This window comes from Anas platyrhynchos, chromosome 1 (assembly GCF_047663525.1).
Source record: "Anas platyrhynchos isolate ZD024472 breed Pekin duck chromosome 1, IASCAAS_PekinDuck_T2T, whole genome shotgun sequence".
Lineage (NCBI taxonomy): Eukaryota > Metazoa > Chordata > Aves > Anseriformes > Anatidae > Anas > Anas platyrhynchos.
The window spans coordinates 133566413-133638501 of record NC_092587.1 but is presented as its reverse complement, the minus strand read 5'-3'; positions in this window follow the sequence as shown (position 1 = coordinate 133638501).

The window sequence follows — 72089 nt, the reverse complement described above, 5'->3', positions numbered from 1 at the left end:
CTATTATCCACCAACACTGTAGTCCTGTCATAAAAGGCCACCAAACTTGTTAGGCATGATTTGCTCTTAGTGAAGCCATGTTGGCTGTTACCAGTCACTTGTCTGTTTTCCAGAGCATAGTTTCCAAGAGGATCTGCTTCATTGTCTTGTCAGACATAGAGGTGTGACTGACTGTCATGTAGTTCTTGTCTTCCTTTTTTCTCTTTTTTAAAAAGGGGAAATACCCTTTTTCACTCATTGGGAACTTCACAAAACTTCCAAAACTTCTAATTGTGAGGAAGAATATCCAGGACATGAATGATGCCATGTAACACCTAAAAACTCTGTGTTTGTAAACACATGTAGAACACAAAGATTAACATTCTGTGTATCTTAAGACAACATTGCAAAACCCTTGGGTTTTCTTAGTTGGTTCTACATGAGAATATTTCCAACTCTTGTTCCTGGAATAAAAGAACTATTTATACTGTGTCTCAATATTGCAAATGTAATCTCTGTGCACACATTATTATGGAATAACAGTACCAGCACTGGCTTTCCCTGACATGTTATTCTTTGCAAATTAAGTTGTTACAGCATGCAGTCCAATAATAAATGAACATCAGTACTAGACAACCTGTGCTCAGCCCACTAACCTCTGTCTTAACAGTGCACAAAATTGTACTTCCCAGTTGAAATATCTGTCATCCAGATAGCTTCTTAGTACATTTTATATACTTCGCAGTGTTTAAGTCTCTTCAAATTTTGGTGATTAGGAGGTTTAAGACATTTGAAAAAGAAATTCTTTTCTGATGTTCCATCTGAATGTTCAGGAGTTTCTTTGGAGTGTTTAATTCTGAGGATGATGTTACATATAACAAATAATTTTAATTACTAATTAAGAAAGAAAACATTCCTTTATCTTTCAAATTAACCAGGGTTATGAAATGAATTTTTGAATTACATTAAAAAATAAAAACAAAAATAAACATAAAAAATGAGTTTTCCTTATGTACAATGTCATTTGTCCTCCCTTATTAACATCAGTTAAGAGAAAAATCAAAGTACAAACTTCTATTAATAACATGGAGATATTTTCCAGATATAAAAAATAAAAGCTTCCCCTGATAAGCATTTTCTATGTTGACAGTAATTTGTTTTTGGTATATACCTTATTGTTAGCAAAATGTACTGACTCTTTTGCACTCATGAGGCCATCATCTTTCTCAGCTAAAAGAACAAAGAAAGTCTTTACAAAATTTCATTTACTTTATTTCATAGTTCTGAAATGACAAATATTTTAAGTCTATTTTTTAATAAAAAAGATATACAGAGTATATATGTGTTGTAAATATATTTTTAACAGCTAAAGTTCAATTTAAATTTCCTAAAACCTTCTACATTAAGATTACCTTAACATTAAGAGTTCATTGTGGCAATGGATGCTCTGAGAGTTGCAAAATACTTTGGTTTGCTTTATAGTCCTGTATCTAATTCACAGATTTAATAGAAAATTCAGAAACAAGCTATTGGTATCCAGGCAGAATTTTCTGAACCGTTTCTAAAACTGATCCATGTCATGATAAAAATTATTCAGAAAACTGAGACAACTCAATTTCATTGAAGTCCTCCAAATAGTTTAATATCTTATTATATTTGAAGCCAATTATGTGGAGTGTAAAATCTAATTTGCACTAAACTTCACTTTGTTTCATAAAATATATTAAACACTGATTATAAAAGTTTCATTATTTAATTTATTTACAAAGAACATAAATGTAAAAAGAGCCCAAGTATTTAAGCAGATACATTGGATATCAATAGTTATAACAAAAGAAAGTACAGTTTTTACCATACTGTATGTACTAATTCTTCCTTGTTATCAAGTAAAGGTTATCCCCTAAATGTGTGAAATGAATAACATAATTTTTATTCACAATACTTTTCTTTTTCCTTCCTACTCAGCTCAGGTTGAGAAAATTAAATTTAAAAAGCAAACCCATGCAAACTTTTTATACCTACTTCAGTTTCCCTTGAAGACAAAATGTCTATCTAAACTTTCTCTTTAGCAGCCACGAACCCTGAATTATTTATTTTCCACTGGGAAGAAGGAAGATAAACTATTTTCCCGTGAAAGGTGTATTAGTCAACAGATGTGTGAAATATTAATCTCCTACCACAATATCTCCTTTATTTTCTGTTACATATGAGAGCACAACAAATACCTCTAAATGGCATGTCTGAGTTAATTCCACACCAGGACTTTCTATGCCATCTTGGCATGGAAATGTCCTCAGCGTGGCCATTACAACTTTGTGGATCCATTGAATTCAATGTGCATTCACGAGAGAATTGTGAAACAGATATTCTCCAAAGCCACGTTTTTTTTCTTTCCACAATGAACATTCCTTTTTCTTTCATTTGCTACTCTCCAGTACAAACACAAAATGCAAGAGTCATCTTGAATGTAGGGCAAGTTCTTGATACTCATGGTAAAAAATAAAATAAAAATAAAATAAAATAAAATAAAATAAAATAAAATAAAATAAAATAAAATAAAATAAAATAAAATAAAATAAAATAAAATAAAATAAAATAAAAAAGATCTTTCTTCACATGAGCATGTTGTTAAAACTGCAATGATTGGCCTCAGCATATTAAAACTTCAAATTCTTTAGACCTTTAACTAGATGTAGAAAAACAGAGAAAAGAGAGAGGATCAGAAACCAAAGCAACCCCTTTTTACATTTCTCAGGAGCATGATACTATAAACATTGGTTAGGCTAAAATGGTTAGGTTTTCATGTGGCTACAAGGTAGCTCCTTTGTAGTCACCTGGTGTCAAACTTATCAAATTTAGTACTTCCACATAAAATTTGCTTTTTTTTTTTATATATATATATATTTCCCCACTGTTTGGAGTCAGTCACAAGAACTGAATGAAATTCATATTCAAGGTAATAAACTCCAAAATGTGCTAAAAATAGACAAATTTAGTGACTTACTGTGTTTTATGCCATTTCACTATTTTTCATTTTTTTCAGGCTTAAAATTCATACTGTTTTTCATACCAATTAGCTTAAGGACATCACACATCCACCTGAGCATTGCACTATGTTATTAGCAGGTATGTTTTCAAAACACTGAGCACAGTTACTTAGCTGTAACAGCTTTGTAAATTTACAGTCTCTACTTCCCCCCTCCTCTGCCCCCCTCACTTCTGTTTCCGTCCCTATTCAGTGTTATGGTTCCTGTGCAGCATCTATGGACAGACTCTTTGGTCCTTAATATTGTAGCTAGAGCCTTTACATCCTCGTGGTAGGAGAGTGAATATTGAAGTACTCTGTGTGCATGTACTTCCTTGTGGCTTATTAATGACAGCATTTTTTCTTCTTAATATTCTGTCCATGTTCGTGTTCACAGGAAGGCTGAATGATGTAGACTGTTTCTTGAAATCTTTGCCTTGATGATTTTTTGCTTTCTTTATACACATTAGCATGGGGTACAATCAAGAAATAAAAGACTATTTCTGAGATACTGATAGAAATAGCAGAGTGCTTCCCTCCTCACCCCTCCCTTTCACACTCTCCCTTTTCTTTCTTGAGCTAATGATACTTTTTTATGCATGGCTTTCTTTGGAAATCAGATTGATTTTGTCTCTCTTTTCAGTGCTCATCTGTAATCCTACCAAAGGATTACATACAAGTATTCTTGTATGTATTCTCAAGAATATGTATTCTTGTACTCTCAAGAATGTGTATTCTGCATACAAGTCAGCTTCTTCTGAAAGTTCATCCCTACTCTTCATGCTTTTTTTTTTTTTTTTTCCCCAGAGATTTTCTCTACAGTTTCATTTCCTCTTCCCATCCCCTCATAAATTCTAAACCTCATTGTGTTTCTATGATGTGCAGCTAACAGAATATTTTGTAATAATGCTACACACATGAAATAACATTTAATTGCTCCTAACATTCTGGAGTAACCTAAAGGTGTTTTGGTTTTGTTTTTGTTTTTAATTATTTTTTTATTATTATTTTCGATTGAAAAGGAAGACAAGAAAAGTGTTATTATTTTTTTCCTGCATTAATATTTTGGGATGAGTTTTATAACTTATTATGAAGCATTTGGTAAATTACCAAGAATAGTTTCAAGAACTGGCCTCTGTTATACAGCATGCAAGCTTGTTTTATCCAAAGAACCATATTAAATCATATAGAATAATTGAAGAAAGACTGAACAAGCCACTATATTTTCTTCAGGAAAAATAAATAAATTAAAACAAAACAAAACAAACAAAACAAAACAAACAAAATAAAAACAAACAAAAAAAAAAAAAAACAAGCAAACAAACAAACAAAACAGCTGTTTTATCTGACCTAAATCTCAGATTAAAACTGTTCTGAGAGAAAGTCATAGTATATTTTCCTCTAATTTTTGCTGAAGATAGTCAGATTCACAAGCTCGGAAACAGTATAGAAGCTTATTATTAATGTCACATATCATATTCTTGATCAGCTATACACAAAGAGGATTCTTTCTGAATGAATTCATTGCAATGTGTCAACAGCCTTATTTTTAAGGCCCACATGGGAACAACACGATTACAATGTTCAAATTGTGCCTCCAGGTACAGGAGGCTTTAAACCTTACTCTTTGACAACATATGTATTCTAAAACATGCTTATAAAGTTTTAAATACTTTCCTTTCTTTTCTAAATAGTATGTGAAATAGAGTAAACCAATATCTGACAGCGTGGTGTCATAAATGAACAAATAATGCTACATCTTTTTATACTTTTGTGTATATAGCAAGAAAATCAAAAATTTTGTATTATTATAATATATATTTTTAATCTTTTATATCTTATGGACTAGCATATACAAATCAGGATTACTATATGATATAGGACAAGTGAACTCAGCTTCTATTTAAAACTTCCCGTTATCTTCCTGGAAAACCTGAGCTGGTAAAGGAAAACATAAGTGACACAGTTACAGAACATAAGAGAATGGAATTCTGTCCTCATAGAAAGAGCTTTCAGAAACTCTTTCCTGATAGTTAATCTGAATGAAAATTTTTTCTTCAAGGAAGAGAAAGGGAGGAGAAGGAGAAGGAGAAGGAGAAGGAGAAGGAGAAGGAGAAGGAGAAGGAGAAGGAGAAGGAGAAGGAGAAGGAGAAGGAGAAGGAGAAGGAGAAGGAGAAGGAGAAGGAGAAGGAGAAGGAGAAGGAGAAGGAGAAGGAGAAGGAGAAGGAGGAGGGCTCTTTTCCCCCATTCCCAAGAATTCTGAGAACTTTCCTTCACTTTTGATAAAACAGAAAGGAATAACTGTAAAGCTACACAATGCAGTTCCTTTTCCACAGTCTTGATTCTATTATCTGCTTCGGTATTCTTTCAGAAACTAACTCCCTGCTGTGAGGAATTTGCAAGAAATCTACATTATAGCAATTGTTCACTGTAATTTTCTGCAAAGACTGATCTCAGAAAAAAATTGTTTCTTCTCCCCACCCTCACCACTTCCCTGCAAGTCGCCATTATATAATTAATGTTGCATGCTAACATACAGGACTGTGTATTACCCATATTTAATAAAACATTGCAAAACTCAAACTGTGCTACTCCTGTATCATTAAATTATTTCCTTTTATTTATTTATTTATTTTTATTACCACTGGAACTTAGACAAGGAAGACCTGTATTACAATTCTATACCTTCAGTCATTGATTAGTGTTTGCTTTAAACATATCTGAAGCATAGCCATTATAAATTACTTACCTTCATAATAACTTTGGACATAACCATTATTTCTTCTCCCTCTCCCCAAAATACCCTCCCCTCTCTACCCCCCACGCCTGCCTTGAATATCAATATTTGTTCTAAATTCTTTACATTCCAGGGGATATTTCACACAATGTCTCACCTCATAATTGTACTTTATTCAATAATGAATCTCATTACTTCTAGTGGCAGTAGGATTGCTCTTAGAACTTTATAAACTGAATGTACTTTTAGTATTACTTCAGTGACTTTGGAGCCTTCTTCTTTAGGACTGAATGTATATTTATATGATTGAATATATATTAACAAACCCATACACGTAGGTTTGTTAATACTTGGGATGGAACTTGTGTCTCTGAGTTTTTACTGACCTAATCCAATATATCTGTAATTTCACTCATTAATTATTATAAGCCTCTTCATACCCTCTCCAGGTAGTGTTTATCAGCTTAGTTTGAGCCCTTTCTAAATGCTGTTATTGTTTTCTCCAGACCTGAGGCAGGGCCTGCTCGGCTGCCTGCACCATCTTACTAGATCTTGCAGTTCCAGAAGCATCATGAGATTTTGGCAAATCTTCATCAACAACATAAGCAAGCTAGAAGATTTCCAAGGCTTCCATTAAGAAACAAGATAAAGTCTTATATATTTATTAGTATCAGAAGAACTATAGTATTAAGTTAAGAAATTCAACTTTACATTTCTTTTTTTTTTTTTTTTTATATATATTCATGGCATGTCCTTTGCTGAAAAATATAATATAAAACAAATTATATTTTAAAATACTGATATATATATACATATGTCAATAACAATATACATGAAATATAAACAACAATATCTTAACAAATTAATATTTAAATAAAATGCCCATATCTTTTTGGAAAAGACAAATACGATATTCAATGTTTACACATCTGCAGCAGTTTCCTTTTTTAACTCCAAAGATAATGAACTAGATTTTTTCTTCCTTGAGCCCAGAAGCTGCATAAGCAAAAGGGCAGGGTGAAGCATGCTCTGACAAGAAGCTCAACCTGGTAAGAATAAGAAAATGGGCTCAAAAAGGGATGGGTAAGAGTCTTGTTGCTTGTTGGACTAGATATGTCTCTGATAGATATCATGATCTACTCCAGGGTTTCTTTATGCTTCATGAAAAACTTCCCCAGAAGTGAGATGAAACACTACACATGTACACATGTATTGGGATTATGTGGCATTGTTTAGGTAGTGGGGGACTGAAGCGGTGACTTCTGTGAGAAGAGACAAGAAGCTGCCCCATATTAAATCAGAGACAACTCAGGTGGGCTCCAAAAGGGACATGCCACTGTTTTTGCTTTTGTGAGAGTAGATTTAAAATAGGTAAAAAGCTGTTGCACAACAGTAGCTGGGAGAGAGAAGTGAGAAAATGTTGAGAGAAACAACCCTGCAGACACCAAAGTCAGTGAAGAAGGAGGAAAAGAGGTGCTACATGTTTGGAACCAGAAGTTCCCCTACAGTTCCTTCCTTACCACAAGGAGGACCATGGTGGAGCAGGCTGTCTCCCTGCAGCCCATGGAGGAGGCCACAGTGGAGCACATGGATGTGACCTTAGAAAAAGCTGCAGTCTGTGGAAAACCATCACAGGAACAGACCTGGAGCTTCAGCCTGTAGAGAGAATCCAATGGTAGAGCAGGAGGTCTGACAGGAGCTGCTGTCCATGGGGGACCCATGCCAGAACAGTTTGTTCCTGAAGGACAGACACCATGGTATAAATCCATGTTGGAGCAGTTCTTAAAGAGTTGCATCCTCTGGGAAAGTTTAGTTCAGGAAGGACTTCATCCTGTGGTGGGGACTCCACAATAGATCAGGGGAAGAGGGTGATCATGAAGGAGCATCAAAGGTGAAGCATTATGAACTAACTTTAATTCTCCTTTCCTATTCCCCTGTGCTACTTGAGGGGAGGAGGTAGAAAAGGGTGGATGTGGGAGAACTGTTTTTAGTTTAGCTTTGTTTTCTTACTGCTCTATTATTAGTATACAATAACTTACATTAAACTCTTTGCTGAGTCTGTTTTGCCCATGACAGTAATTGGTGAATGATCTCCCTGTCCTTATCTCAACCCTTGAGCCCATTTTCTTCATGTATTCTCCTCCTGTTCGTTTGAGGATGGGGAGTGAGAGAGCAGTGTTGTGGAGTTTATCTAGCCATCAGGGTGAAACCGCCACAACATGGTACTAACTGGCAGACATGATCTGCTATCAAGCTGTGTTCTGATTTATATATATTAAGAAAACTCTGACAACTTCCTTACAGATTCCTTTAACTTAGTGTCAGAACTAAATGAAATGGGATAAAGAATCATTCTCTACAAGAACATTTTCCAGTTCCAGGTACATAGACCTACTCCTGCATTCTCTGGCTGTTTTTCTCGCTGCGAGAAGTACTGCAAGACGCAGAAAAATCTTAGTAGATTGACTAAAAACTCAGCTAATTAATGCAAATTAATAAAGCATATGAAATTAACCACAAGATTTGGACATTTGATTCTACAGCACTTCAAGTCATTGTGTTTTGTTTTTTTTATTTTCTTTTCCCCTAATAATACTGTCTATATTCACACAGAAACATGATTACTTGATTTAATGCACACAGAAAAAAATTGTGAAACAGACTTGTTAAGATTTTACCATATTGTTTCACTTTATTAGAAACACAAATGATTACTCAAGATAGATATCAAGAATTATACATTTCCCTTCTGGACATCTTTCTTGGAAGAAAACAATACACCATATGACCCAAACCATTTCTTTGAACCTATGTGCAAACACTGAAAAATACCTGGGGTAAACATAATAAAACAGAAAACAAAGTGAGTTCCTAACTCAGTATTGTCATTTTAACCACAAGTTGAAATGATCTTTATAAAGGATCTGACTATTACTACGTCTATTTAGATAAATTCACTTGATGATGTCTTCTTGTTATTGTTTTGTCAATAAGTATTTACCTGAGTCAAGTCTTTGAAGTGCTACTTGATATTGAAGAGAAAATGGTAAAATATTTCTATTTATTCTCGTGATTGAGATGCCAGATAAAATTTATTAAGTTCTATTACTTTTCACAGAATCACAGAATCACAGAATTGTAGGGGTTGGAAGGGACCTCGAAAGATCATCGGGTCAACCCCCCTGCCAAAGCAGGTTCCTTAGAGCAGGCTGCCCAGGTAGGTGTCCAGACAGGCCTTGAATATCTCCAGAGAAGAAGACTCTACAACACCATGGGCAGCCTGTTCCACTGCTCTGTCACCCTCACAGTGAAGAAGTGCTTTCACATGTTGGTGCGGAACCTCCTGTGCTCCATTTTGTGGCCATTACATTGTCCTGTCTCCACAAACCACTGAAAAGAGGTTGGCCAAATCCCTCTGTCTCCTACACCTCACGTATTTATACACATTGAGGAGATCCCCAATTTGATCACTGAATCAAATTGTATAATAGACAATCTTCTATTTATTTATTATTTATTTTATTTTATTTTATTTTATTTTATTTTATTTTATTTTATTTTATTTCATTTCATTTCATTTCATTTTATTTCATTTTATTTTATTTTTTAATATATACTCCACACTGAACCTATTCCCATAGGAAAAGACAACTTCTAAAATATTTCTACATTTTCCCCCCTTTCCTTCCTTCCCCTCCATGGTAAAGCTAGTAGATCTGTGATTATATATATTTTTTTTTCTTTTTACCTTTTTTTTTTTTTAATGTGGTCTCTATTTACATTTATTTTGTACTGTAAATACAACTTGTAGAGAACAACACTAAGTTATTTTTACATCAAAATCAGTGATACAAAATCTGGGGCAAAAACTTCATTTGGATGCTCATGACAGCAGTATGTTGCAACCGCTAGGAAAACTAGCAGGGCCAATATCACAGAATCAAACTAGAAGTATCTTCTGACAAGGATATGCAATCAATCTTACTTGACCTAACATTAACCAAGTGACATGTGACTTCTGCAATTTAGTAACATATGCTAGATATCAGGAATGGGGTCATAATTAGAAAGAACTGCAGAGTTTTGTACTCTCCAAAGCAGAGTGTCAGGAGATAAGAGTGGATGAGCTATTTGGTTGGGATGTATCTAGCCTACAAAAGGTGATGTGGCTACTACACAAAAAGTAAATTCAGTGGCTTTTCTAATAGACTGTGACTAAATATAGGTAAGATATTATTATCTTTATTTGTATAAGATAAGTGAATCACCACAGCTGTTGGATAAATCATATTGGGTGATCATGTGAAAGCTCAGAAGAGCTAACTCTTGGAAGGTCCTCCTTACAAAGTTAATTTTCAAAATAATAACAGATGGCAGCTGGAATATATACATACCTAGGGCAAAAATATGCACCCATCAAACCTGTAACTTACAAGTTAATTTATGAACCTTATTATTACATCAATATTTTCCCAACAAACCTACAAGTAGATATACAAAATAAAAACAAACAAAATAGTCATGGTTGACTTTTTTTTTCTTGTGAGAGGCCGCTATAATCACTGAATCAAATCAAGTGTTATAAACAGATGATTATGTTAATTTAAAATGACTGGCTTGATATTTATGCCTGTACTTATTTTATTATGAATAATTTATTAAACAGATACAACTGGTCATCCACCAAAAAAAGTAAATTTGTTTTAAGGATTATTGCCCGATAAATAACTTGCTGAGGCTTATCTAAACCATATTTATTAAAGTTCCTACCCCTTAAAATAAAGCTAATTCATTTTCAGCAATTACTGTGGGCTTCTAACATTTTTGTGTTGTGTGTGTTTTACCATATTCTTTACAAAGGAGAAATAGACACCTACAGATAGGTAACAATTAAAAGTAAGCATTTCTATTTTTGTTTGTTTGTTTGTTTTTCCAAAATGATTCATTTACTAAATGTAGGAAATTAAAGCTGTGTCCACATTACTTTGAGGATCCCTAAGGATATGCTATCCTTATTGGAAGAAACTAAAAATTCAGCAACAGCTAAAATATTCACTAGGAAGAGGAGAGAGATACAGTTCCACCTGTGAATACTAAAGACAAAATAGCCCTTAAATGTTGTTAAAGACATTAAATAATAGAAACAAAAAGATAGAAAATATTCAGTGAAAATGATGACAATGCATTCATAGAAGATAACAATAAGATAAGGGAGTAATACCTTTTCTTCATAAGAGCGAAAATTGAAGACAAGATTTACAGTTAAGGAAGTGAATTTGGATGCCAGTTTCTAATTTAATTTATGGATACACCAGAAAATCCTTAAGTAATTTGGGACAAGCCCTTTGAACTTTCTGTGATTCTGGTTTCCAAATGTCAAAATAGGGTTATTAACAAAGAGACTTTATTTCAGAAAGATGGATAGTTCTGTGAATAATCTGGCCACATCCATTTCGGCCAAAGATACTGGGGGTATATTTCTAGTCAGTGGGTCTTTTGAGATGGGGTCTTATCTTTCTAGTTGCTGAACATATTATGAAATATCTTTAACTGGGGGAAATGATAGCGGAGGGCCTGCTTCAGATGCATTTTTGTTGTATCAATGAGTTCATATAAACATACAAGATTGTGTTAGATAACTTTTGGAATATTTGGAACAAAACTTTCCTAAATTTGTGCTGTGCCTGCTGATTGCAAGGTCATTTAGTGACTTTTCTGTCACTCCTCTCACACCTCCAATGAAGCTTACGATGTTCAAAACTGAGTTTGTATGGACAGTAACAAACGTTCCTGCAATTACAAGGTGAACATTGATAAGTGTTACTTATTTTTAGGTAAAATTGAAATCCTAGTTAAATTACGATTAATAATAGATACATCTGTTTCATTGGAATTTTAAATTAAAATTGAATTACGACCACAACAACAACAACGAAAAAGAAGCTAAACTGGTTCTACACATGTTGTTGAACTCTCCTATGTATTTTTTGTTTGCTGGTTTAACCTGAGTTTTCTCAAATCGTACATTATATTCAAGATAATGATATGTAAATAAAATACAGGTTGGTGAACTTTAAGGCTGTAAGTAGTATTTGTGTGACGCTCTTTATGATTATGTTTTTTTAGAGTCATAAGGTTTAAACATATTTTAAGGTCAATGTTGGGAATTTCTGTGGTGTTTCTAAACTTATCATTTCAATTCTCAATTTGCTACTGCTGCCATAATGTTACGCATAGGAAGAGAAGAATAAACTAAACCTGTTTCAATAACATTCCATACGTACATAAACTATAACTGGTTACCAAAATTTAGCCATAAAAATTCTACATAAAGGTCACACATGTCTTTTGAGACGAGATTTTATCTTCTTAGTTGCTGAACATAGTATGGATATTTTTAAATAGGAAAAATGATAATGGCTGGCTTCTGTCCTCACAAGGATATCTCATAGGGAGCAAGCCCTATGTGTTTAAGCAATGTCCTCCTGGAGCTTTTTACTAAAGGAGAGAGCCAAAAAGCCCATACGTCCCACTATTTTTCCATTGAGAGCGGACTGAAAAAAAGTTTTAATTACATGCTTGTTAATTACGTGCTTTAATTACATGCCCAGAAGTTGTTACAAATCACACTTTGAAGGTATATGCCTTTGAAGGTATATGAGCTTCCTTCAACAAGCTAAACATTGCAAGACAATGCTAAACAAAGCAAGATTGCAAGAAAAATGGCCAAAGGCAGAGAAGTATGTAATAATATACTTATTTTACTTACAAGATATACCTTATTTTCCTCTATTATTCATTTTCCAAATGAACTGCAAATATGCTAAACACAATGAGGTTACAAGTTCTAGATATTTCCTTTAAATTCTCTGTCTCTGTTTCTGCTAATTTGTTGGTATCTGCTTGCACAGGTCTGCAGCATTACCTGTTATCAGTCCCTACTTTGTTAAATGAGTGATAAAATAATTTACATGTTCAGTTATTACAATTATAATTATAAATATAAATTATTTTCATTTCTTCCCTTAAGGCTGGTATTATTTAATAAGATTTTTAACATTTTTTAGTAAAACACTATTTTTTTTTCTCAAGATAGATTCCTATCAATACTGATAGACTTCTAATCTTTTAACATTTTGGTTTCAGAAAATCTTTACTAATGGCTAAACTTATTTCCTACCAAAAAAAAGAAAAAGAGTTTTCTGAAAGGTTAATAATATATTCCATCCCAGAAAAATTTTCTTAGGTTATTGTTGTGATTTCAATTTTTTGAGGTATCTTACAATTTTATAAGTCCTTGTAGACATACAGTTCATCACTATAATATCCAAGAACAAAGTGGATAGGGATAAGCTGGTTTGTTGTGTTTTGTTGTTGCTGTTTTGTTTTGCTTTTGTTTTCTCATAATAGATTAACTTAGGTAGAAGCATTAGGTAGAAGTATACCCTACCCTACCATATCCTATCTTATCCTATTCCCCACCTGGAGCACTGTGGTCAGCTCTGGGACCCCATAGCACAAGACAGACATCCTATTCCGGGAGGGCCACAAGGATGATCAGAGAGATGGAGCACTATGAAGACAGGATGACAGAGATGTGTTTTTTTTTCATCCTAGGGAAGAGAAAACTCCAGAAAGACCTTATAATGGTCTTCCAGTGCTTAAGGGGGCCTACAGAAAAGATGAGGAGGGACTCTTTCATATAGTATATTGATAGGAGATGGGGTGATGGTTTATGGTACCATAAGAAGGTAGGTATAGATAAGATATAAGGAAGAAATTCTTACTATGAGAGTGGTAAGGCAGTGCAAAAAGCTGCCCAGAGAAACATCCATGCAGATATTCCATTCCTAGAAGTGTTCAATGCCAGGTTGGATACAGCTTTGGGCAACCTTATCTAGTGGAAGGTGTCCCTGCCCACGGCAGGAGTTTTGGAACTAGATGATCTTTATGGTCTCTTAATAAAACAAGAACTTCACTCTATTAAACAAATTCTATGAAATTTTCAGTATTTTAGCTCTGGAGATAAAGCTGTACAGGTAGAGCTCAGTTCCACAAATCTTTACAGCTTTAAAATTATATGCATGGTTAGCCTTATTAAACACAAGGATTTAAAAGCGTGGGAAATACATTAATAATTTCAAGACTAGAGACATATATATATATGTATATTTAAATAATTCAATGATTTTTAAAGATGAAAAATGTTTTAAAAATTTTTGCTATAGATTGATATTGGATTCTGTTCTCTTCTGTGTATGCTTTCCTTTGGGAAAGTGCACAACAAAAATGTTCCAACAAAACTTAAACAACAACAGATCATTGCATTAACCTGTAAAGAGAAATGATTAGGAAGTTTCTAACATAACATTTTTGAAAGAAAGTATGGACTGATCTATATTGAAACTTTTCTTGCAGAAATTTAATCAGGATTATTTTCAGCAACTGAAGATTTTATGGTAGTCAGAAGAAAAAGAGCTAGAGAGAGAAAAAAAGGCAGATAGCAGACTTCTTGACCAGACCAATGGGGGGTGTAGGAACTTCAGTTCAGCTCATACATACCTAAGCATCCCAGCTTACCCACCTTGTACTCTCTTACCATTGAATTGAAGCATTCAATTGATACATATGTCTAATTCAGTATATTATCAGCTGTTGACTTCATCATTATGTAATGGAGAAACATAGAAGCATGGAATACCAAGGCAAGAATCAGAAGATTTTGGTCTTCTGCTTCTGGGCATGACTTGCATAATATATGATACTTGACAGAAACTTGTGCAACCTCTTTCTTAAATGATGAGAACCTTTCCACAACCTCTTCAGGCAATCTATTCTAATCATTCTCTGTTCTTCTTTTTGGAAAGACTTCTCAAATTAAAGACATCTCTCTGGGTGTGTATTACCACCGACTTTTATATCTTTCCTTTCAGGTCAATCTGTAAAGTTTTTTGTTTTGTTTTGTTTTGTTTTGTTTTGTTTTAGGCTACGATCTATGAGTTGTTCCTGCTACTGTACCACAGATCAGCACCATATTTAATCTTTAATGAAGTTTGAAGCCCATAACTAAACTTTTAAGATTCTGTAAACTTTGCATTTTTTGTTCTTGGCATTACACCTTGTCATGTTCCTCTACTCAAAAAATTCTCTGAGCAACAATATTGATAATCATGTAGATGTATTTAAGACAGAGCTTTTATAAGATTGTCCCTAAACACCTTGATTCAGACAGCCATAACTTCTTTACAGAACTAAGAGAGGCCTCGAGATTAACTCCCCTTGTCCTCATGGGGGACTTCAACTTGCCAGACGTTAACTGGGAGTGCCACACGGCTGACACGAATAAGTCCAGGAGGTTCATGAAGCACCTAGATGATAACTTCTTGGTGCAGGTGCTAACGGAGCCAACTAGGAAAGACGCCCTCCTTGACCTGTTGCTGGAAAACAGAGAGGGTCTGGTGGGAGATGTGGTGATTGGTGGCCGCCTCGGTCATAGCGACCATGAAGTGGTTGAGTTCAAAATTTACGGTGACAGAAGGAAAAGTGCCACCAAAACCTCATCCCTAGATATGGGGAAGGCGGACTTCAGGCTGCTCGGGGAACTAGTCAGCAAGGTCCCCTGGGAAGCTGCTCTTGAAGGCCTTGATGTCCACCAGTGCTGGTCACTCTTTAAGCGATGCCTCCTAGAAGCACAAGAACAGGCAATTCCTAAATACCGCAAGTCAGGCAGGCGCGGCAGGAGGCCGGCGTGGCTGACCAGGAACATTCTTACGGAGATTAGGCGGAAACAGAGAGTGTTTTGCTACTGGAAGGAGGGCCGGGTGACATGGAAAGAATACAGGGATGCTGTTCGTGTTTGTAGGAAGAAAATTCGTGTGGCTAAAGCACACCTAGAGTTGAAGCTGGCTGTGTCTGTGAGAGAAAATAAAAAGGTTTTTTTTAGATATGTGAATGGAAAAAGGAGAACTAAAGAATACATAGGGCCGCTCCTTGATAGGGAAGGTCTTCTCACAGACGATGACATAGGCAAAGCAGAGACGCTTAACGCCTTCTTTGCCTCTGTCTTCAATGCCGATGATGGGCTTTGGGACCCAGGGTGCCCTGAGCTGGAGGACCGGGACGGTGGGGAGGACAAACTCCCAACCGACCCTGAACGTGTGCAGGATTTGCTACTCCACCTGGATCCCTACAAGTCCATGGGTCCGGATGGGATTCATCCCCGGGTGCTGAAAGAGCTGACGGACGTCATCGCGGAACCTCTCTCAATTATTTTTCAACGATCCTGGGATTCTGGAGAGGTCCCGGTAGACTGGAAGCTGGCAAATGTTGTGCCGATTTTCAAGAAGGGTCAGAAAGAAGACCCTAGCAATTACAGGCCTGTCAGTCTCATGTCAGTGCCTGGTAAAATCATGGAGAAGATGGTTCTCGAACTTATTGAGGAGCACCTGGGGGACAAAGCAGTCATTGGTCCCAGCCAGCATGGGTTTGTGAAGGGCAGGTCCTGCCTAACTAACCTGATTTCCTTTTATGAAAAGATCACCCGTATGGTGGACCAAGGGAAACCAGCTGATGTGATTTTTTTGGACTTCAGCAAGGCCTTTGACACGGTTTCCCATAGGATCCTACTGGACAAAATGTCCACCATACAGCTAAATAAAAACATCATACGATGGGTGAGCAATTGGCTAACGGGCAGGGCCCAAAGGGTTATGGTGAATGGCGCTGCGTCAGGCTGGCGAGCGGTCACTAGTGGGGTCCCTCAAGGCTCCATTTTAGGGCCGGTACTTTTCAATATTTTTATAAACGATCTGGATGTAGGAATAGAAGGTATTTTGAGCAAGTTTGCTGATGACACCAAACTTGGAGGAGTTGTGGACTCGAATGAGGGTGGAAAGGCCTTGCAGAGGGATCTGGATAGGTTGGAGAGCTGGGCGATCACCAACCGCATGAAGTTCAATAAGAGCAAGTGCCGGGTCCTGCACCTGGGACGGGGAAACCCTGGCTGCACGTACAGACTGGGCGATGAGACGCTGGAGAGCAGCCTTGAAGAGAGGGATCTGGGGGTCGTGGTAGACAGCAAGTTCAATATGAGCCAGCAGTGTGCCCTGGCAGCCAGGAGGGCCAACCGTATCCTGGGGTGCATCAAGCACGGCATCGCTAGTAGGTCGAGGGAGGTGATTGTCCCGCTCTACTCTGCGCTGGTGCGGCCTCACCTTGAGTACTGTGTGCAGTTCTGGGCACCACAGTATAAAAAGGACATGAAACTGTTGGAGAGTGTCCAGAGGAGGGCTACGAAGATGGTGAAAGGCCTGGAGGGGAAGACGTACGAGGAACGGCTGAGGGCACTGGGCCTGTTCAGCCTGGAGAAGAGGAGGCTGAGGGGAGACCTCATCGCAGTCTACAACTTCCTCGTAAGGGGGTGTCGAGAGGCAGGAGACCTTTTCTCCATTAACACTAGCGACAGGACCCGCGGGAACGGGGTTAAGCTGAGGCAGGGGAAGTTTAGGCTTGACATCAGGAGGAAGTTCTTCACACAGAGAGTGGTTGCACACTGGAACAGGCTCCCCAGGGAAGTGGTCACTGCACCGAGCCTGACTGAATTTAAGAAGAGATTGGACTGTGCGCTTAGTCACATGGTCTGAACTTTTGGGTAGACCTGTGCGGTGTCAAGAGTTGGACTTGATGATCCTTAAGGGTCCCTTCCAACTCAGGATATTCTATGATTCTATGATTCTATGAACTTCGCCAGTGTTCTCGGACATAATTTGTTCTCATGTAAAAGATAATAAAAGAAATGAAAAAATATTCCCATGAACTGGCCAGATGAAGAGAAAAATGGACACCATAGAAGTTTGAATCTTTTTATTTCATATTTTTTAATATATATCCAAAATATACATTTTTTAAAGTTTGAATTATATATTTCCCTAGTGTTTTTAGAAGCACCATACTGACACCCCCCCAGTAAATAAATAAATAAATAAACATCATCTCTAGCAAAAACTTGGCTTTATAAATCAGTATTATGCATTTGTACAGCACTTTTAAAAATCATGTTAATAACTCCTAAATATTACCCTTTCTAAATATTTTTTTTAGAAAAAATAAAAATAACCGAAAAAGTTTTTCTCCTGTGGATGATCTTTTAGGTCTAGTTAGGAATAACACTTTTCTAATTCAAAAATGCAAGATGTAGTATCTATGGTACTTGACATTATATGTCCCGTGTTTGTACATGCAATTATGAGTCTGGCTGGTGAATAAAGCTGACTTAACTTGACAGGGTTGAGGTTAATTCCTTTACCAGCTGACTGCTCCAGCCTCTGGTTATTGGACAACTAACTTGGTCATGGATCAGCTCCTGACAACTACATCTCACTGCATGTAGTTTTAAGACAAATCAAAACAAAACTGACCTTTGAAAGGTTTTAAGAGAAATTTAAACATCTGAGCATTTGGCTCTGCATGGACATAGAATTAAAGTGTTACTTTGTCAGAAGTCTCAAGATAAACTATTTAATTTTACCAACCTAATTCTTAACTAAAAGACCTTCTGTAACTTTCTAAACAGTTTTTTCAGTCATAAGTAATAGCTGAATAGTGGTCATTTCTGCAAAACACATTAAACGTTAGCATCCATGAAGCACATATTAAAATAATAATATATGGCATTTATTCTCAAAATGCATTTGTTTTCTTAGCAAATTTTCAATTAAATAGTCACTTGCATTAGAATACAATAAATAATAAAGTAGTATCTGAAATTCATGGGTAAAGCATTGCTAGAAATTGTCTTTGAAGTGTGTGATGAAGTGGTATTATATATCCATTGTTTTTCCTCTGAGATCAGTCAAGGTTCAATTACTGTCAATAAAACAGCATTCACAGCCACTTACCCATCCTTCATGAAACAGCAGACATCATCAGTCATTTCCACTTCAAGAAAAGTTCAGATCTGTCTACATGAGTTCTATTCAAGCAAACATCACAGTCATGTATGAGTGCCTTATAAAAAAGAACTTTAATTTAAGATATGGCTGAGCAACTGAAGTGTATTTATCCTTCCTCTCCAAAATGTTCTTGAGATGTATTTTTTTTTTGTTTGTTTTTTGTTTTTTGTTTTTTCCTTTTTCTTTTCCCGCATTTTCTTTCAGTATGTATTTCTGTTTTGAGCTTCTTTTCCTGCTGTTGCTGTTATGAAAGGAATTATGAAGTATATAAGCATAGAAACATAGAATGGTTTGAGTTGGAAGAGACCTTAAAGATCATGCAATTTCAACCCCCCTGCCATGGGCAGGGACACCTTCCCCTAGACCAAGTTGCTCAAAGCCCCATCCAACCTAGCCTTAAACACTTTCAGGGATGAGGTATTCACAGCTTCTCTGAGCAACCTGTTCCAGTTCCTTACCACCCCATAGTAAATTTATTTCTTATATTTAATCTAAATCTACCCTTTTTTACTTTAAAACCGTTACTCCTTGTCCCTTGAAAAAGAGTCCCAGCTTTTCTGTAGGCCCCTTTTATGTACTGGAAGGCCTCTATAATGTCTCTCCAGAGCATTCTTTTTTGCAGGCTCAATATCTTAAATTCTGTTCACCATGAAATCTGGTACTTGTCCTGTTTTCACTAAAAAGTAACACATTTTTTTCTTTATTATTATTATTATTATTATTATTTTTGTAAAATGTAACTACTGAGGGAAATCAGGACTGCTAATCAATAGAGACTTTTAAGCAAATTTGTACTCATACAAATCTTGTACTAAGACTTGCAATAACTCAGCAAGGAAATCAGTAAGAATTAAATATCCAATCATTAAACAACAAAAGAATACCTAGCCTTTCCAGCAAACACCAGGGAAAAAATATGATTTTGACATTCCATACTATCCAAAAGCAGTGAGCTTTGGAATGTTCAATCACCAGTTTTCCTCAAAAGCACTACAGATTAGTCCTTAATATCAGTCTTAAAGGTTTTTCCTAACATTGGAATTCATCACTGCTGTCCTCTTCCTTCTTTGGATTAAGATTCCTCACTGCTTGTCTTCCATTTGTTGATTTCAGTCTTCAACAAAGATTAGTGGTTGATAGTGATATCAATGGTATAGAACAACATAGTGCCTGTTGCTTGCTGGTGAATAGAGTATGTTACAGCAGGAACTGAAGTCTTCACTCTAAGGAGAGGAAGACATTGAGGAGAAGCAGCTTTCTCAGACAACAGAAAAGAAGAAAAAATGAGATTAGTCTGTGCCAACAGATTTCAGACCATCCTTCAAATAAATATTTTAGTTAGTGGAGTTTTTTGAGGGTTCTTAGTTCCATTGTTTCTTTTAACAGGATTACCAACACAGAATAGGCCTAGTCCAAGGCTGACTGTAATAAAATGAAACTCTTCCATTAACTACAGTAACCTTTGGAAAACATCCAGATTTTGTTATATGTGTTCACAATATCCAAGTCTGAATCTCCCTTTGAGCAATAAAATCTCTTTAGTCATATTTTGTGATAATCATAGGCGACTGAACAGGATTCATGAGCCTTTTGAACCAAACCAAGGAATCTCAGAAAAACAGCCGCTCTGTGATGTTTCTGAGCAACAAATAGAACTAAATCCTTCCTGTAGCTCTGAATCAGACACAGCCATCATGTGACAGGTCATTGTGTCAGCCACTGATGAGAGGCTGTGTGATTAGGGCACACGTCTGTCTAACATGAAATTTTATTTTTAGTATCAGAAATAATAAAAATATAGATACATCACTGAGTTAAGTAGATAATGGATAGAAAGAATTTTTTCAAATATACAGGTGGGAACTGGCTATCTAACTACCACTAATGTCATAAAAGCCTTCCCTATGATTTCTTCATATACTCTTAAATTATAGCTAGGCAGCAAAATACCTGTCAGTGAACTGTGGCAAGTAATAGGATTTTACATCATCCTCTTTGTCAGAGGCCATTTATAAAATTAATTCTTTAAGGATTTCTGAAAAAGGGCAAATGCCATTGATTGCTTGCATTTAGAATAGGAAAACAAGTACCTGAATAATACATCTCTTTAGGATGGAGAATCGTTTCTTTACCAGTTCAAACAATACACCAATCCTTTGTACTGATAAATTCTAAAAAGAATAATTAGTGGTCATATGTTTTTTTATTTGTTTGTTTATTTGTTTTTAAATCATAACATGGAGTTTAGGATGTTCTTGCAGTATATGAATTGTTCAGACTAATATCTTTCTAAAGACAGGGAATAGTTAATTACATGTACATGATAATTTGTAATTGCTTTGGGGAATTCTACATGCCTAAAATTATAATGATGTAGTCATTATGCAAAGATTTGCACTTAGATATGGGTGCATTGACCCCATTTTCATCACTGCTTTTATTTTATTTAATGCCACCTTCCATTAGCACTAAATGTAACACACGGAGGTTTTTATAAAAGTTTTAAGATTTGCACAAAGAAAAGTTGTTTTACTTATATTCATTTAATTATTTTTTGATTCTCATGTCTTTTGACTTACCTAAGTCAGCATAATTACTATCAATATACTCATATATTTTATATATGCATATATTTTATATATGTATATATAAAATATATACATATATATTTACTATATATTTTGGAACAAGCCTTTCACTGATTTTAACAATTGAATGAACAGTGTTCTGAGATATCACTGCATGCATTTTCTTATCTGTTGATATATAATTTACCTGTGTTTGCTATGATCATCTGATATCTATAACATAGGACAGAAAACTTCCCTGAATTAAATCTGCCTTCAGTGAGAATATGTCAGAAAAATATTTAGTCATGATATTAAACTTGTCATTGACAGAGGATGCACCACAAAATCTGATAATGTATCATTGGCTGTGTATACTTGCCATGGTTAATAGCTATCATTTTTTAAAATCTTCATGGTATTTCAAGTCTGAATCTGTCCTGTTTCAAAACTAGCAAGGAAGGGTAACACATCAATCTTCATGAAATAACTCAGCCAGGATGCAATTGTTGAAGGCTGAATTTTGTTTGATTTGTTCTCATATATATACTACAGAAAAACACAGAATTTTCTTCTAGGAGCCTATAATGAAGATGATGACATTTGCAATGTTTTAAAGAGGTACAGGAAAAAAAAAATATAGCATGCCAATAACTTCAGTTATCTTTACGCTGAACAAAGAGTTAGATATCAGCAACCTGTTTAAATCTCAATTTTTAAGGGATGTAGGGAAGGAGGTTAGTTTTCTTTGTTTGTTTGTTTGTTTTTTCTGTTACATGAAATATGTAGGCCTCATCACCTAGGAGATGTTCAGATATGAATTTAAAGAGGTCTGTACTAAGAAGTGTTTCCTGAGCTTAAGGAGACTAATCACCTTTCAGTGTGCGATCCTTCAAAACAAGGTACCTAAACTAATACATAATACCTGAAGACTGCAGTTTTTTAACATTGGAAAGTAAAATTTAATATTACATATGTTAGGGAAACCTTTGGAAAAAAATATTAGGCCATTTCAATTTAGCAAACTATGAATTCCTAAACATGAGTATCAGTGTTTTAGTAAATAAAAATGTTTCTTGAATTCATGTATTTCCCAGGTAGTGTTTTCCCAGCTTGTGATCTGTGTGTATCACCATCTTCTAATTAGCCAGGATGAGCTGCTTAGCTGGAAAGGTGAAAAATACATTCATACATTTGCAAACCATTATCTCCCAATTTTTACTTATTTTTAGATTTTCAATAAACTTTTATTATAAAAATATGAAATAGATTAGATTAGGAAATGGTGATTTCATTAATTTCGCTGGAAGCTTTATTATTATTATTATTTTTTTTTTTTTTTTTTTTTTGAGAAAGGCAGACATTTTCTTCAGATCATCAATCTATTCCCATGGATTCAGTAGTGGTGAGTTATCATATCCACAACACTTTGTAGGTTTAAAACCAATTCTAAGTGTATTAATAATCTTTTCAGATCTCAGGTATTGAAGACCTTAAGAGAGATGAAGGAGAGATGAAGGTTAGTCTGTTTCCTGGAGGTGTGCTTTGAGGCAGTCATGACATCTCTTTTTCCACTAAAAAAAATAATGTAATACTTGTAATTTGAAGATTTTATTTCCACCATCAGACCAAGTGAAGCATGAATCATGTGTGTGGCAAACTATATAAAGGAAAAGTAAAATGTCACCCATATAAGCAAATTATTTCAAAACCCAGTTAAATAATAAATCTGTGAGTAATAACTACAGACAAGATAGTAAAAGTACAGTAACTGCAAATAAATTCAAAAGCAATTTGTTAAGAATAACATTTGAGGCTAATTTCCCAGACTAGTAAATATATTTAAATAAATAAATAAATAAATAAATGGGGATGCTACCAGTGTTACAGATATGGTGAAAGACAGTTTTTCAAGGAAACAAACAGAGAAACAAAACAAACAAACAAACAAAACAAACAAACAAAACCACTAAATCTGTACAGATTTTTTTCTGAGGAAACAAATAAATCTTTTACAATGCTTTTTTTTACAGTGAAATATCTCTGTAACTTTCCAGATAATTTAGCACTTTTTTAAAAAGAGATGAACAACAATAAGGAATAGGCGCTAGGTGACAACAGAAAGAGCTGAAGAAAAGGAATGTATAACTACAGAAAGGGACCTGGGGAAAACATAGTGAAGCCAAAGTAGAAGGACACGTGATCCCTGAAGACATCCCTGAAGGACAGCTAAAAAACAAGATTGGAAGATAATGAATCTCTTCAAAGGTTAGCCCTTTAGGAACTAATCGTTAATTACTGGACATGCTTAATTAATTGAAATTTCCTCTAGCAAATATAAATTCTTTTCCATTCTGTGACTGAAAGTTCATATGCTGTCCATTGATTTTCTGAGCTGAAAATATGATGAAAACAACCATTATGTTGCTAAAAATAAACAGAGCAGTATCAGCAAACCATTTTATTTGTCTTCTCATATATTTTGGCATTCTCTGTGTATTAGTTTAATAAGTTGTAAACTTGTATTTTGTTGCAATAACGTGTTAATAATGTGTTAATAATGAGGAATAACATTTTTTAAGACTCTGAACTTGCTGAATACAAGAGGGCTAGGTGATATGTTTAATCTAATAACAATGGTGTAATTTCTCGGAAAAAAAAATCTCACATAAGAGAAAAAGTATTTATTAATAATGAATAAATTTTTAATAGTGACTTCCCATCTCTTCATGAGAGCATATAAGGAAGGGTAAGAAGACCAAAATCTGGATTTCCAAATAAAATTTGACACACCCATTGCTGGAATAAGCAAACCTGAAAATTAACAATCTTCTACCAAACAGTTCCTCATACCAGTGTGTTAAGAATATTCCATCTTCTGTCAGATTAATAAAAAAGATTTAAAGAGATCTGATCCAGCAAATGTGTCACTGAAAAAAATGACAGCTGTAATCAATCATATAAAATTGTTTTATTCCATATAGATATATGTATCTATATATAGATATGTATACATTGATTTATGACTTTAATGAAGCAAATATAAAATTCACAGTCTCCCATGGAGGAAGATATGAATAAGGGGTACTTAAACCAATTGCAAGGCACACATCACAAACCATAAACCATATACAAATATGTTGCACCAGAAGGGGGGCAGTCAAGGTGCTGAGGGCTCTGGACAAATTCACTGCAAAGCACTTCAAAGACCCATCTTTGAAGGGTTACAGCAATCAAGGAAGCTTCTTGACTGCTCTCTTGTAACTTGTGATTTAGCTATTCTTGGCTAAGGACTTTCAGCCTTTAGCCACTGGAAAGGAAAATAGCGTTTTCCATTTCCAACTCCATTTTCCATTCAAATGGGGCTAAACATTTTCTAACCTCTGTTGTACAGGAAGAGATATTAAATAAGTCATGATTAAGCAGATTAGATCCCAGCAAATTGCTGTTAAAAGATTAAAAGAAAAAGCATACAAACAAGAAGTATATAAATCAAAACTTTTTCATGTCTTTAAGGAGAAGTTGACTGGGATGTGGCAAGATCTCCTGCAGAACTGAAGGAAGAGGAACAGAGTTGCTGGATCCATCATGGAAACTTACTTTTAAAAGTAAGTTTCCAAAACTCTCTTGAAAATTTGGGTGGTATACCTATCAAATATTTACTTTAAAAAGTTTCTAACAACAATCATTGGAGAAAGAGTTTTTGTAAAAACAATGCCAAAAATAAAAACCTCTGGTGTTTTTTGTTTATTTGTTTGTCTGTTTTGTTTTGTTTTTCCCCTAAATTGTCATCTCAATTAAATGTAGAATGTCAGAAATAAATGTGAAGATCATCAAATACATGCTGTTAAAGCAACCCACACCTTTTTGTCTTACCACACTTCCCTGAAGAAATAAGCTAATACTAGGTGTGCTGCATAACATTTACATAGAAAGGATAATGTATGCTTACAAAGACAGTATTTGTTTTCCTCTATGTACCCAAGTTTTACAGTGAAAAATGAGTAAGCATTGAATCACAAAGTTCAGGTAGAATGCATAGTACAGGGGTTGAGTGATCACCTTTTTTAAAATAGTCTAAATTATGTTCTTTTGCCAGAGACATTAACTCCTTAAGCACAAGCATCAGTAGACAGAAATCTGACTTGCTTTCAGAAATTAGGTAAAAAATGCATTTTTTAGAAGAAACATTCCTTTCATAAGTGTCTTTCAATTTATGCTGCTTTTACAGCTATAATAGGCAAAGTTATTACAACTTAAAAAAAAATGTTCAGAGGAAAAAAAAAATTAAAAGATCATATTTTATCCTAGTATGTCTCCTAGAATCGTTGAAAGACAATGCTAACCCTGATGATATTCCCAGCTCTGAACTCAAGCAAACAAATATTCCACACAAATTTTCACCTGAGAAAGAAAAATATCATAGATGCCATGAACTCAGCTAGGGCTATTAACAGATTTTCCTTGGAAGACATTTGTGCACAAAAGAAATGGGCACAAAAGAGGAAGGGAGGGAGGGCAGAGAGAAGGACTTTTCATGAAAACTGGGGAAAACAATCAGGAAAAATTAATGTGCCATTTTAATTTGTATCTGACTTTTCCTTTTTTGAGAGCACTAAATAATTTCCAATTTGTCACAGCCTTTTGATGGATAGGTACTGCATTGCTTTGCTTGGCTTAAGCCTCTTGATGCTAAATGCTGATTCAAAGAGGAAACAAGACAGAAACCACTGTTGATTCTGAACAGCATTCAGCTATTACCTCTAGTTCTGATTACACCTGATCTCAGAAAACTTATTTGGTCTCTAGATACTTCTAGACACTAATTACCTTGAGTTTGCCCAAATGGTAGACATTTAGGTATTTTGAATTAATGTATGCCTTCTGAAGATATAACACAACTTAATCAAATAAAATGGAGTGTAACTATTCAAAGCATTAAACCTTTACCAATATATTCTTTATCGCTAGTATGACTAGATGCCGAGTATACAACTGCATGATAAAACAACAACAATAAAACCAATAAAACCTTATTTTCTACAACACTTTTTTTTTTTTTTTTTTAGCCTGTTTACTCACTGCATCATAAAATCATAGAATTATAGAATGGCTTGGGTTCAAGGAACTGTAATGATCTTCTAATTCTAACCCTCATGCCATGGGAAGGGACACCTCCCACTAGATCAGGTTGCTCAAAGCACCATCAGAGCCTTAAACACTTCCAGGGTGGGGCATCCACAACTTTTCTGAACATCCTTTTACAGCACCTCAGCATCCTTTTACAGCACACTTTACTCTCTGAGTAAATAATTTCTTCCTTATATCTAATCTAAATTTCCCCTCTTTTGGTTTATAACCATTACTCCTTGTGCTATCACTATACTCCTTTATAAAGAGTCCCTCTTCTAAGGGACTCTTATGCTTATTCCAGTTTTATAACTAGTGATTTTTTACTTTTCATAAGGCTGGAGTTTTAACCTTACACTTAACTTTCTTCATTTTAAGACTGGAAACTGCTGTGAGAGTTACAAAGTCATTCTCAGTGTCTGATGACCCTGTGTATTTTCTTTCCTTCTCCTTCTTTCACATTGTTGTCCCCTGTTTTGCCTGGTAAGCTTCTTATTAAAAGTAAATACTTTTCTTTTTTTTTTTTTTTTTTTTTTTGACTTCCAGTCTTTTTTATCTGTCTGTGTGGTCAGCTTCAAAGACCCTAATTAAGATGAAAATCTCATGTCAGGAAATCAAGAGCTTGATTACTAGTCACTTTGAATCCAGAATGACAAAGGGAAAGGGAAAGGGAAAGGGAAAGGGAAAGGGAAAGGGAAAGGGAAAGGGAAAGGGAAAGGGAAAGGGAAAGGGAAAGGGAAAGGGAAAAGGAACAAATGGACTAAAAAATACATGAGAAGTATTGTAAATTCTTTATCTTATTGTATTGTTAAAGAAAAAAAATGTTAGGAAAAAGTAAAAGGGTATATAGAAAAGCTAATCAGGATGCACATCAGGAGGTGTTTGATGTTTTTGTGGGTGGACAAATCCACCGGTATTTCTGTTTCCTGATGCATACCCTTTATTTTATTGTTGGCATGGAAGATTAGCAGCCTACAGAGTGCTCCATGAAAATTAAATCAGTGTTTCTCTCTCTGACAGATTGTTTTCAGTGAAATTTTATTAACATTTTAATTACATTAACAGAATGAAATGATTCTGTTATTCTGTGGTGAGACATTGGAACAGGTTGCCCAGAGAAGTTGTGAAAGTCCCATCCCTGGAAATGTTTAAGGCCAAGCTGGATGGGGCTTTCAGCAACCTTCTTTAGTGGAAGGTGTCCCTTCCCATGATAGGATAGTTGGAACTAGAAGATCTTTAATGCTGTCTTTAATTAATGTTGTCTTTAATTAATGATGACCCTTCCAACCCAAACCATTCTATGATTTTATGATATACTACATTATGTATTTTTTCAAACAGACAGAATTGTATCCTTCGTCTACTTAAAGTTAAGATTTTTAAATAACAAAACCATTTTATAAAAAATGGAGTTCATGGTAATAAAGAGTGAACATTAGAAAACATGGAAATGATAATTAATAATTTAAGGTAAAATAATAAATTATAAAACTTATGTATTCCTTTGACTATATACAGAAAAAGAGTGATAGGATTCATTACCCCTAACCTAGGATGCTAAAAACTAGGCATATATGTTAATCATTATAAAATTCTTCAATAGTTAGTGGAAAGGAATTTCCACTTTCAGAAAGCCATCTTTCTCATCCTAAAAATGTGCATATGAATGCAGAAATTAAATCATTTAAGAATTTTTTATTTCTTCGCACTGACTTTAAAGGGAGTTTAATATGACTATCTAATTTTAGTTATCTAAAAACAAGTAGATGTATAGATTAATAATAAACTACAGCACAATGCAATACAATGTTTTTGAAAGAAGAGTTCAAACCTCCATGAGCTAAATAACCCTCCTAGTTCTTCAATACAATAGTAGATGCTTTTGATAATTTTATTGACACAGAAACAAGCCTTTCCATATAACTTAGATTATCTTTCCTGCTCCAGATTCAGGATATGGCCAGTTGCCGAGGCGATCATCTCCGGGGCAGACGCGTTCTGCAGTGGAGCGGGGGATTGGGCCAGGCAGGGCTAATTTTTGCGGCATTGAGCATACCTGAGGGAGCCGCCAGGACCCAGCAGCCCTCGTGAGGGAGGCTGACGAGGAGTAGGCGGAGCCAGCAGTGCCCCCTCCCTGGCCGTTCAAAAGCTGCCCCTAGGGAGCACAAGTGATCATCCTCCTGTACTTGGCTCTGGTGAGGCTGCACCTTGAGTAATGCGTTCAGTTTTGGGCCTATCGCTACAAGAAGGACATGGAGGTGCTCGAGTGAGTCCAGAGAAGGGCGATGAAGCTGGTGAGGGGCCTGGAGAACAAGTCCTATGAGGAGTGGCTGAGGGAGCTGGGCTTGTTCAGCCTGGAGAAGAGGAGGCTCAGGGGCGACCTTATTGCTCTCTACAAGTACCTTAAAGGAGGCTGTAGCGAGGTGGGGGTTGGTGTGTTCTCCCACATGCCTGGTGACAGGATGAGGGGGAATGGGCTAAAGTTGCACCAGGGGAGTTTTAGGTTAGATGTTAGGAAGAACTTCTTTACCAAAAGGGTTGTTAGACATTGGAACAGGCTGCCCAGGGAAGTGATGGAGTCACCATCCCTGGAAGTCTTTAAAAGACGTTTAGATGTAGAGCTTAGTGATATGGTTTAGTGGAGGACTGTTAGCGTTAGGTCAGAGGTTGGACTCGATGATCTTGAGGTCTCTTCCAACCTAGAAATTCTGTGATTCTGTGATATCTTTATATTCATCTTGTTTCATTTCTGAGATAAATTCAGAAAGCACAGATAAATCATTGGTGCTACAAGGGATAATCTTCTTGTCTCATATATCATATATATCTTGATCTAAAACTTGTATTCTATAACTTCCATATTTTTATCAAAAAAATATCCTTAAATATATATCTATATATTTTATATATATAAATCTCTTTATTTATGCTTTTATACTTATAAGTCTGTACGTGCACACATGTTCCTGTGGGAATGAAGACATTTGTGCACCTTTGCAGAAAGAGTAAATTAAAGAGAAATAAGAGGTGAATAAAAAGATCCCTGGTCTGTGTGATCTAGTAAATAAAATAGGTCTAGCAGGAACATGGACATTTCTTGTTTTCTGTCACGCTTCTTTCCAGAAACAAATGTCAAAGTAGGAAAGGAATTAAATCTGTTGAGCTTTTTGTCTTGGTACTGGGATGAAGTCCTGTATGCCTTTGGATGTGCTTTTTGATGAAATGATAAGATTTCAGTAAGGAATAATTCATTAGATTACTGGAAGTTTTGTTTAATTTTACTTGAGATGTGGAGGCACTGAAGAATCTACTAAGAAATCAGCTAGACTTCTCATCAAGACACATTCACTGGATTGTTCTTTCTATAATTTAATATAATATAATAATTCAATATTGCTATGATACCTCTTAAACTTGACAACTAGATGATTTGGTCAATGATATTTCCCTGATTTTATCAGTGTGCATCAATCTATTGCATCTCCATTTTATACCAATGTTGTAGTGACATTGAGGCAAGGATTATATTTTCCTCTTAAATTTGTGTATCACTTAACATGAATAATTTATCATTGGAGACTAAGACTTTTTGACATGACAGAAGTATAAATTATTATAATTTCAAAATTTACTTACGAAACTTCAAATTATTGGCAAACTGACTGTCTTTCATTGCTTATGGATGCTAAACAAATTAATGTGGGGCAAGTCAGATAATTTGAGTGATTCACTCAAACAATGAAAGATTAAGATGTAACTGCTGACAGAATATTTGGTAAATATGTCAAATGCCAATTCCTGCTGGTTGTTCAAGAATAAACTTGAGTGGTCCCTGGGCTCCTGCTTTGATTTTTATAGCTAGAAAATGAAATTAATTCCTTTGTAAAAGGCTAGTATATAAGTAAAATAATGTTATAAAAATATCCTGGGTGACAGAACTTTTGGATTAAATTGAGCTGGTTACTTTGAAATATTTACAGTTATGAGAGGAAATAAAAAGCTAAAATTAGAAATACACTTGAACATATGAAATCAACAAGTGCTAAAAATATCTAGAATATATATTACATATAATCTAATCTTGTAATAGATGACTTCAGAAACACAAAAAGCTACATGAATTCTCCTCAAGTGCCAGAATTAAAGGGCTTAAAATGGACTGTTTTACATGGAGCAAATTTTGTGTTCCCTCTCCTCCAAATGATCATTCTTAAAAGTATTTGAGAGCTTTTGGTAACAATACAAAGACAACTATGTCAATATTTTCTGCCAAATGGATGCTGCAATTGGCCAGTCCTGGGCCCCCTTAACCATGCCACAAGTTCCTGACTCTCTGGTGGGTCCCACTTGGTGCTCACCAGCAAACAAGTACTTGTCTCATGGCTGCTTCTCACCCAGAGGCAGTGGCTGAGACCTGCTCCAATTTGTGTTCCTAAGATGTTTCAGGTGTTACTACTACAATCTTGGGGCTCCTCATACCCTTTGGCCCCAAACCTACTCATGTCTCCCAGCAGCTGGGATCTCATCTCTGCAGAACTCACATGCATGGGACAGGGAGAACTGCAATGTGCTTTAACAAGGACATAGGACAGAATGCCACAACAAGGCTCAGAGCTATGTGAGACAAGTGTGCAGACCAGCCATCGCTGCACACAACCAGGCCTCATACCCCATCTGCCTGTTTCCTCCCTGCCATTCCCAGCCTTTTCACCTGAATATTCCTTCCTGTATTTTACACAGTCCATCTGGCACTCCACTCAACCATCCCAAATCCCCATGATCTTATTTCCCCTTTCTTATGGCTTCCAAAGCCCAGACAAACTCTCAGGGTTGAGCCTGGGACTTTCTACTGTCCATTGTTGAGAGATGGGAGGCTGTTTGTTCTTGGCTCTATCTCTGCTGTCCCACGTCTGTGAGATTCACACCTCTGTATCCTTTTGTTTATCACTTCCCCTTGCACTTTTCTTTGTAGGGAAAAGATTAAATACCCTCAACATTTTTAGTTTCAAACATATAATTTTATGGAATATGTGGAATTCTGAGCAATAGGTATATCTAGAAATCAATAAATGGTGAGGTTTATTATTTACTATATATGGCTAATGAACCACAGGAAATGTACAACTTTTCCTATCAGCCTCATCCAGATATCCAAGACTTCTTGAATAGTCAAGAGTATGCAAAATGTCACATAAGCCCAAGGTTAACAAACACCTCACTGGGAATTATTGTAGACTGAAAAGCAACACAATACTAGACTGAACTAAACTAAATTAAACTAAACTAAAGACTGTGAGACAATATGTGAATAAATACCGTGAGAAAATTATGTATAACAAGATGGAGAATGCATTCTTTATTTATTGAATAAATAAATTTCCTTCATTCCTCTCCCAAAGGAAAATTATATCAGTAAAATTATTTCAAAAGTCTGAAAATAAATTCCATCCCTTTCCTTAGAAAAATCTTCCTCAAATACTTTTGAAACATATAAAAAAAAAATCATCAGAATTTAATTTGGACATAGCTATTTTTATGAAGTTTATAGTTGCTTCTTAAGCAAGAAAGGAGACTTATTATGACACTTCACAGATGAGAGTTCAGGATTTTGATTAAAGTATGTATACCATACTAGTTCCCTGTAAGATACTTCTCAAAGTGGCAATATGATTTGGATGCAGCATCTATCCACTGCTCAATGTATATAAAATATGGTAATGAGCATGTGTTATAAAATGTTATAATTTATGTAAATACTTTGGTGGTTTTACAATCTTGTCATTCCAAAATTAATGTTCTCGGGACATTACATGAATAATATTTTTCATGTATTTAAATGAAAACACATAGTCTATAGGAATTTCTTACCATACTATGGAATGGAAAAATACTTTCCTTTATTTCTATCACTTATGTATATTGTAAAATTTTTACACATATAGAAGCAATCATGGATTCAGAAAACACTGTGGATGTATGTGTATCTGAGTAACTTTTAAAAATATGACAAAACACAAAAACTTCCTCCTTATGTCTAGAGTAACATGTAAACAAGATGATATATTTTACTGTCAAAGTTATTTAACTTTGTAATAATCTCTTTCACTGTATGTGGTACACATTTTCTTAGGGAGAACAAGGTATACAGGAAATAGATCTTTGACAATGCAGTTATGAAAAAATTCTGTTTTGAATATACGGTTACTGAAAGATCATACTAAGCTAATATTGTAGACACTTTTTGTGAGTTTTCTGAGTTGATGAGCTTTGGATTTAATTGAATTTCTTGGGAATATTTTGTGTATTGAGCTGTCCGATCTTGTACATTACCTGTTTTCTCAGTGAGAACAGAAATATTTTCTATGCAGTACTTCAACTGCTGTGTGATTCCTGATTTGCAACCCAAAGCTCCATAGACTTTTTTGGCTGATGTTTTATACTCTTCTGAAGCTACTTGAATATGTATGCTACAGTGTTTTTCATTATCACTAGATAATTTTCTGGACTCTCTTGCCTTCCACATATCTCTGTCTTTGTTATCTCTCTTCTACTGTTTTACATTTACTTGGCTAACTCTCATTTTATTATCTCTTGCATATACTCTCCTAATCTCCACAGGTAACAACATTGTCAGTTTAACCAGTTAACTCTATTTTTTAAACTTGACCAAAATAAAACTGAAATAGCACTGAAGTGATTTTAAATATTATTTTCTTTTCTTTGATCAACACATTAAATAAAACTATGCAAGCATTTATCTTTGAAATACAGCAATACATATTTTATCTATTTATTTATTTAGTGAAGCCTTATATTGTATGCATAATAACTATAATAAATAACAGAGCATAGTTGCGAAATCTTAGTTGTTGCCAGCTGGTTTAGATTTGGTGGCCTGTCCTCAGAGAAGTGATGCATCCGCTGCAGTTCCATGTCTGCAGGTCCACCCAGCAACAAAGGTGACCAAATTTGCCTGTCTTATTACACACAGACACACACAAATGTGTGCCCACTATAGTAACACAAGTGACCACACAGACAGAAAGCAGTGCCTTACAAGCAACCACATAAACAGAAACAACACAGATGCTCCAGTCCTGTTTCTCCTTTTCAGATGGTCATGACTGAAGTCCACTCACACAGACGTGCACATACACATCCCCCATACAACAAACATGGGTATCTCCAGGATATGGTCTTCAGCAATCAGTCTGTGCAGTACCTGGCCCCAGGCAACACTCTTCCAGTTGTTGGCACCTGGACATTCATGCCCTTGTATTTCATCATCCCACTCCAGCAGCTAGTGCTCAAACTTCTCCTGCTTGCTGGCTTTTCCAGCTTGACATTCATGAGTGTTACACACTCAGGAGATGGTAACCCACACAAAATAGAGGTAAGAATGAGATTTAATAATAAGATGAAACAGACTGTTATGACCAGATGCAGGGCTCTGGCTCAAGTGTAATGACCAGCATCCCTTTATGTATCATTCGTCCCTTTTATCTCCTTTTCCTTATGTTTTTTTTCACATTTGTTCCTCCCTGATCCACCTTGTTCCCTCCCTTCCCCCATCTTTAGTCCTTCATCTAAACATTACATAAAATGTTTGGCATTATCCCAAAATACACTTCCCTTCTAATGAGTCTTAAATCTCTGTATTAACTCTCTTCAGGTTGATTTGTGCTCTAGATAGTTTCTTTGGTTGAATCCTCTTGGTGGCATATCTGCAGAAAGCTGATTGGTTTCTTTTGACAGACTTGAGAGAAGTCAAGTCAGTGTGCCTTAAAAGTTACTGATCAAGTTTTTAAAAATTAGAATATTAGGTTTCAATCACTTACTGTGCTTAATTTGTTTAGTATTTTGTCAGACCACATAGACAAGGCATTCGATCTTTTCATGAATCCTCCTGATATATATATAAATCTCCAGGATACTTAGAAAACGTTAACATGAAGTATCAGGTAGGATTGAAGGATTGAAGCTCACAAAAAATAAGCTTTTTTTTTTTTTTTTTTTTTTTTTTTTTTTAATCCCCAGGGAATCATATCAGTATGAAAAAGCAAAAGCAGAAGAACATAAGGTTGAACATTTATTTATTTATTTATTTATTTATTTATTTATTTATTCTGTGCATATGTTTGAGTGACAAATAGCACAAAGCTTCTGTATTGCAACCTGACACCTCCTGTAATGGAGTGATCATTATTTCAACAATAAGCCTGTTGCTAATGGAGTTTCTGGCATCCAGCAATCTATAACACCAACTGTTTTGTTTATTTAAAAGGGCATACTACACAAGTTTTGGCAAATGGAAATTGAGGCTCATGGTGTCGGACATCATGAATAAAACAATGTACTATAGCATATTTCTAGAGAGAAAAAAATAGCCTAGTAAAATTTTAAAGGCTAAGGTTTACTTCAGGATCTTCAGAGACTGAAGACTTGAATGTTCCCAACAATAACAGTAAGAATGGGACAGAACACAGAAAATTATACACCTGTTTGGGCCAATAACATTTGATAAAAACATTTTAATCTTCCTCAAAGTTTATTTATTTATTTATTCTTTTATCTTTAATTGAGCTTTCAGCACAATGCTAAAATTGATATTGATGGGTTTCTAAGGCTTTCTTTGGTCTCTCTTAACTGTATTGCCAATTTTCTTGCCTGTGGTGCTAAATTAGCCCATGCAATTTCTGCTTTGAGCTGCCAGTCATGCTTCAAGGATTGCAGGCATAGAACAGGACTAATGATGGTCAAGAGCTGAAAAAATTTAAAAAAATGAAGTTCAAAATTTGAAGGGAAAACATAGCCAAAATAAATATGTAAAGTATAAAGAGGATAAGGACAAATAAAATGAAAGAACAGAACACATTTAATTTTATTACCCACCTGACAAATCATCCTCCTTCAAAGGTTTGTTTCTGAAGTTTCAAACAGTGGGATAATTCGGATTTATTTATTTATTTATTTATTTTTAATGAAAAAGCATATGCACAGAGATTTATTTTGCTGAACTGCTTCCTACACTGACTGTATTGATTAGGGTATCAATTACAATTGCTTAAAGAGATATCTAGGGACATCTGATATTTCCTTGGATATTCTCTTGTCCTTTAGCTGCTTCTCTAGGAGGCTACAATCCCCCACCCAAAAGAATGTCAGACTTGTCTGCCAAGCTTGTGAAAGTCTCAAATCATAGAATGATAGAATATCCTGAGTTGGAAAGGACCCACAAGGATCATAGAGTCCAACTCCTGGCACCACACAGGTCTTCCCAAAAATGAATATATGACTAATAGCATAGTCCAAATTCTTCTTAAACTCAGACAGGCTTGGTGTTGGTGCCATGACTATGTCCCTGGGGAGCCTGTTCCAGTGTGCGACCACCCTTTTGGTGGAGAACCTCTTTCTGATACCCAGACTGAACCTCCCGTGCTGCAGCTCAGGGAGGTTCCTATTCCCTTGGGTCCTATTGCTGGTCACTAAAGAGAACAAATCAGCTCCTGACCCTCCACCCCACCTCGTGAGGAAGCTGTAGGCCGCAATGAGGTCTCGCCTCAGGCTGAACAGGCCAAGTGACATTAACTGCTCCCCATACGTCTTCCCCTCTACGCCCTTCATCATCTTTGCAGCCCTTCTCTGGACACTCTCCAATAGTTTCATGTCCTTTTTGTACAGTGGTGCCCAGAACTGCACTCAGTACTCGAGGTGAGGCCACATCAGCACAGAGCAGAGTGGGACAACCACTTCCTCCAACTAACAATGCTGTGCTTGATACACACCAGGATACAGTTGGCCCTCCTGGCAGAATGGGCATGCTGCTGGCTCATATTCAACTTGCTATCAACAAAAAAAAAAAAACAGATCCCTCTGTAACGCATGCTAAATGGTTCTGAAATGCTTCCAATGACTTACAGAGATATGGATTTTACAAAGATTTTACTTTAATTACAAGCATATAGATTTGCATGTCTTAATTCAAAAGCTGTATGCCTTTCCCAAATCAAAACTAGCTAGTAACTAAGATGTAAACCAGCGGCAATCCACCTTGAAAAGGAGAAAAAGTAAACTGTTACAATTCAAGCTGTAACCAATAAAATGTAACCAACAAGTATTAATAATCTGATAGGAAAATGTCTTGTTTTGCCGTTGATTTTCTTCACCAAGATGATTTGTGGATTGTAATATCCCAATAAAATTACAAGTGGTTGTAATATCCCAAACATACTCATAATTTCTCAAAAGTTTACCTTAATCTTACCTTAATCAGTTTACCTGTAGGTTGGAGAATTTTGTTTCTTTGTTTGTTTGTTTTTAGAATCAGTAGAGATGTATTTCCATTCTTAGATCTGGCATCAGAATGATATGCAGGATGGAAAGGCTCAAAATATGTATGTGATTAGACAACTTGGGTTTTAATATATTTTGGTTGTTTTTTCCTAATGAGGTGGAGATATTGAAAAAAATACTCCCCACCCCTCACTATTGACAAATATAAACTGAATGTATAAATTATTATATTACAAAGAGGTTCCAAGGTCTTCTGGCCTGTTCACAAACACAGGGATATCACAATCAATCCTGCTGAGATGTTTTGAAAATCCTTCAAATTTTTGTTTGTTCATTTGTTTTTCTGGAGATACATCTTTTTGCACAAATGTCATCACTAATTAGTGGTGAGTTGCCCTAAAATGTATATAGATTATGATATAGTATCATAATATATATATGTCATATATAAATGTTATGTTACATATATATATATAATGTTATATAGAGATGTATATGCATTATATATACACAATATTATATACATTGAAGAAAATTAATCTAAGTTATTGTTAGAAATAGATTTGAAAGGAGCCTTGGACAACATCTATCACTTGACTTGCATATCATAGAATCATAGAATCATTAAGGTTGAAAAAGACCTTCAAGATCATCTGGTCCAACCATACCCTACTACCAATGTCACCCACTAAATCATGTCCCTAAGCATCATGTCCATCCTTTCCTTGAACACACCCAGGGACAGTGTGTTCCACTTTCATGGGTCACCACTTTCCTGAGCAACCTGTTCCAATTCCTGATGCTCTCTCTGAGAAGAAATGCCTCCTAATTTCTAACCTAAACCTCCCCTGGTGTAACTTGAGGCCATTCCCTCTAGACCTATCACTAGTTCGATAACTAGTGAGAAGACTGCCGACTTCCCACAGCTTCCTTTCAGGTAGTTGTAGAGAGCAACAAGGTCTCCCCAGAGCCTCCTCTTCTCCAGACTAAACAACCGCAGTTCCCTCAGCCACTCCATTCTCCTGTGTTCTTCCACCATTCTTTAACCTTCTATTTTCATGGAATCATGGAATCATAGATTGTTTTGGGTTGGAAGGGACCTTAAAGATCACCTAGTTCCAACCCCTCTGACATGGGTGGCTGGGATATCTTCCATTAGACCAGCTTGCTCAAAGCCCCATCCAATAAGGCCTTAAACACTTTCAGGGATGGGACATCCACAACTTCTCTGGGCAACCTGTTCCAGTGCCTCACCATACTCACCACATAAGAATTTATTCCTAATGTCTGATCTAAATCTACCCTCTTTTAGTTCAAAATCATTACAACTTGTCCTATCACTACACATCCTGGTAAAGAGTCTGTTCCCATCTTTCCTGTAGGCCCTCTTTTGGTACTGGAAGGCTGCTTCAAGATCTCTCCAGAGCCGCCTTTTCTGCAGGCAGAACAACCCCAGCTTGTCTTCACAGGAGGTGCTCCAGCCCTCTGATCATCTTTGTGACCTTCCTCTGGACTTGCTCTAACAGGTAAATTTTGTCACTCTTCTGCTTCCCTTTCTGTCCCTCATTTTCTTCCCCAAAATCAATCCGACAGCTGGTACTTTTCCCACACTGCTGTTTTACTGTGCAAATATCCATATTAAATCTAATACCACTACTTGGGTAATCTCAGCATTACATGGTTTTGCTGACCTGGTTGCCTTGCAAGGCTCTGTTCCTACATTCTCCCCTCCAATTGCCTGTTTTGGCAATCTCTCATGTGGCAATATCCTGAGCACTGTGTAACAGGATATTCCTCATGTCTCTAACTGTAAACATGCAATTTCCCAGTACCCAAACAGTGACATAAGTATCAACATGCAGCCCTAACATATCATAATTTCTAAATACATGGCTACGTAAATTTTTAAAGTATGCAATTAAACAGAAATATGAAGTGTCCACACACAGCAGTTTTAGCATTTTTACAGTAAATAAGGAATAATGTGCCACTGGGGAGGGGCGGAGAGGGAGGAAGGGAAGGTTACAAGCCCATCAATAAAATGGATATTAATGAATGCAGGAGCAGAGACCACTTAGCTCCAAAGACAGTTCATGTGATGGCACCTAAGTACATCTGTGGAGTAACCCAGGGTTCAACATGCTCTTGGTTCTGAAGGAATAAATGAGAAATTTCTATCATCAAGATGTGACCTAGAATAACTCTAAGAACTATCTTTTATTTGTACCAATAAACATAATATAAATTGGGGATAAACAATTATTAAACAGATGGTCAAACATCACACACACAGGTATTTCTGTAGACCGACTGACCTAACAGAGAAGTATTTGAAGTGGCCAAGATGGTTGTGGGCAAAGATACCATACCTGGTATGACCTATAAATTAACAAGTAGTTATTTATTTATTACCAGAAATGGATCTCTGGAAGCATGGATGTCTTTTTAGAGTGGTTAAAAGACAGGAAAAAAAAAAAAAAAAAAGTAAACAATTTGTTAACTACAGTGGAAGACAGGTACTAGGAGTACCATCCGAATGTTTGAACTGGAACGTGCACTTCAACATAGTGCTGAATATTCCAGAAAAGAAAGAGAATAATGAAAAGGAAAGGACACAAACTTATTTAGGATAGCCATATCTAACAATGGTTGGAAGATAAAATTCAGTATCAGGAATGTACCTTGATCTATTAACATACTTGGACAGGCTATAAATCATTTCTAAGAATATGGGAGAGATATGCAGCAGCCACTGCAGACTACATCAGTTGAATGTTCAGTCTCACCTGCCATTCATTGTGCACCCATTTCTTTAACTTGGGATACTTTATCCCAAGTAGAGAAGGGCAGAACTGATAATCCTAGAAAGTTAAATGAAGTGTTTGCTGACTAGAAATGGGGAGTTGGAGAGATATGGAAATATTTCTAAAATCATAGGTGTAAAATGCAGTGATTCTAACTTGGTGGTTATTATATGTAGAATACATATGGAATGTACAGATACTTTTTTATTTCTTATCCATGTTCTGGTCTTGTTTAAGATCAACAATCATTGGCCATTTGTACCAAACACTAATTGCCTCAGTAATAACCCCTGCCTGGAAAGTATTAGTGTATTTCAGAAACAAGAGGAAATAGCTTGTTTTTGTTGAATCAAAAAAATAGATTTTCTAAAAAAAAAAAAAAAAAAAAGGTTTGAATTAAATTTGTTTAAATAAAATTTGTTTGTCCAATATATCAGTGACAACAATCAATATTCTCCTGAACACTTTTTTTTTTTTTTCCTTCTAATAAAAAATATTTGCGGTTTCATTTATTTATCTGTTATTATAACATTAAAATATTAAATATTATCATCAAATTTGTTTTTCTGGAGTCAAACAAAGACATTGGTCTATAAAAAGCTTCCCCTTTCCTAAAAAATGTTTGAATACCAACGTGCCAAATACACATATAGATAGCTATTTTCAGAGATACAGTATTATGTGTTAGTATGCACATATTTATACTTATTACTACTTTCAGATTGAAATAATGTTTTAATTGCTATTTCAGAAGATATTTTATTAAATTTTAATTCTAACTTAATTATCTAAGACAGGCACCAAAAGGTACAACTGCAGTTGATGGATTAAAGACATTATTAGAAATGTATTTTTGCTACAAATTAAATATAAATGCATTTAGGGTATTGGCATCAGTAGTACATTTACCACCTTGATTGTTGTTCAGAGATTAAAGTCCTGGCAGAAAAAAAAGTTCACAATGCAGTCAAATGTGTGATTAGGCCATCATTTTGTTCCCATATAGTTCATGACTAGTAACAGCAATCTAGATTGCTAAAATATTGCCCTTGGCAAACAGAAGATGGGATGTCTTCTACATTTCAAGCCCAACTTTATTCAAAAGGGTATTTTAAACTAAAAATGACATTTTTTCCCCTCTGCAATGCTGACCTCAAAGGCAGCAGAAAGAAATGTTCTGTCTAACTCATTAGAACCATTACAGAGAGACTAAAGACTATTAAATAAAGTTTACTGAAATATTTATGTCACCCAAAATTTCTTGACTTGGCAGATCAATCTATCCAGTCATGGGTTTGTCAGCAGGAAAGAAGACAGAGAATGCCATTGTCTTAAATGAGAAAAATGCAATGTCTTGAGTTCATCACAGGAAAGGAGGATGTTACACATTTTCTCTGGTAAAAATGGCTAATAACCCTCACACCAGCAAGTCTGTGAAGTTGTTCATTTCTGTATGCTAAGAAATACCATAGCTGTCATTCTACATTTTTTTTCTTTATTTAGAATAAATCTTGTCAGCCAGGATCCTTTTCAAATCTTCATAATCTTTCTGAATGTCCTTATGTTTTTACTGAATTTACTCAGGAGAACCTTCCTCTATGCAGGTATAATAAGCATATTTAGATTATTAAACTTTTATTACTTTCAATTCCAAAAATTGATTAGTAATGCTAGGTTTGGAGGAAGAATTAATAGACCATCTGATATAGCTGGAAAAGCAGGCTAGCTTTTTGGCCTTCAAGTATCTCAAGTACCAAGGTCTTAGGGACTCAATTTTCTCTGTGTATAAATATATATATATATACACACATATATACACACATATATACATAAATATATATATTAATCATAATGAAGCAACTAAAAAAGAACCTTGTTTGCATTTTATTTTATTCAATGTATCCTGTATAAATCTTCAGATACTTCAAAATGGCTTAAACTAAAAAATCTGAAAGAAAGCACCCTTGAAAGAACAGAAAGAATCTTTGAGATAAAAGTCTTTATAATTATACATTAACTGAGTATCAGTAATGAAAAAGAACATTATTTTTAAACATCTTACATTATCTGATTGTCAGTTGAATAAAAAGTTCTGGGATAGTGATGTTCTTTATAATTAACTAACAAAGATTTCCTTTCCCCTCTGATTATCTATGAGAATTTACCTATTTTGCTTGTTAGCAAACCACTATTTCATAACTTATCAGCCCCCTTCTCCAAAACATTTGCAACTTACTTCACTTTAAAGGTCCATATCTCTAATTCAAGTAAGTATAAAAAAAATATAAATATGTCTTTAGTTTACAGTATATTGTAGCCTGTAGTTAAACAAAAATGGCTTATGGGTACATTTAACAACAATGTTTGCTCAGTTCCTGATTCTTTATATTTAGTTGAAGAAATATTTTCTGATCTTGATGCTAATCTTCAAAATCTTTGGCTAGTTTCAATTATAGTTGTTTTGTGAGACCATTTCTCAGTCTCAGTTCATGGCTCATTCTGCCAGGAGATTTTTAGCTAGTGGGGTTCAGATTGTAGTTCAACCAAAATCTAAGTACCAGGACATTTTTAACGTCTTTTATTCTGAGATTTTCATTTCAAGAGAAAACTGAATATCTTCAGACTATAATGGAAGATAGGCAGATAGACTTTTCTGTATTATAAATTAAGTATAGTTTGAATCATAAGTGGTGAACATTACTTTTCAAGGTTGCATCTATGCTTTATTAACAGCTGCTTTAGAAATGCATGAAATTGTGGGTGTCGGGGAACAAACGAGTTGAGTATCACCCAAACATAACAGAAGTTCACAACTTCTTAAATTGTAAAATTACTGTAATAATAATAATAATAATAATAATAATAATAAATAAATAAATAAATAAATATAAAACTTTCATTTTCCTTTCCAGTTACTGAAGGAATAGAAAAGAAGCAAGCATTATACTGGTACTTTGAGGGTACAAGTGGGGGCCAAATAGATGCAAACATTCGGAAACCTTATCCTTGGTCCAGTATTTGAAGAAAATTGCTGAGAATTTTGAACAGAACTAAATTCGTCCTCTCCCTCGCCTATTTGGTACCTATGGCAGAATTTTCTCTGAGAGGTTAACTTCTAAAGTAGGAACTATTGCAAATGTGATACTTAGGTACCTTATTCTCCACTAGCTTTCACACCTATCCACACACACAGATTTTTTTTTTTTTTTTTTTTAATCAGTACTGCAACTTACACATTATTTTGAGGATTTAGGTCTAATGAGCTTGCAGTAAGTCACCAGGGCATTTCCGGTAGAGTTGGACGTTGACTTCAGATATCTGTAATTCATCGATTCAGCGAAGGTGAAGAGCTTCATTGTGTCATTTTGTGTGCAGATAACAAAGAAAATAACAACCTGTGTGTTATGTTGCAATTTAAGAACAGTTCCTGATTGAAAGAACATTAATGAGAACCAGACTGGTTTCCTCTCAGTTCAAAAGGACTTAATTTTGATGTTTCTGCTCTCACCATAAAATGAAAGAAGCTTATGTCATACATAAAGAAAGAGAATTGATTAGAAAACCTCTAACAGAATTAGGATGTTAAATTAAATAAAGTAAAAGCATGATGTGAGCAATTGAATCCACTGCAGTTAAATTATATTTGCTATATCATTTTAGAACATTTATTCAACATGAAAGAAAGAATCCTCTGGTCAATAAGTGAGTTACACCACTAAATGAGAGCCAGTGATCAATTAGATGTCTAAAAGAATCATAAACAGCTTAACAAAGTTTTTGATATTTTATTTTTTCTGCCTATCTCACATTCTCTCTCTCAACCCCTTTCTCTCCCTCCCCCCCTCCCCCCCCCCAAAGTGTCTGAGCATAGTGTACATTCTCCTGGGAAACTTGAAGTCAAATTAAATTTTCAATTATAAATAAAACATTTGAGTCAGAAATACTTAAACTTTAAACTTTAATAATAAAATAAATTGGATTTATTGTCTTTTTGCATCTAAAAAAACAATTCAGATATTCTTTACAAGCTTTCTTCGATCATATGCAGCAAATAACTTTACATATTACTTGATTCTTGCATGCTGAAAGTATACTGAGAAGTGATCTGATATAATAAGTACTTAGTTTAATTCCCCCTAAGAAACTTACCAGCTATATCTACTATTAAGAAACATCTGCACTGTATGTATTTCAGAAGACAAAATGTAGAGGGGCAGTCAGAAGAAGAGCCATTAATTGCATCACCTCATGGCCACATTAATTATAGTTCCTATAACTTGTTTTATCTGCAACTTTGCAGGTTTATCTACAATCCAGATATTTATTTATTTATTTATTTATTTATTTATTTATTTATTTATTTATTTTTCAGATAAGAATAGCATAGTAAACACCGTGGCTAGGGGTATAAGAAAATGAGTTGCCTGGAACTAAAGTTATACTATACCTTTCTCCTTCATGGACAGTTCCAAGTTGCAATTTAGCATCATACAGATGAAGCAGCTCCTTGAGCACAGCTTTATTTTGTTATCTGATGTCTAGCAAAATAAATCATAGTCAATCCACTGGAATTCAATAGATATATTAAATTAAAAAAAAAGTGTTATGATAATAATAATAATAATAAATAATAATAATAATAATAATAATAATAATAATAATAATAATATAAAATAATGTAACATCATAAATATAATAATAATAATAATAACTAGACACAGCTTAAAGGTTCAAAATTCTAACAAACTCAGTATCCTAAAGGTGGAAATCTTATAGCACTGCATCGAACCACTGTCTTCTGGAAAGTAGATATTATGTTTCCCAGTGAAGCAAGAGGTTTGAAATTTGGTGCCCAGTTGTAAATAATCTGTTTGTTTATGAATAACTGTAGTCTCTGAACCACACACTGTATCAGAATCTGCCCACTCTATTTAAATGCATCAAACTTATATTCTAAGGTTTATTCATCAAGTAGTGTAATACTATATTAACCAAGTGATGACTTCCTGAATTATTTCTGAATACAGTGAAGAGGTCTGGAGAGAGTACATCTGAAACTGTAAAAATAAAAGATGATACATTCAACTTTCTTTCAAAACAAGTAAAGGGCATTCTGAAATTTACTTAGAGATGGGGAAAAATTGAGACAGCCATCATTTTTTTTGGAAAGAATTAAAGTACACAAAGTAAAATATTTTGGTTAAAGTGAACCAATACCTAGATAGTTTGTTTCATTCTACCAATGGAAAACACAAACAAGTTAGTTAAACAACTTGAGCTATTTTGTTGCATCTGCACTGTGATCCATTCAAGGCTTTTATTTTATTTTATTTTTAATGTAAGTTTAAAATCTTTTGGGGTAGTTAATTTGCATTTTTAAAAAATGATTATGAATATGTTTTCACATAGATGAACCAAAATATTTTCCTCAGTACCATCACATGTTGAGCAGCACGAGAAATGGCTCTGTCTGCCAGAAATGGATCCTACTTCTCAGCATCCCCAAGACTTCATGAAACATTTCAGGTCACTTGACCAACAGGAAGCTACGTCTTGTCTTGTTTGTATGATAATGGTAATGAACATATACATGTACATTACTGTGTTGTGTCACATCAATATGTGGCTATAAACTTATCATTACCTACTGTTTGTACCTATTGTATGTACCTATTGTTTAGGTACATGACTTTGATGTTCTTTCCATTATATTACAAGTACAAATCATTAAGATCTCATTCAGCCTGCCAGAAAACTGTATGTTGAGACACAGGTTCCTCCCTAACATAAACTGAAAACATAGAATGATATTGCCACCAATAACATGATTTAACGCTGACTGGAAAGAGTCATAGAATCACAGAATGGAGTCCATTGGAACTGGCATAGAAGAATGCTTGTACAACATGCTGTTGGCCAGCTGTTAGGAAAATAGAAACTTTGTACTCTAATTTATACAGAAGGTATATTTAACCTCATCACACATTCACATGACAGACATAAAGTTTTTTTTTTTTTCCCTCACAAAACTTCATTTAAATATAGATGAAACACAGTCACTACTACTGCTAAAACTTCTTAAGATCATGTGTGAGGAGACATTTATACAGAGAGGGTCACATAGCAAGTTATTTAATGATACAGTTTTCAGCTCCATCTCTCTTCCTATGAACTACACAGGCCTGTGTAGTTCTAGTGGTTCATGGATGGTAGATTGCTCACAGATTCCTGACTGAAGGTGCTTGCTAGTTCCCATGTTGAAAACATAGGGTTATACAAGGTCCTGTAAGTCTGAAAGCATATACTCCAGGTAGTCATGTTGCTGTGATTATGGGCTTTAAGTCTGCATAATTATCATGCTCTTGAATACAATCTTGTGCTATGTTTATGAGACAGAACGCTACAGCTATAATTGCCTTGTATTACCCTTAGCAATATCTATACACCAAGTTCAGAGCCTTAGCCATGACTGAATAATGGAAGATAATACTAAAATAATTAGCCCCCTGATCTTGCATTAAGTAGCATAACTTGAAAGCAGCTCATGACCTGCTCTTTTCCTGACGTGTATTCCAGTAACTAACAAATCAAACTTAATGTCATTGTAAAAAAAAAAAAAAAAAAGATATCATCCTTCTGCTCATGATACCTTCATAAAGGTCATAAGTGAAGATGAGTAGCAGAGCAGAATGACATCTTTGGAGGGTAATTACCCTCCTGTTTGCTAAAGAAGTGCTCTGTTTTCAAGTCTATATCATTATTTCCTTCATTATCTACAACAGTTGGAATGGTGTTACTCTTTCACTGTAGTCCTTTTCATCCATTATTTGCTGTCAGATCATATCAGAATGTTCATAAAGATAATAATGGCAAAATATATATATAAAAAAAAGAATGATTTCATTATCATCATCCCAATTCACTTGTCACTAATGCTATGTCTTCATGATAGATACAAGCAAATAAACCAGTCTATGGACTTTTCTGTGCTGTCAAAACTAGGTGACAATTGAGCTTGTGTCCACATAACTCAGCTTTCTTCCCCCTCAGAGTAGAGTGTAAGGGTTTAAATTCCTGTTGAGAAAGGACTGTACTGTTTCTTAGCTATTCACTTGTGCCCACACTGCAAAGAACCTGGAACAATTTCTGTTTGGGTAAATGCCTGCAGGTCTTTGTGGCTACCTACGGAATGCTCACACTGTGTATGCCATATGTTAGGGCATAAGAAATGATAGAAGGAACCCTGAAGACTAATGTTAGGTAGAAGGTATGAAGCCTGGTATAGTCTGGTCCTTATTGCCTACAGGAAGAATTGCTCAGGGACTGAGCTACCAATTCCAGAAGGGATCCTGACAGTCATCTAGCATAAAAGTACTATAGGCAAAATGAGCAGAAGGGCAAGAAAAATAAGGTCCAAGTGGGCAATGTAGGAAAACCAACAGACAGAAGTAGCATATGTACACCCTGACAAATCTGTTGGGTGCCCCATATCCACAATAGTCTGACTTTGATGAAGTCACATGTAGGGTGAGGGCACCTTCTTTTTTTTTTCATATTGTAATGTTCCTGTTTCAAAAGCAGTAGGAAAACTGATACTTGATGAATGGAGTCACATAAATGGCTGTCAGAAAATAACATGGGTCATAAAAATCACTATGGACTTGAATTTACAATTGTTTGAAATATACATCTCCCTGATTGCAAACTGATGTTCAGATATCATAACTGGCACTTGTCTCACCAGTATATATGGACTTCTATCCGAGAACCTTTACTCATGGTTGTTTTCTGTTGTCGTTGTTGCTTATTTAATTCTTTGTTAAAGAAAATTAGATACTGCTGTTCAGCTTTGTTTTTTTTTTTTGTTTTGTTTTGTTTTGTTTTGTTTTGTTTTTGTTTTGGTTACCATTTTTACCATTTTGGTTTACCATTTACCAAATGGTTTACCATTTGGTAAAATGTGTAAATATCTATTGACTCATATTGTGATAGAATAATCCAGGCATCTCTTTTTCTTTTTGATCTCCTACCATTATTTATTTTTAAATGTAATTTGGTATCCACCTTGGGAGGTCTTTACTAAGTTTATTGCTTAATTTCTTCTTTCCCCAGTGTTCCATTTTGCTACAGTTAACAGATTGATTTCAGTCTGGGTCTGAATATACTGCGATACAAGGACACATGTGATTACTCTTCTTACTAACATTGCAGGAAATTCTAACCTAATTTTTGTTTCAAAATAATTATCATTCTTGAACAGAGAGAATGTCTTAAAAGCATGCCCTACGCACAGTTAATGCCTTTTTAGTTCTGTGGAACTGTAAACAAGAACAGAGTGGAAGGAAGGAAGGAAGGAAGGAAGGAAGGAAGGAAGGAAGGAAGGAAGGAAGGAAGGAAGGAAGGAAGGAAGGAAGGAAGGAAGGAAGGAAGGAAGGAAGGAAGGAAGGAAGGAAGGAAGGAAGGAAGGAAGGAAGGAAGGAAGGAAGGAAGGAAGGAAGGAAGGAAGGAAGGAAGGAAGGAAGGAAGGAAGGAAGGAAGGAAGGAAAGAAGGAACTTCCAGCATCTAGTTCACTAGCAGACACATTCGGCAACTCCTTTTTTGAGATTAGCTGTCCAAAAGCAATGAAAACTTTATCACTACAACCAGTTAAATTCTTTTTTAGAAATTATAAAGCCATGAAAAATGGACTGTTGGAGAGGTTGAAATATGTGATTCACTCAGATTAAAAGAGGTGCTTCTGCATTAAAGAAACTAGGAACAAAAATTGAGAGCAAACAATTCTGTGAACTGAGGGGAAAAAATGCATTGGAAATACATTTAATACTGGAGATTGAATCTGTCCCTCTCTAAACATTTTGTGAATGTTCTTTAAAATAACAATAAAAATTATGAAGAACATTTTATTATCGTACATCTGTCCATACAATTTGATGTGTTACATATCTGATTGCATTAAAACTTAAGGCTCTAATATTTCAATAGTGAAGAAATGAATGCATGATGTACCATGCAAATATATTTTTTCAGCCTCAAATGAGAAAAAAGTTACCCACCCAAGATATGACACACATATTTCATGATAATTCTTGATCTCAATAGTATTTTTATAACTTGTACTAGCAAGTTGGCTAAGTCAATGAACTATTGATACTCTGTTGTACAAAGGCAGCCCCTAGGGAGTGTGAACAACCAGGAGTGTGGCAAACAGGGAAGGCAAACAGGGCGTGGCACATCAGTCCTGCAGTTTGTGTGGCAGTTCATGCAGGCAGGGCAAGCAGGGAGGGTGGAAGGCAGGTCATTTTGTATTCTGGAAGCAGCAGAGGAAGGGCCTTCTACTGTAAGAGGAGTGGTGCCCACCCGCCGAGCCTGCTGGTCTGAGGCTGAAATCCAGATGGAGGGGCCACAGCCTCCCTGAGCAGAGGAACCCAGACAAACCTCCTGAGTATGGAAAGAGCTGAGCTGCCAAGACCCTCAGTTCCAGGGAAGTCCAGTCTCTGGAGGTTTCTGTAAGTCCTGAAAGCAGAGTTGGGTGTCATGGGTGTAAGTGTGCCCAACTGAATGAACTTTTCAAACAGGTGGCTCTGTGGAGAGGGGAACTCATCAAGCAACGTAGCATCCAGGAATCTGAGTGAGAGATTGACAAATGGGTATTATACGCTGATACTGGCCGAGCAACAGCCCTGCCTTAAGTCCTTGCAACAGGAATGTAAACAAGCTTCCAGCTCCGAACCAGTACATTCTAAAGACTCACAGGACAAGAGAGAGTGGGCTCTTGCCTCTGCTTGGAGACAGAGGATAAATCTCCCTTTGATCCTGAAGTGCCCCTGTACAACAGATACAGTTTTCTAGGGCAGGAGAGAAGAGACTCCAAGAGTAATAGTAAAAACTTCAGAAAGGCCAACCATACAAAATCAGCTTATTCCCCCACCTGCATCAGAACCAGTGCCACAAAAAAAGTATGAAGGATGTTAGTCATTGGAGACTCCTCTCTGAGAAGCACTGAGGCACTCATTTGTCATATACATAATCTCTCCAGAAAGAGGTGCCTGGGGCTTGCATTAGTGATATTACGAAGAAGCTACCAAGCCCAGTGAGTGTCAGACTACCACACCTCTACTTTTTCACATAGGATCAAACAAGGATGCAACAAGGAGACTCCGAAATATCAAAAGGGATTTTATGTCCCTTGTAAAGGGACATACAATATAAATATATTATTTAAATATTATATATAAGGGATCAGGAGTGCAAGTAGTGTTCTCCCTGTTGGCGACTGGGATCCAAGAAGAAGGAGAAGAACAGACCAAGTGAATGACTGGCTTCAAGGCTGGGGCTATGTTTAAAGTTTTATATTCTATGATCTTGGATGCACTTTTGAGAGACTGGGCATGCTGATGTTGGATGGGGCACACCTGACTTGGTGAGGCAAGAGCATTTTGGGCAGTAAGCTAGATGGACTTATCAGGACTTTAAACTAGATACGGTGGAGAGATGCACCTCTCAGTGAAGGAAGAATACATGAGAACATTGTCACTCTAAAAAAGCAACAGGGAAATACTTGTGAACTGTCCCAAAGCAATCAGAAAGGCTTATTCTGGAAAAGTGATGGAACTGGTAGCCCAGCTGAAGCACCTCCACACCAACACACAAAGCATGAGAGAGTTGGAAACCATGATGCAATTAGACAAATGTGACCTGATTGCTATCATGGAAATGTGGTGGGATGATCATACAGCTGGAACACTGGAATAGAGGGCTACAAACTCCTCAAAAGAGATAGGGAAAGAGGGAAAGGGTTGTTGCCCTCTACATCAGGGAAGGGATTGATTGCAAAGAGATGCCTCTGAGAGACAGCCATGAACAGGTTGAGAGCTTGTGGGTGAAAGTTAACAACCACACACACCAGTAAAAGACACCATATGGTCAGAGTCTACTACAGGTTGCCCTCTTAAGCCTGCGGATGAGGCATTCTTGCTTCAACTATAAGATGCATCATGCTCACATGCAGTCATCCTAATGGGGGGCTTCAACCACACAGATGTCTGCTTACTATGTAAAACTTAGAAGTATGTTTTGACCTCTAACAGAGTATATGTGTGAGCAACGTGCCGTAAAAGAGGACAAGTGAGTACATTTCTCTATGCCTTTCTCTGTACCTTCTCAAAGGAGAAATGAAAGGGTAAAATATGCTTAGTTTCAAACCCTGCAGAATCAGGAGACTGAGAATTAAATGTCCATAAATGAAGAACAAACTGGACTCCAGAGCTACACTCTCACTGGGAGAGGACTCTGTCTGTCCAGATATGTCCTTACTGATCTTTAAAACAACTAAGCTGTAGAGTAGCGGAAAATAAATAAATAAATAAATAAATAAATAAATAAAAGTAATAAAAATAAAAGGTTAAAAAAGTGGTAAGATAACAGAAAGAGGCAAGGAAGATATAAAATGGGCACATTCTTAAAAAATAACTTAAAATTTGCCAAACAATTAATCATTTAAAAATATAATTATTGGTGCGTGTGACAGATGAATTCAGGCGACAAAACCTGTACCATTTTTTTTTATTATTTAAAAAAATCAATTTTCACAGTGTCATTAGTCTCAGAAAACAGTGGAATACCTAGGATATTTATTGCAGCTAACATTCTTGCACTTGGATAAGTGTACACTAAATATTCAGGATGTCAATATCACATAAATGTGATCACGAAGTTCTTCTATCTATTACCTGGAAATTATTAAACTACTGCAGCATTCTAAGTATGGTCTCTACCTAAAAAAGGCTGATGTGGTAGTTTTACTTAGCTGGGCAACTTAGCTCCACTGCAACTGCTCTCTCACTCCCCCTCCACAAAGGGAAAGGGTAAGAAAAAACTATGAAAAGGGGTTAAGAGTTGAGATACGGACAGGGAGATCACCCAGCAATTATCGTCCTGAGCAAAACAGACTAAGCATAGGGAGATTAGAGAAATTTATTACGTATAACTAATAAGCTACAGCAGTAAGAAACAAACACCAACAACAACAACAACTAAATACCCCCACACACACACCCAACCCCCCACCTCTCCACACTTTGCTGTGTCCTCCTCCCAGTCAGTAAAGAGAAACGGGGAATGGGGGCTGTGGTCAGTCCCTAATGCTTCATCTCCACCACTCCTTCATGGTCACTCTCTGCCCCTGCTCCATGTGGGGTCCCTCCCATGGGATGCTGTCCTTCCCGAACTGAGCCTGCGGGGGCTGCCCACAGGCAGTAGCTCTTCAAGCACTGCTCCCACATCATGGCTCTGTACCACATGGTCCATCCCCCAGGAGCAAAATGCTCCAGCACAGGTCCCCCATGGGCAGCAGCTCCTCCCAGACACCCTGCTCCTGCATGGGCTCCTCTCCATGGGCTTCAGCTCCGGCCCGGGGCCTGCTCCTGCAGGGGCTCTCCATGGGCCGCAGCCTCCTCCAGGCCACATCCACCTGCTCCACCAAGGGGTCCTCCATGGGCTGCAGCAAGGAGATCTGCTCCAAGGAGATCTGGGACCCATGGGCTGCAGTTGGACAGCCTACTCCACAAGGGGCCTCTCCACAGGCTGCAGGGGAACTGCTGCTGAATGCCTGGAGCACCTCCTGCCCTCCTGCTGCACTGACATGGGGTCTGCAGAGCTGTTTCACTCATTGTCCCAGCTGCTGGTGTGAAGATTTTTTTTTCCCTTTCTTAAATCTGCTCTTCCAGAGACAAACGATATAACTTACTGGCTCAGCTCTAGGCAACAGCACATCTCTTTGGATCTGGCTGAAACTGGCTTTTACCTAACATGGGGAAGCTTCCAGACTCTTCTCACAAAGGCCACCTTTGCAGTCCCCTACTACCAAAACTTTGCCAGGTAAACCCAATACAGCTGAATATCCTCTTTTCACAGAATATACTTGGTATTGGTAATGGGAGAGTAGGATAAGAATTAAGTCAAAAAGAAATTATTATCCATGCAAACTACCACATCAGATAGATGTTGTCCTAAACCAACTGTTGTTGCTGCTGTTTTTCCCTATAAGACGTTAACATATTCACTTAGTAATTAGCTTCATACCTAAGGCCATACCTAAGGTCAATTGGTCATTGTCCTTCAGTTGTGCAATGTCAGCTATGTAATATTAATTGTCAAAGCTACAACTCAAATCCACAATGACCATCTGTAAATGGTGAGTCAAGAAAACCAGGGCAAGGGGCTCAGATATCTCAAATAAATTAATAAATAAATTAATTAATTAATTAGAAAAAGAATGCAGTGTCTCTGAAAAGAGTATGAATATCAAAAGCACTGAACGGAATCTTAATATGTCTTTAAAGGATTAAAGGTAAATTACTAATGGGATAAATCATAGAACCATGGGACTCATAGAATGGTTTGGGTTCAAGGAACCTTAAAGATCATCTAATTCCATACCTGCTTCCATGGGCACAGACACCTTTCACTAGACGATATTATTCAAACCCCCATCCAACCTGGCCTTGACTTCCAGGGATTGGGCATCCACAGCATCTCTGGGCATCCTGTTCCAGTGCCTCACCACCCTGTGAGTGAAGAAATTCCTTCTAATCTCTAATATAAATCTACCCTCTTTTAGTTTTAAAACTTTTCTCCTTGTTTTATCACTATCTGTCAACGTAAAAAGTCACTATCTTTTTATAAGCCTCCTTTAAGTACTGAGAAGCTGCAATGATGTCTACTTGGAGCCTTCTCTTCTGCAGGCTGAGTAGCCCCAGCTCTCTCAATCATTTTTTCATAGGAGAGGTGACCCTCTAGTCACCTTTGTGGCCCTCCTCTGGATCTTCCCTAAGAGGTCCACATGCTTGTGCTGGGATCCCCAGACCTGGATGCAGTACTTCAAGTGGGGCCTCAGAAGGGCAGAGTAGGGGTGGAACACCACCTTCCTCAACTTATCGGCCATGTCTCTGGTGATGCAACTCAGGAGGCTGAAAGAACATGCTGCTGGCTCATGTTGAATTTTCATAGACTTGTTGAACCTCATTCAGATCACAAGGGCCCATTTCTCAAGTATGTCCAGATACCTCTGGCTGGCATCCCTTCCTTCTGTTGTATCAACTGCACCACTCAGCTTGGTGTTGATCCTTAATAGCCCCGGCTCAAGAAACCCAGAGGTCAACCTCGAGTTTCTTCTGGGGTTTTCTGCCAGAGGCTCCAGGTGAGGACATGCTCCCCAGCTGCAGTGGATAGTATGTTTTGCATAGCTGGTCCGGTATGGACAGGCCCAAGGAGGCCTATTTCTTGTCTGATTTGTTCAAATGCCTGTTGTTGCTCAAGGCCCCACTCGAAATAGTTTCTCTTTCGAGTCACTCAATATAGAGGACTCACAAGCTGACTATAGCCTGGAACATGCATTCTCCAGAATCCCACAAGGCCTAGGAAAGCTTGCATTACTTTTTTTGCTAGTTGGCAGAGACATTGCCGTTATTTTATTGATCACATCCATTGGAATATGGTGACGTCCATCCTGCCACTTTACCCCCAAGAACTGGATTTCCCGTGCAGGTCCCTTGACCTTATTCTGTTTAATGGCAAAACCAGCTTTCAGAAGAATTTGCATTACTTTCTTCTCTTTCTCAAAAACTTTTTCTGCTGTGTTGCCTCACACGAGGATGTCATCAATGTACTGAAGGTGTTCAGGAGCTCCCTCTTGTTCCAGTGCAGACTGGATCAGTCCATGGCAAATTGTAGGGCTGTGTTTCCACCCCTGGGGCAGCCGATTCCAGGTATATTGGATGCCCCTCCAAGTGACAGCAAACTGCGGCCTGTATGCTGCTGCCAAAGGGATGGAGAAAAATGCATTAGCAATATCAATTGTGGCATACCACTGCCCAGCACTGCAGCACTCAGCAGTGGTGTGACTTCATTCAGGTCGTGATAGTCCACTGTTAGCCTCCACTCACCATTAGACTTTCACACTGGCCATACAGGACTATTAAAGGGTAAGTGAGTCTTGCTGATCGCTCCTTGACTCTCCAGACAGTGAACCAACTCATGGATGGGAATCAGGGAGTCTCGGTTGGTACGATATTGCCGTTGGTGCACCGTTGTAGTAGCAATTGGTACCTGCTGTTCTTCAAATTTCAGCAATCCTACAATGGAAGGTTTCTTCTGAAAGGCCAGGCAGGGTAGACAGCTGCCTAATCTTCTCTGTGCTCAAAGCAGCTATGCCAAAAGCCCACTGGTATCCTTTTGGATACTTGAAGTACCCTCTCTGAAGCTAGTCTATGCCAAGGATGCACGGAGCCTCTGGGCCAGTCACAATGGGATGCTTTTGCCACTCATTCCCAGTTAGACTCACTTCAGCTTCCAGTACAGTTAGTTGTTGAGATCCCCCTGTCACTCCAGAGATACAGATGAGTTCTGTCCCTTGGTAGCCTGATGGCATTAAGGTGCATTGTGCGTCAGTGTCCACTAGAGCTTTGTATTCATGTGGTTCCAATGTTCCAGGCCATCAGATCCACACAGTCCAATAAATCTGGTCATCCCTCTCCTCTACCTGCCCAGAGGCAGGGCCCCTCTAGTCCTGGTTGGAGTGTCTGTCACTTAATTCTTGCAAATAAGAAGCAGAGGTCCCTTCATCAGGGTCAAGAATACCATCTTCTACTGCCTCTGGGGAACTGCCCAACAAAAACTGGAGCAGCATTTCTCTTAGGAGCCCCTCTTCTTGCTGCTGTATTTCCTTTCAGTTCATGTACCCGAGCAGCTAGGATTGAAGTAGGTACACCATCCCATTTCCTCGTATCTTCCCCGTGGTCATGCAGAGAAAACCACAAGGTGCCACATGGTTTGTGTCTTGGGTACTCTCTCTCTTGAGCAGGAAGATACTGATTCTTAGTGGCTGAAATATCACCCCATCTAAATGAGGAGGGATATGCTCGTTCTGCGAGGTGGTCAAATCTTTTGGACAGTTTCTCCACAGTTAAGACACAGGCCCATAGCGGAGCAGAGAGATTGCCTTCATATTTTTGAAGCTAGCAGGACAGATAGTCACTGTTAGTCACATCCCCTCATCCCAGTTAATTACTGCCAGCGTCCTGGCATGTGCTGATGGTGCACTCCACACAAATTTACGCCACATGGATGTTGTGCACTGGACTGCATCAGGATCTTGAGGTGTCTGGGCATTGTCCAAATCACTATAAATCATCTCCAGCACAGCTAATTCCCACAGATGCTGGAGACCTTTCTCCATAATGGCCCACTTGCCTACTTGATATACATGTACAATATCTTCCTTATGGGGATACCTTTCTTTCACAGCTGCCAGGAGTCGCCTCTAGAGGCTGAGAACTTTGTTCCTTTGTCCCAGTTCCTTTGTCAATTAACATTTCTCTAGAGAGGGATCCCAGCTGCTTGGCTTCATTGCCTTCTAATTGTTGGCTATTGGCCCCAGCATCCCAGCATGGAAACAGCCAGGTGAGGATGTGTTCACCTGGGCGTCGACCATAATCCTTTCGTATTTCACGCAACTCACTCAGGGATAGGGATTGAGTGGTTTCTGATTCCTTTATGATTTCCATCTCATTTTCCTGCTGTTTTTGTGATAGCTGTGCTCTAGAGGTGCTTGCCATTTCCCCTTCTCCCTCCTTCTTAGGAGAGGCTTCTTCCCTTACTAAATGAGCTGACTTCTGTTTCCATTATTTGACTTGACTATGGGGGCGACTGATACCATAGTCGGTTGGTCCTCTGGGTCAGCCACAGCATGTGTTATCTGGTCATCAGACTCAGAGACTTCCTCCCTATTTTCAGGGTGCTGGATGATGTTAAACAGTGTTTGATAGGAGTAAGCCGGGACCAACACAATGCTGCAAGCTGTCATTCTTCGGCGTTATCAGGGTCAGGGCATACAACTCTCAAACATTCTATCAGGTTTTTAGGATTTTGCACTTGTTCAGGGGTGAAGTTCAAAACTATTGGAGGAGACACCTGTGACAGGTACCTGCCTATATCCTCCCACACACCTTGCCACCCACCACAAGACTGTTTCGAGACAGATTCCTGGGTAAGCTTTCTAAACAACTGAGTAATCTTAGAGAGAAGAGGAAACCCATTATTCCAAATTAGAAATAGCAATATATGGGTGACACATGGATATTCAAAATACTCAAAAACTGTTGTAATTAGCCCACTGTGAAAGAAGGAGGAGGTATGAATCCTGATATTATTCATAAACTGACATCCAGATGAGGAAAGGAAGGTAGCGTAGTTCTGAATATTCTCTAAAAGATAGTGTCCATGAGACCCAAATGATAACAGTGCAGAGCCTGAATGCCAGATTAAACTCAAGGCCAGTGCTTGGTAGCACAGTGAATTCAAAAAAACAAACACAGATTGTAGCACATTCTCAGATCGGATATAGAGGAGAAAGGAGAACACAACGCGGATTGCATGACATAAGATCAAACAAGCCAATATTAATAGGACACTGAACATGGTGACTAGCAAGTAAGTGTGTTAGTTGTAGACGTTTTAATCAATTCTATTGTTATCTCAACCCTTCAAGCCCCACGTTGGGCACCAAACAGGACTGTGGTGGTTTTACCATGCTAGGCAGCTAAACACCACAACCGCTCTCTCACTCCCCCTCGTTAGATGAGGAGGGGAAGAAGTAAAGTAAAGAACAACTCACGGGTTGAGATAAGGATAATTTAGTTAAAGGGGAAAATAATAATAATAATAATTAAGGAAAAATTATTATTAACTAAACAAATTAACTAAGAGGGAAAAAAAAGGAAAGGGGGAAAGTGAGGGAGAAAGGGAAACAAACAAACAAACAAAACAAATAAAGGCTACGTGGAAGTGCAGAGGAAAATTACTCTCTACTTCCCACAAATGAGCGATGCTTGACCACATCCTTGAAGCAGGGCCTCAACACATGTAGCCGGTGTTCGGGAGGAGGATCGATGTTTTCACAAGGAGACCCCACCCCTCCCCTCTTCTTCCTGTTTCCACCTTTTATTGCTGAGTGGGACAATATATGGTATGGAATATCCCTTTGGTTGGTTTAGGTCAGCTGCCCTAGTGATGTTTCTTTTCTCACTTTTTTGCCCACCCCCTAGGAATGAAGCCCGATGCTGTGCCAGCACTGCTCAGCAGCAGACACAACACTGGTATGATTCCACTGCTGTTCTAGCTACAAGTACAGAGCACAGCACTGTATGGGCTGCTGCAGGGAAAGTTAACATTTCAGCCAGACCCAGTACAGGTGTCATCTGAAAACTGGCTGAGGGTACACTCAATCCCATTATTGATGTCATTGATGAAAATATTAAGCACCAGTTGCAGGAGAAACCCCTGAGGGACACCACGTGACACTGGCCTCTACCTGGACAGAGACCACAACTCCCTGGGTGTGGCCATCCAGCCAGGTCTTTACCTACTAGATACTCTGTAAACTATGCAAAAAACTTTTCTTTGTTCTTGGAGATCCATTTCTTTGCACAAATGTCCTCAATAGCAGACTAAGACTAATCTGCAAATATTAGATTGTACCTTGTAGAAAAGTCACCTAAGTCATTGTTTAGGATGAACTGGGAAGAAGTGACTGCCATCAGTCTGGATATGGCCACCAACAGAAGAGATACCAGAACTGGCTATCTGGTCCTGTCCCAGCCAAAGAAAGCACTCTCTCCCCTTTCCTCCTACTGAATTCAAGAGTGTGTTTGGCATACATAGTATGGTCAGAGCAAATGTCTGAGTTCATTGCCATGGTTTCCTTTGCAGAGCTCAAGAAACTGGACAACAGTCATCAATGACTTGCTAAACTTCCTATGCCCCCATTTCCCTCCATTTGGCCACTCTCCCACCTCTCTTTCTATTCCACAGTCTCTTCCCAAATAAACAACCCAAGATAAACTTCTTTTCCCTCATCAGTCTCTGTTTTGCTGCACCTGTACCCAGATTTGGTAAGTCAGACACAGCTGTCAAGACAATCTTGGTCTTACATGGTTTTACTGACCCAGCTACCTGGGCCTTGCTGGTCCTGAAAGGCTCCTCTCATCTGAAAGGAGTCCCATCTAGTTACCCATTTTGGCCATTTCTCACACCACCTTCCCCAGCTTGAGCTGTGCAATCAGATGCCATTTTTGGTCACTAATAGCATAGCTTCCCTTATTCTTCCCAGTCACGTCCCACCTCCCGTTCAGTTTCAGTTTAACTCGGGACAGAGCCCAGACAGTATTCCAGGCATTGACCTGCAGCCCTAATATTCATTTTGACTTAGAACACAGCTTGGCATCACAGAACTTTTCTGTAAATGATAAAAAAACAAACAAACAAAAAACTAAGTAGTGTAGTTGTAGTTACTTAAGTAATGCATTCCAAATGTTCTCATTCATATTGATGCCAGTAATGATTTAGATTATATTTAAGTAAAAAATATAGACATTCTTAAATTTCTGGCATTGTTTACAAAATTACTCCATTACAGTGATGCAAAAGCCAGGTACAATTACATTGAGCCTGTCAATTGCAAGCTTCCTCTTCAAAGTAAGTAGAACTAATCTATCCATCTTAAGCAAAAAACTCACAGCACTTATAAACTGTAAACTCACTGTGACTTGTAATTAAAATTAATTAATTAATTAATTAATTAAGGGGCCAGACAGTACAAGAATTTCTGGAAGAGTGTAACTGAATGCTTACGCTGTCTTAGGACTTGCTTAAATAACAATGGTTATAGCAATTGGTTTTGGAAACAGTCTTAAGTAAAGGGAACTTTTGGTCCTCTTCTTAAAGAAACATTTTCCATTTGAAGCATAATCAGTTATTAAGCAAAATATCATTAAAAAGTCAAACATAGTAATCATGTCATAATCCCCCATTCATGGCTGTAGCCAGAGGAATTTTTCTTCTTCTTCAGCCATTTACTTCTGTCTAAAATTACTCACAAAGATGATATCCACCTGTCTTTCCCAGCTGGACAGGTTTTCTTAACATTTCCCTAAGATTTGCTTCAGTCCCCTTGCAATAATTGCAATGAAGTAGTGTTATCAATTAAAATATTTAGTATCATTGAAATATCAATTACTTGGAAATAAGTTTCCACATTATGTATTAAATTAATATCTTTGCATTGTTGATAATTTAAACAACTATTTAACTTAATCCATTTATTCTTTTGATACATCTGTCTCTTCCCAGCTTATTAGTAATCTGCGTTCCTGCCCTTGAAATACATCACATTTCTAATTAGCTTAAAAAAATTGTTGCTGTTCAGGCATGTGTAAACAAAATAGTAGATTTCCCCACATGTCAGGTATCTCCATTATCTCCATTTGTTTATGTTTATGTTTCTTTCACACACAGAGACACGCAAATATGCATTCTAATTACCAAACATCAAGAAAAATGCTAGTTATAACATTGTTCATAGAATATTAAATAATAGTATTTCATTTATGTGTTTATAATAATGTATGACAAGTTCAATCAATTAAAAATACTATACTGTAATAAACAATGATTATCCCTTAATATGGGGAAAATAATATAACAAAAGGCAGAAGAAGGTATGAGATCACTATTCAATTAATTCTTTATGCCATGATTTTCACACACACACACACACACACACACTTCCAAAAATTATATTTGGAAGTGATGTGGAATGTACCATGAATCATGCCCCCCTACAGACACTTGAACCACATTACGCAGAGACAAACTCATACTGAGAACCCATCTGACCTACTTAAAACTCATTTACCTTGACGCAAAGAGGACAAAGGTGTCAAAAGTATTTCTCACTTGAAAACTCTCAGCTAACACAGAACAGTTTATAATTCCGTACCATCTCTTTTTAACTCGTACTTTCTCTGCTTGTTCATTAAAACAGAGATGTATTAATGGGTACATTTTATTACATCAAATAATGTAAATGCAAACATAAGCAAAACATAAAGCATAAGCACCACTAAAACATAAAACATAAAATGTAAAACATAAGCACCATTAAGCTGAAAGGGTAGTATTGCCAAATGAACATGAATATGACCATATAGTGGAAATGCAATGATTTTTTGCAGTTTTGGACAATGAAAATGGGTTTCTATATACTGAGACCTAACACACAAAAGAAGCAGGCTGAGACATGAAGTAATAAAATATGGGAGCTTCTAAAGTCAAATATTGATTTTCAAAACATAAAATTACTTTTTTTTTTTTTTTTAATCTTCTAGGGATAAACATAAAGAATATTTCTTTCATTCTATGTACCAAAACACAATATGAATATACTTTAGAAATCTAAATTTAAAAGTTCTTCAATAAAGTAGTTTTGCCTTCCTTATTACTTTAAAATATCTTTAAAAATGAATAAACACTACAGTAACTAAACTAAACCTGAGCTGAACACTTTTTTTTTTTTTTTAAAGTTTATGGATCACAGTTTCTCCTCATAAAAATGGGTATTACAACTTTTGAAGAAAGGTTAAATCAATTTGAATAGAACAAAATTAATTTACATTTAGCTATCCAAAATAGAAACTGAGACACTCAAGGGTAACTTTTAAAGCATTAGGTATTGACATACTGGCTGGCTGGCTGGCACAAGAAGTTACATTAGTGAGAATTACAAAGACTGTAATTTTTCTTTTGTAAATAAATAATGTAAGACAAATGTCTGGCTGTAGTTTATATCCTGAAAAAAATGAATCCAGTTTGCCTGGCTCCCTTAACGTCTGATCTTGCAGCTGCTATGAGCTGACAGTAGCAGCACAAACAGTGTTTAAATTAACAGGAAAGCTGTGGGAGGGGGCATAAGGGCCACAGAAGAAGCCATTATCTGTAAACCTCAAATTCTATCTATTAAAGCTATTAGTGAAACAAGCCATTTTGACAGGCATCTTCAGTCCTTAAAACATTCAACTTTATCCATATTTGCCATTCTTATTTACCCATTTGCTTTTACCATTCTCTTGGAGATTCTTTATTTTTGACAGAAAGACTGAATGTCAGCTTTCATTTTGAATTTCTGGCCCCTGTAATCAGTAAAATATACGTGAATAACAAAAATCTATCTCTTTTTCAATCAGTATTTCTGAGACTGTTATCCTTTGTTTATATAAGTGAATATTCATTACATCAGAGAAAGAAACTAACTATAGTTTACTTGTAATGGCACTCACTCTGAATATAAAAGATACATGTTCAAAGTTACTGTTTAAAATCAGACATCAAGGAGATGAACTCCAGTCTCTCATATTTTAGATGAGTCATGGTAACACCCTTGGATTACTGAAGGTCTGGATCATTTGGATTACTTGTTGCCTACCCCTCTCTATCCAAAAGTTTGGTTTGAACTTGTAAATATTTCAGTGAAAAATTCTTCTGGAATTTAAACTTATTTTGTGCAGAGTTCTAGGTTTTGTTGTGATGCCCCAACTTCAATAAACTCTGAAAACTTTCTCACCAGCATTTTAAATCTTATCTCATTTATATTACCATATCTTATCCTGTCAGAAAGTATGCCTAGGGTACTATGGGCGTAAAAGTATACCTTGGAGAGTGTAGGCTGTATGTTGTAGGTTATTCTTGTAGGAGTTTCCTAGTTGTTACTCAAAAAAAAAAAAAAAAAAAAAAAATCCTAGAGAAAATTTTTTGGTATTATAAGTTGATTGATTTTTTGCAAAGAAATAGGACCACCTGAAGAAATATTTGTATGGTAGCCCAGCTCATTCTTTTATTTAGCCCTTGACATAATAACTTTCCCTCAGTCTAGCACTCACCTGACATGATTTTCTCCTACTACTTGCTCAAAAACACCCATTAAACTTTCTCTTAGTATGCATACCCAGTTTGTAATTTAGGAATGGGAAAACATTGTCAAGTTTAGCTTTTATGGAAAGATTATTTTGTATTTGTGCCTGAGAAGAAAAAGGGTAATAGTCTATTGACAGGGAAATTTTCTGTATATCATTGTGAAGATTCCTGAAATTAAGAAGGAAGTTTGTTGTCCTCCTTCTCACATTCCCCATCCATCCTCACTCCTCTAGCTTCTGAAGAGAAGCACAGTAAAACATACATTCAATTCTTGTAAATACAATTTTCTTTTTTCCTACATTTGATAACATTCTTCACTGTATACAATTGTACTTAAGCCGAGACACAGAACTGTTCTTATGTTCCTCCCATAAAGTTGTTTTAAATTAAATTTGTCTTGAGCTGTGTAGGCATTTTAATCTTGGGAGTGTTTTTGATTGTTTGTTTAATTAGAAAGACCTGATAAACTACTGAAGCATTATTCTATGAACTTCTGCTGAAAATTAGAAAAAGATACACGGGATTGATTTACAGAATGTGATTTGTTGATATTCAAGACTCATCAGCAATCCCTGCAAGTTTTAAAATACTTGATATTCTTCTCTAGTTTCTTTTGAAATCACGCTTTCAGTTTTACTGTCTAAGAATATTTTGGTGTGCTGTACATCAATAGTAAAGCATCAGAACATGAGTACAAAAGTATCAATCCTAGAAGAAGAAGGTTGTGTAGTTCAATTGACTTAGATATCTACTTTTCGTTTTCCTCTCAGTGTTGATTTCTTCAAACATTTATGAGGTGATAGAATGATTATTTTAAGTGCAGAAGCAAATTCTACTCTTGGTTAGATAAGCATAGTTCCTATTACAGTTTATAAAAACTTCATTAGGATAAGAGAGAGGAAAAATCATCTGTACGTGTTTGATTCCAAATACACATTCAGCTTAATTCTTGAAAGGCTAGATTTCTAAAAGTGTTTAAGTTCCAGAGCATCATTAGTCCTTCAAGAGAATTCTTAACTAGACCCAGACCATATGTATATTATATAAAGATGTATATTTAGGCAGAGTTTGAATTCACATGTTTTTATATAAAATTCTTCCTCATGATTTTTTCCCAATGTTATACTATTAGTATTTAATCAACCAAATTGGTTATATATATATATTTTTTATATAATTGTTGTATTACTTATTTTGTAATTAGTGAAAATCAGTAGTTCTTGGATGGTCTGGAGAGAAAAATTTCAAATCTACAATATGTTTTATATAGTATACAATGTTCATACATAAAATAAATAAATAAATAAACAAACAAACAAACAAACAAACAGGAGAGAAAGAATTTCCTATCTTCTGTCTCTTTCACAGGTTCTATTTTATTCTCTCTTTTGTAGTTACCTCACCAACAGTAAGGTCCTTTCTCATGGCCTATTTAGACAAGATGATGAACACAATCAAAAATATTTTGTACCGCAATGGGTGCTTATGCCATCATTCACTTAGAGATCTTTCAAGATGAAAAATTTTAATTCATGCTCCTGAGACTGAGTCATTGCTCACCAAAGGGGAGTGAAAATGTCACAACTCAAACACTTGCCTCAGCAAAAGTAAAATTAACATTGATGAGGAAAATCTTCATGATAAATTATTTATATTTACTTTGCTCCTAAAAGTGCTTACATATGTATATATAAGGAGAGGAGAGGAGAGGAGAGGAGAGGAGAGGAGAGGAGAGGAGAGGAGAGGAGAGGAGAGGAGAGGAGAGGAGAGGAGAGGAGAGGAGAGGAGAGGAGAGGAGAGGAGAGGAGAGGAGAGGAGAGGAGAGGAGAGGAGAGGAGAGGAGAGGAGAGGAGAGGAGAGGAGAGGAGAGGAGAGGAGAGGAGAGGAGAGGAGAGGAGAGGAGAGGAGAGAAAGAGCATACTTCTGCACAACAGCAGCTGTGACAGTGAGGAGTGAGAAGCAGCCCTGCAGACACCGAAGTCAATGAAGAAGGTGGGAAGGAGGTGCTAGAGGCACGAGAGCAAAAGTTCCTCCACAGCCTGTGGAGATGCCCATGCTGGAGCAGGTTGTCCTCCTGCAGCGCATGTGTACCAGGGCAGAGAACTCTGAATCTGTTTGCCCATGACAATAGTTGTTGAGTGATCTTCAAGTCCTTATCTCAACCCCTGATCATCCCTTATTGTATTTTCTCCCGCTTTCCCTTTTAGGAGGGGTAGTGAGAGAGTGGTTGCAGTGGAGCTTGGCTGCCCAGCTGAGTAAAACCACTATATATATTTATTAAAACATTGACTCATATATTTCTTATTCTATGCTTTCTTTTTGTTTTACAGTTCTATTTTACTAATCAAAACCCAAACCACTGCATTTATCAATCAGTGGCCTCACTTAAAGGCCACGGTCAAAGTGCTGTCCCGTGAGAAACAATTATTCACAGGCAAGAGAAATTAAAACATTTAATGGAAGATATAACACTAGTTAAAACTGAAACCATCTAAAAGAACCAAGTATGATGTTACCTGTAGTATGTCACCCTCACAGTACTGTGATGATGGGTGTTTAAACAAGTATTTTAAACAGTTTAAACAGTTGGGTGTTTAAACAAGTATTTATCAGGATTCTTATTTTCTTCAGGTTTTAACTGTATTAAAATACACTAAGTGATACGTTTTTTTTATTATTATTTATTTATTTATTTATTTATTTAGTAATTGGCACAATGTGATTGTCTGCCCCTGGTCTTTTATAAGGTTGTTCTTGAAAAGTGACCAGTTCTCACAGACCCCTAAACCTTCTAGAGCATATTCTGAGGGAACAACGATAACTAGCTCCCTTAGAAAGTTTGCTCTCTTCTAGGGTGGTATCCCTCGTGAACTTTTTTTTTTTCTTACACCAAAAATTTTTAACTTAGCTATTTCATGATCACTGTGGCCAAGAAAGGCACCTACCATCACATCTCTCACACGGCCTTTCCTATTCTCAAACAACAGTTCCAGAAGAGCACATTTCCTAGTTGGTTCACTCGCTACTTGTGACATAAAGTTATTTTCAAGATGCTTTAAGAATTTCCAAGACTTATTTTTCAAGGTAGTATAATATTCCAAGTTTGTGTCTGGCAAGTTGAAGCCTCCAATAATGACAAGGACAACTGATCATGAGATTTCCTGTAATTGCCTGTAGAATAGCTTATCCATGCCATTGTCCTGGGTGAATGGTCAATAGTAGACACTCATGAAAACATCTGCTTTGTTAATCATACCCTTAATCCTCCCACAGAGGCTCTTTACCTCATCATCTCTAACTGTAAGGGCTGTACAGTCTTATCTCTCCCTTACACACACTGCAGCACCTCCACTTCACTTGCCCTGCCTATACCTCCTGAACAGCTGATCTCCATCCCATCACTTCAGTCAGGGGACTCGTATGATTATACTATAGCTCTGGAAAAGGACCAAAGTTTTCAGTTCATACTGTGTGCATTAGTATACAAGCATTTCTAATGTGCTCCAGAACCCACAGCACTCCCTGGAGGAGCACATATGTTCACATTAGCCTTGTCACCCTCATACAGTGCCATACCATACCTTGGCTTAATCTCGGTGTTTTAATGGTATACCCTGACCTCATTGATCCTAGTTTAAAGCCCTCTCAATCAGTTTCACCAGATTGCTAGCCAATAAATGTTTCTCCCATTGAGGCAAGTGGGTGCCATTATGCCCCAGTAGAGCTCTCCAATGATTATTGCATTATGTTTCTAAACTAGACCCACTGTGGATTTTTTATTTTTTTTTGGTACATATATATATATATGCATAGATACATGCATATATGTATATGTGTGTGGACATATACAGAACTAGATCTCTATATCTATATCTATATATGTTACAAAATTATATACCAATGTTAACAAGTCATAAGTGCTTTCTCAGCATACTGGATTTATCAAAAGTCCTACACTTTGAGATTAGACAATAACAGAGTTAGTGTGTGTGTATCAATCCAAATGGAATTCTGTCCTTTCTGATACATCACTTGTCAATGCAGAATCCTCTGTAGATATGGCAAATGGCCAATTGTGGGCTGACTGTGGTGTCTTCTAGTCTTTAATGTAAATCCTATTAGCAGTTTTAAACAAAAACAATATCTGTAAGTCAGAAACTCACTTAGCCTACTTTACAATGATAGTACCACATGTGTTATGTTCTTCATCCCCTTCTCCCATATACACTAAGGATAATATTTAACACCATAAATTTTAACATTCTTCATTAGGTTTGTAGGCTAACAAATGCTCTCACAATGTTAAAATACAGCAGAAATTAAAGTGGGCTCTGCACACTTCTTTTCCTAATTCACAACTTTTCTCTGGAGACCCCATGAAGTGCTTTTTCCCTTACTCTCTTAAATCACACTATTTCTTTGATCTTCAAAACACACATGCACGCGCACACACACACAACTAGGGAAAGAACATTGTTGTTGTCCTGGTTTCAGTTAGAACAGAATTAATTTTCTTCCTAGTAGCTGGTGGAATGCTGTGTTTCGGCTTAGGATGAGAAGAGTGCTGATAACACCCCGATGTTTTAATTGTTGCAGAGCAGTGCTTATATCAAGCCAAGGACATCTCAGCCTTTTGCTCTGTCCTGCCAACAGGCAGGCTGGGGGTGCAGTAAGAGCTGGGAGGGGACAGACCCAGGACAGGTGACCCAAACTAGCCAAAGGGGTATTCCATACCATCTGACGTCATGCTAAACAATATATAGGGGTGGCTAGCCGGGGGGAGGGGGCCGGACTGCTCGGGGTTAGGCTGGGCATCGGTCATTGGGTGGTGAGCAATTGCATTGTGCATCACTTGTTTGTACATATTATTAGTAGTAGTACTATTATAATCATTGTATTATTATTATTATTATTATTATTATTGTTATTGTTATTGTTATTATTGTTATTATTATTGTTATTGTTATTATTATTTTCCTGTCTTATTAAACTGTCTTTATCTCAACTCACGGGCTTGACTTTCTATTTCTCTCCCCCGTCCCAGAGAGGGGAGGGGGGAGGGTGAGTGAACGGCTGCGTGGTGTTTAGCTGCCGGCCAGGTTAAACCACGACAGTTGTATTAGACTGACATTTTCACTCCCAAATTTTGGAAATATTGGATTCAAATTCTTTGTCTTTGGAGTGTCTTAGAGGCATTTTGTTTGTTTGTTTGTTTTCCCTTCTCTTTTTGCTATGTATGTAAGTCAAATAGCACTATCTCATTAATAATTTTCTTTATCTCTGGGTAACTAAACTCATCCTGTCACTCAATTGACAACAGTTTTCAAGAAAATCCAAATTAATATGTTAATATCTGATTAGATAGACCTGGCTGTGATGGTGGTTTCATCCTCAACTATAGCAATGCTAATACTTTACCGTAATTTTCTGATAGAAGTATACAGTCTTGTAGAGCTTGATCTCAATAATTAGAAGTATTTAATACCTAGAGATATATAATCCCCATATACACCTCTGAAGATGATTCACTATTCATCATATCCAGAATGTTATATACCTAAACAATTGCAACAAACTGTGGCAAGTTTAGGTCATTGCCATAAACTATTTTAAAATTAAAATATAATCTTATCATTATTGATTTTAAAATAAAATTAAATTAAAATTAACCATGATATTTTTTCTAAATGATTCTTAAAGTTAATTTAAAAAACAAATGAACAAACAAAACAGACAGATGATATACAATTATTATCATTAGCAAGATTTTCTGATGCTTCCTGACACTTCTTCATATTTCCTTTGTTCAGAAAATGAGCAGGTTGCTTAGAATGTCGTATCCAAAATAAGGCATTGCTCTATCTCCTTAGTTTTTGGAGGATATTGAAGTTGTAACTATTTTCACCAAAATAAATAAACAAACACAAACAGACACACACACAGTGTTGTTCTTTCCTGCTTTCCAAAACAGTAGAAGAAACTAGCCAAAACAAAAATAGCAAAAAAGCTCTTATGTCTGTTCTCTGTCAGCTACTAAGTGATCAGCAGCAGTGATCATCAGCACAGAGTCCGGCTGGAGATCTGTGACTAGTGGTGATCCCCAAGGGTCAGTGCTGGGCCTGGTCTTGTTCAACACCTTCATTGATGACCTTGATGAGGGAATAGTGTCCACCCTCAGCAGATGATGGTACAAAGCTGGGAGGAGTGGCCGACACGCCAGAAGGCTGTGTTGCCATTCAGTGAGAATGGCAACACAGGCTGGAGAGCTGGCAGGAAGTAACCAAATGAGGTTCAACAAGAGCAAGTATAGAGCCCTGCACTTGGGAAGGAACAACCACACATATCAGTACAGGCTGAGGGATGACCTGTTGGAATGGAGCTCTGAGGAGAATGACCTGGGAGTCCTGGTGGACAACAGGTTGACCATGAGCCAGCACTGTGCCCTGGTGGCCAAGAGGGCTAATGGGATCCTGGCATGCATTAAAAGGAGTGTGGCCAGCAGGTCAAGGGAGGGGATCCTCCCCCTCTACTCTGCCCTGGTCAGGCCTCAGCTGGAGTACTGTGTCCAGTTCTGGGCTCCCTGGTACAAGAAAGACAGGGATCTCCTGGAAAAAGTCCAGCGGAGGGCCACAAAGATGATATGGGGCTTGAAGCATCTTCCCTATGAAGAAAGGCTGAGAGACCTGAGTCTGTTCAGCCTGGAGAAGAGAATACTGAGAGGGGATCTCCTCAATGTGTATAAATATCTGAGAGGAGGGGGACAGAAGGATGTAGCCAACCTCTTTTCAGTGGTTTGCAGGGACAGAACAAGGGGTAATGGCCACAAGATGGAGCGCAGGAAGTTCCGCACCAACATGTGAAAGCACTTCTTCACTGTGAGGGTGACAGAGCACTGGAACAGGCTGCCCACGGAAGTAGTAGAGTCCTCCATGACTCTACAACCTATCTCTCTGGAGATATTCAAGGCCTGTTTGGATGCCTACCTGGGCAACCTGCTCTAAGGAACCTGCTTTGGCAGGGGAGTTGGACCTGATGATGTCTTGAGGTCCCTTCCAACCCCTAGAATTCTGTGTGTGATTCTGTGATCAGTGACATGTCTGTCTTCTACTGGAGAGTCATGTACTAAAACAAAACATTTTTAATCAAGAAAATAGGTGCCTCAGATTTTGACAGATGAGATGCTTTATATTTTTATGTTAATATTTTCTTAATATAAAATTATTAGATACGTACCATATTGAATTGTTGAGGCCTGTTATTGCAAAGTTTTATGTATATACTTTAAGAACTTCAAGTAGTCTCAGTGACTTTTCTGGGAATACTTAGAATGCATTCAATTAAACACAGGGCATAACATCCAGGATAGTACTTTACATTGTTTCAATCAGTTTTAACCATCACTGTAACTGTCTTGACTCTTTGGCAAGTTTTATTATTCTCAAAAGTTGCTGTATGTGGAGATCTTCTATTGCATCAAGTGTAACTCAGCAACAGTACAAATACATCCCATAGAGACATTCTTTGACACTGAGATCATAAACATTTGATGTAAGGCAGAGAAACAACAGAATGAAACTAATTTATTCTGCTTTATATTGAAAAACAAACAAACAAAACACAAAACACCAGATTATACATCAATATTTCAACAATATAATATAGCAACAAACATGATTGTTGTAATTAATTGAAAAATATATTTTTCTTTAATAGCAGAACATTAGTATGTTTACATGCATATATTTATTTGCCATTCTTTAGTCATTAGAAAAATATTGTTGTTACTAGATTTTGATCATACAACTTAAAAGGGATTGTTTTGGGAGAGGAGCTTTAATAAGCATTGAGGTATAGTAACATCAGTGTAAGAGCAGATGAATCTACTGATAGGTACTCAATTTCTCACCCTTATTGGAAAGAACAACAGGAACAACAAAAACCTGTATTTCTTTCCAAATAAGTAACTAAATTAGCCCTTGCGAGAAGGGTGTTGTACTTTCTATTGGAATAGGACAAGGATGGAGAAAGAAAGGAAAATACGGAAGACCCTATCACTTCTGTTCCATTTGGGAAAATGAGGTTAAGCATTCTGATGTATTCTGAATGTCATGCTATGTCAGTGAACTTGAACCATTTATTTAAAGATGCAGATTTTTCAAAGGTGAAAAAAATAACTACATTGTAGATGATCTCGATTCTTCATTGCAATTGCTTGTATTTTATGAGTTTATTTGCATGCTTGCTAACTTACTGGATGTGCCTTTAAATTTGTTTTTTAAGTGCTTGTTGCGAAACACAGCAAGGAAAAACTATTAACTGCCTTTGCCACTTCAGTCAGCTTAGTTCTGCAAAATATTTCAGTTCAACATTTTTTCCTTTTAGTCAATCACAGTAGTTAGTCACCTCAAATGTAGCACAATGAGGATTCTGTGGAATTAAGAAAGTGTACTGTGATAACTGTGAAATAGATTGTTCTACATGCTTTTCATTGCCTAGTTAGTTATTAAAATGCAAGGCTGTAATTGAGAAAATGATTTTAACATTTGGTACAGCTATATATCAGAACTAAAACTGACCATGTCATTTTTTGGTTATAAGAGTGTCGTGGTTTAACCCGGCCGGCAGCTAAACACCACGCAGCCGTTCACTCACCCTCCCCCCTCCCTCTCTGGGACGGGGGAGAGAAATGGAAAGTAAAGCCCGTGAGTTGAGATAAAGACAGTTTAATAAGACAGGAAAATAATAATAACAAAATAATAATAAAAAAATAATAATAATAATACAATGGTGATAATAGGAAAGTAATAATAATATGTACAAACAAGTGATGCACAATGCAATTGCTCACCACTCGCTGACCGATGCCCAGCCTAACCCCGAGCAGTCCGGCCCCCTCCCCCCGGCTAGCCACCCCTATATATTGTTTAGCATGACGTCAGATGGTATGGAATACCCCTTTGGCTAGTTTGGGTCACCTGTCCTGGGTCTGTCCCCTCCCAGCTCTTACTGCACCCCCAGCCTGCCTGTTGGCAGGACAGAGCAAAAGGCTGAGATGTCCTTGGCTTGATATAAGCACTGCTCTGCAACAATTAAAACATCGGGGTGTTATCAGCACTCTTCTCATCCTAAGCCGAAACACAGCATTCCACCAGCTACTAGGAAGAAAATTAATTTTGTTCTAACTGAAACCAGGACAAAGAGAGAGTAACAGAATCTTAACAGATACTTTAAACTACTGGGTAGCAATCATCATGAAACTTTCTGAAACATGTAAAATGTCCATATAATTTTAGAATGACTGTGCTTAGCCACAGAGAATATGTGAGAAAAATAAAATAAAGAAATGAACACTTAGTTTTGAACACTTAGTTTCCTACAAGAGTAGAAATTTCCTTGCAGTTTTCAACAAAATCTGATCTTATATATATTTGTGTGGTTCTTTTTAAACCAGTAGAAGCTATTTGTTTGCTTGTAAGAGTCAACCTTGTCCCAACTTAGAGACTGTGAATTTGATTTTGCGTCTGTTAAATTTTCTGATGGTACTACCATCAGTCACTGTCACTTGTACATTGTCCCTATTAACTTGTCTTCAGAAATACCAAAAAAATAGGCCTACTTTTTTTGTGCTATCAAAATTGATATTAAATCACTACCATCAAAATTACAGGTAGAATTAAATCAAAAATTAAAGAAAAAAAAATCCTGATTTTCTCTTTTTAATATAGGTTTATATTGATAAGTAATTTATAAATTTAAAAAAGAACGAAAAAACACATCTTATTCTCCAAGATCAATGTTAA